Below are 70,690 nucleotides of genomic sequence, written 5' to 3'. Positions count from 1 at the left end.
GAAGATAAGAAGAGCAAGGAGGAGTAGAAAGTGTACTGTGAGAAGGCAAGGGGGAAGATGATGAAGACGATGAAGGCCCTCAGAAGAAAAAACTCCTAAGAAGAAGGAAAACGGAGATGAGTACCTGGAACAGGGGACTACGCGGGCAGAGTCTCGACGGTAAAATGGGGGGGGGGGTAGAAACCTGGATGCAGGCGACCATGTATATATAGTACCCCCCGACGGTCGAGATGGAGGCACAACCAACGAGGGATTCCCAGATCGCGCCGCGTGGCATCATCCGGGCCGTCTGTCGGCCCGACGGTTCGACGCACCCATCCTCAGATCGAGCCACGTCACCTTCATTCACCTGAATAGACCCGGCCCAATAGCCACCTGCCACGTGGCGAAGAGGCCGTGACGTTTCGTATCCCCGAAGGGGCGACGGGAACGACGGTTTCCATTCCCAAAGAGATGGGGCATCTGACACCGACAGGACATCTGACACCGACAGGACATCTGACATCGGCGAATCGCCTGGCATTCATGAGGCGCACGGCACCATATCAGCCCACTGTACGGTCGTCAGAACCAGAACTTAATACGGTGAGAATCCACTCCTTTCGCTCGACGCTGCCGCCCAAACAAAGACATTGGCCAGTGCACTATCCGACTCAGGAGTGGAGGGGGCAACTGTTGGGGAATGCCGACCGACCCCACTCACGCCGACTCATCGTCAGGCTTACATGACCGGTGCTCGACTCTGCCGACCGACCGACGGCTGCCGTTATCGACCGACCGAGGATACGTCGATCGGGCGGACCTTCTTCTCTCTCTTGATCGGTTGTACTATGGAGTCTGACACCCGACTCTGGCAACATGCCCGACTGACTGTCGGAGGGGCTCGAGTTGCCACCCGACGTCCCTCAACCAGTCGCCGACCTATAGTCGGTCGGCTCCCTCAGATGCCGTACGGCTGTCGGAAACTGTCAGTCCTGACAACGACATGCAGCATTGTCGCCTAGGGGCATTATCCCACCTATGGCATGGGTCAACCCTAGCGATTTGATAGCCCCACGGTGATTTGACACCCTCACGGCGACTCTGACAGTCCTCAGTGAGTTGACAATTCTTCAATTGTCTGCGCCATTAATGACGGCGCTATACCATGCTCTACTATATATATCGGGGAAGGCAACAGTGCTAGAGGTCCATTCGAAATCCCAGAACCCCTCCTCTCTAGCTCTCGCTCTCTCTCGTTGAGCTCCTTGTTTTTTTTCACTGTTGCTTAGTCTCCTCTCTGACTTGACCGTCGGAAGATCTCCGTCGGAGCCACCTCCGGTCAGTGCGGACTTTCTTTTACAGACGCTCGTTACCGGCGATCAGACGACGAGGGGATTGGCCGCAACAACAATAAATGAAATTATCTCTACTTCATGCACGGTAAAGCTCAACATGTGCATGATGCTGCTTGCATGGAACAGCTTGGTGCTTGTGTCCACCACATCAAAAATTGATGATGAAATGACACGCTAAGTTTACTATTAAGCCAAGTAATTTCCATGAAGAGCACTACAATTGATCCCCGGTTATATTGGCCAGCTAGTTACAATTTTTATGATGGGGCAACCGGGGATTGGTGTGGTACATGGATATTAGACGATATCAGTTAATTAGTCTAACATGCTCCTTAGTTAAGCATTTTCCATACAGAAATGATGAATTTTATTAATCTTACTCTATCAACACGATAAATATTGTTAGAACAAGCACACGAGATTTATGAATGGGGTATGCTGACGAAAGGCCCTCAAAATACATACCCATCCTGCGTGACGACAACATCTTTTGTCGGCTGCACTTCTATGGTCCCCTTGTCGATCGTGTCTTTGTTCACAATTATTGAAGCGTGAAAGTAGAGGCTATGTCCTGCAGCTTTGTCATTAACTCGAAGGAAGAGCGGCGGTTCCTTCTCTGGATTTAGAAGGCCTACTTTCGTAAATTATTCAAGACCAAGAACATGCTATTATGCCCCCGTCTGCTCCAGATTAATCGATGAGTCCATAATCAGATGTCGACTGCTAAACTGCTGAGAGATGCTATTTATCTTCCAACGATTTTTTCTTAAAAAGGAACGTCACAAGTCTTAAAAGTTATCCTCACAGCACACCCCAAGCTTGCAACGGTGGTGAACCTAAACCGCAACTCTTGATGATAGGCTACCACACTACAATAAAAATATATATATATATATATATATGAGCAGTTAAAATCATGATAAAAAATATTTAAAAATATCAATAAAATGTATAATAATGGTTGGTAAATCACAACAATAAATGGTATCGCTAAAAATTATTATCATGATTTTGATGACTATTGGTATAAACAATTCTGTGATAATGATCTTGAATTTTTCATCGATATAATTAAAATCAAATATTTTTTATAAATTAATATTATATTTATAATCAAATACTTTAAAAGATTTTTGCTAACACTGGGTCCAAAATTATCGAAATCACAATGATAACATGAGCTTTTAGTATGAAATTATAGTTTATTATATTTACTTAAAATATATTCATATTATAAAATATACTTATTCCAAATATATTATAATTTTTAAATTATAATAATTAATTATTTTTCAAAAAACTATATCTCTTCATAAAAGAAAATCAGAAAATGAATCATCTCATTTTATACTTTATAATATTTAAAGCCTTTTCGGTTAAAATATCTAGAAATATCAATAATATCAATTTATTTTTATAATTACATATTTTAAAAGTAGATAATTCATGATTTTTTTATTCTTGATTCATATGACTTATTCATTAAATATATCGGATAAAATCAAGTTGAAAATAACATGTTTAACAAAACAAAGACTTTTAGATAAAAATATAATATATAATCAATTTCATTAAATTTACTTCCCTTTGATAACTAATAAATAATAAAGATAATTTTAAGAAAATAGGTAAAAGATATTATAAACCTCTTTATATTAATATATTATTCATAATATATTTTTATTTAAATACTAATCAATAGCATATATAAAACTATCATGAAATAGATTAAAAATCCTAAGTTAAGTCCAACTTACATTTCTTTAACTATTTACCTAATTTGACCAATCATACGACCTATTTAATAAAAAAATCTGGCCAAATAAAATTAAAACTAGCCTAATAATTAGCTCATTAAAATCAATTAAGTAGAAATATAATATATAGCGATATATACATGTAGTTGAAACCTTATTACTTTTAAAATTTATTCAATATATGCAATATTTTTTCTAAAAATTCAAATGCATTTTTCAAAATATCCTAATTAGTTTGTAAGGATTAGGACTCATAAAATATGATCCAACCTGCCAATTCGATCAGTGTTTGACCTGCCATAAACAAGTTTAGATTTAAACTAAATGGATTTGGATCATAAATGTGTTGATCCGTTTAATCCGTTTAATAATTAGATCGGATTTAAATTTTAAATATCTAATCCGTTTAATCTATTTAAATCATTTAATATTCAGATCGAATTGAGTCAGATAATCCATTTAACCTGTTTAACATATTTAACCTATTTCTGACCCATTTAACCCGACCTGTTTAACTCATTTAAGATCCGTTTAACCTATTTAAAATATGTTTAATATATTTCTGACCTATTTATTCTGACCGTTTAATCTGTTTAACCTATTTAATACGTTTAACTTAATTTGATCTATTTAATAAATAGATTAAATGGATCGGATCGGATTACTTGTTTAATAAACAGGTCGGGTTTAGATTTGAATTTTTGATCCGTTTAATAAATAGATCAGATTTGGATTGACGATTTTCTGATCCGACCCACGTTGATCCGATCCATTTATGATCCGATCCGACCCGATTACCACCCCTAGTAAGGATACTAATTTATCATAAAAATATGCTAAAAATAAAAAAAAATTAGTTATATAATGATCTGTAGGTGATAGAACTATATATATTACTATTTAAGTTCTATTAACTAGAAAATATTATTATACCATCGTGACATAAAAGATTTTAGCAATTTCTATAAATAATCGTCACAATATTCTAGATATTTTTTGATAATTTTAAAAAATATTATTATATAATATAATTTATTATATCATAATTTTTATCAATACTCTTCGCTAATTGTTATACATTATATATTTTTATAATATGTTTAAAATTATTAGTAAAAAAATATTTATAATTTTTTTTTTTGAATGGTAGTAAAATTGTGTTGGTATAGGCTATTATTTTTGCTGTAGAGCAAAGCTAGTGGGTGGACGGTCTTAATCAGCTAAACAGTAAGCAAATGTAATGTTCGAGAGCACAATACGGAATCGTATTATTTTCTGTAGTCTTCTTTCGTCAACTAGCGGCGATCATTTCTTACCAAAAAAAAAAAAGGAAAAAATAGCGGTGACCGTTGGATTCCCGGACCAGGCACTTGCCCCATCAGGAGGACAGGAGAAGAATCGCATGACACGAGGTAGATGCTGCGGCTGCCACAACACCCGATCTCGAACGTGCCGGCCTCTTTAACGTGTCCGCATCTCCCACCGCTGGTGTGGGCTCCGCCGAGAGCGCCGGCTGCAAACCGAAAACGGTGGGCTAGCGCGCGCTCACGCTCTCTATCTAACGCTTTTATACCAAATCCACGGTGTGTGAGTTGCGGTGCCAAATTAAGTTTCTGGCTGTCCAAAACGCTCCCATCAAACGGTCATCCCTTGATGCAGGCTTCGTCCAATGACCGCTTATTAGCAGCAGCCTTGCCTCTTTATTTTTCTCTTTTGGCCACATTACGGGCAACTCTTTAGATTAAGGCGAGACGCTATTTCTACGGTGGTGGGGGCGTCGTTACCTCAGCTTCTCCTCCACTTCATGGTTCAGCGTCTCATTTCGATGCCTCCCTCCTATTTATATACTCCAGGAGGAGCCGAATCGAGGTCGCCACTTTAAGCCCAAAGAGGTCCACTCTTATTTTTTGACTCCGGACGTTCTGAAGAAAGTACAGGGATTCCGACGATGGCAGCAGCGGCCTCCGCTTCCACCGGCCTCATCCTGCCGTCCTTGCACGTGCTGCTGCTGCTGACAAGCGTGAGCCTCACGCGTGCACAGCTGCCCGGCACGTGGGAGGTGCTGGTCGAGGATGCGGGCATCGCCTCCATGCACACGGCTGTCACCCGGTTCGGCACGGTCGTCCTCCTGGACCGGACCGACATCGGGCCTTCCCGGCTCCCCCTCCCCAAGGGCCACTGCCGCCGCGACCCCACCGACCGCGCCCTCCCCGTCGGCGACTGCACCGCCCACTCCGCCCTCCTCGACCCCGCCACTCGCCGGCTCCGACCCCTCTCCATCCTCACCGACACCTGGTGTTCCTCCGGCCAGTTTCTCCCCGACGGCACCCTCCTCCAGAGTGGCGGCGACCTCGACGGCTTCCGCAAGCTCCGCACCATCTCTCCCTGCTCCCTCGACGACCGGAGCCCCTGCGACTGGCTCGAGCTCCCCTCCCCCCTCCTCGCCGCTGGCCGCTGGTACGCCACCAACCAGATCCTCCCCGATGGTTCCGTCGTCGTCGTCGGCGGCCGCGCCGCCCCCTCCGTCGAGTTTTATCCGCCGGATCGTCCCCTCCGCCCCTTCCCCTTCCTCGCCGCAGCCTCGGACCCCCAGATGGACAACCTTTACCCCTTCGTCCACCTCCTTCCCGATGGCCACCTCTTTGTCTTCGCGAACGCCCGCTCCGTCCTCTACGACCCGGACTCCGGCGACGTTCTCCTCGAGTACCCCGTCCTCGACGGTGGGCCCCGCAACTATCCCTCCGCCGGCTCCTCCGCCATGCTCCCCCTAGACCCAGCGGACGGCTACGCCAGGGCCGAGGTCGTGGTCTGCGGCGGAGCCCAGTACGGGGCCTTTCTCCACCGGGATGTCGACATGCCCGCCGGGGTTACGTGCGGCCGGCTCGTGGCAACCGACACGGACCCGGCATGGGCCATGGAGGAGATGCCGTTCCCGAGGATCATGGGCGATATGGTGATGCTGCCCACGGGGGAGGTCCTCATCATCAACGGCGCGCAAGCCGGCTCTCAGGGCTTCGAGTTGGCCTCCAGACCGTGCCTGAACCCGGTCCTTTATCGGCCCAACGAACCGGACGGCTTAAGGTTCATGACGCTGACCCCGACCGAGATCTCTCGGATGTACCACTCCACGGCCAACCTCCTGCCGGACGGGCGGGTCCTGGTGGCGGGAAGCAACCCCCACTACTTCTACCGCTTCGAAGGCGAATTCCCGACGGAGCTCCGGGTGGAGGCGTTCTCGCCGGAGTATCTGTCGCCGGATAAGGCCAGCCTCCGGCCGGGGATCGAGGCGGCGCCGGACAAGGTGGGTTACGGGGAGGGGTTCGAGTTGGAGATAGAGGTGGCGCTGCCGGTAGTGGGGGTGGTGGAGGCGAACCTCCTAAGCGCGCCCTTCGCAACCCACTCGTTCTCGCAGGGGCAGAGGATGGTGAGGCTGTCCGTTTCGCCGCCGGTGGACGTGGCAAGTGGTGGGGGAGATGGGGCACCGTATCGGTACCGCATTGTTTGCACGGCACCGCCGAACGGGAGGGTGGCGCCACCGGGGTATTACATGGCGTTCGCAGTTAACCAGGGCGTGCCGAGTGCGGCCCGGTGGGTCCAGCTGGCGCTCTAAATCAAGGAGCTCAAGCAGCAAGAAGCTGAAAAAGAAGACAAAGCAACCGCTCTCGTTTCATTATTGCGGATAATAATAAAATTTGATTATTTTTAAGCAAGTTTTCAAATCCCCGGGGCCCTGCAAAGCTTTCCAGAAGAAGTGTTGGAGTACCATAAAAGATTCCTGAGTCAAGTAACCAATTATTTTATTGAATTAACACTGTGTTCGGAGCATGTGATAGGATGGAGGGAATCGATTCATTCTGAAGCTGTGAGCTTAATAGAGCAGAGAAAAGGTTAAAGGAGGCATAGTGTCGTCTTTATAAAGGTGCAATATTTTCATCGGGGAATCAATGATGGAGGGTAATGCTGTCGATAGATGGTTGGTGACCAGTCAAGTGGAGAAAAGCAAGGGAGGTTTGGTCACCCTAAGAAGCGTTCGTTAATATAGTTATATATGATTTTCACATGCACTGCCTTCGCGTGCATTAGAATAATGGGGGGATGGATCAGCCCAGCCCTTTTCAGCTGGCTACCAATGCCATCAATTGTTGGCCTCTAAAGGTTCTCAATATCGGACTTTTCTTTATGGAATCACCTTTGTGGCTCAGCAATGATGGATTAGTGGAGGCAAAGACAGCAGGGGGCGTTCCCTGGCCCCCCCGACTCATAAAATGGAGGACCAACCTCGAATTAATTGTCCGCCAAGCAATGATCACATCAGCACTAGAGCTATAAATCTATATGTTATTTTGTGGCCCATTTCATTGCCGAATACAGTTCCTAAGTGGAGTTCTGTAAAAAGCACTTCTCAAGAGCAGCACAAGATGAGTGCTGCTTTTGGGCGGGCGCTACATTAATCTTGTTTTAGCATTTGTCGCATCATCCCCAACATTTACCGTATCAGAGTAAATATTTTTTTCATGTACCAAAAAAAAGAAGACCGAGATTAACTTCACTATGGATGAGGGTGCCAACGGAAAGACCCAGATACTGTGAGCACCAGTTAATTAAACCTTCTGGCTCAAAATTTATGTGATGCTGACACAAGCTGACTTCTTAGATTTGGCGATGATGCATTTTATTCTTCTTAATGATACAACAAAGCATAGCTAATGGCATTCTTCATATAGAAACATACTATTGCACAACCACGGGTATATATATCTATCCAACTAGCTAGCTGGATCATGGTGTTCTAACGTATATAGGCATATCAAGAGGTCCTAGCTAGATTCTATGTCTTGTTCAGTGAAATTGGCAATCCCCACCTTTCTCTGCACATTTTTGTACGAGTACCTGCTGGCTTGGTACACGTACCCACAGAGGTTTACTGCATTTATAGCAGCAAGCAACCAGTAGAAAAGGTCCAAGCGACTCTTGTTCAGGTCCTTGGAGAACCAGCCTGCCCTCCCTCCCTCCCCGGTCAAATGGTCGACAACAGTAATCAAGAGGCTGCTCAAAAAGTTGGCTGTCCCTAGCACACTCAAGTAGAAGGCCAGCCCCAGGCTCCTCATGCTATCAGGCACTTGACCGTAGAAATATTCTTGCAAGCCCACAACAGTGAACCCATCAGCAAAGCCCAAGATTATGAATTGAGGAGCCAGCCAAAATACGCTCATGGAGACCACACTTGTTTGCTCTGCCTCGGCCACCCTCAGCCTCTTCCTTTCCACAATGGCCGCGGCAGCCATGGCCACGATGGAGAACCCCATGCCGATTCCGATCCTTCTGAGTATGCTTATGCCCCTCTCATTCCCAGTGGCTCGTCTTAAGAAGGGTACCAGAATCTTGTCATAACAGCTTACAGTGATGATCATGCTGATGGCGGCAAGGGAGTAGACAGAGGCTGGAGGGATGTCGAAGCCACCGGCTAGTTTTCGGTCCATGATGCTAGCTTGTTTGATGAAGAAAGTAGAGGTTTGAGCGATGCTGATGCCAAATGGCAGGGAGGCTAACCATATGGGAACCATGGCCAGGATTAGTTTGGTCTCCTCCACTTGAGTCACTGTGGCTAGCCTCCATGTGTTTAGTTTCTCAGCTTCGAAGGCGGCCTCATCATCTCTGTGCTCGATAATGGCGGCTTTGTCAAGAAACCTGAGATTTTATTAATGTAATCAGGAGGAATTGATCCGAGAACGTGAAAAGCCAAGTGGATTAATGACTGATATTAGATTTTTTTCTACTTTTGTATAGATTACAAAGGAACACCAGGTCACCGGTCCAAAACCCATGTGTGTGAACTCTAGTCATGGTGAACATTGATGGACTATGTTGCAAAGGCACATCATCGGGTAAGTTAAAGAATTCACAACTTTGCAACTCTCCACGAGGTCTCCTTAGATATGTTTTTAAGTAACAACCTCATGGCGGCAAATTGGGCCTAGGGGACGTTATGATGGAAGTGTTACGAGGCCCACAAATGGGCCGCTCTTATCCCGGGTTTGCTTAGAACCAATCTAAATTGGTTCTAAGTACGGCAAATTGGTAGGGGGCATTTAGATGGAGGTGATGAGGTCATTGGATTTGATTACATTATGATAATCTTACGTAACAATGATCTCAAATCACCTCCATTTCTCAAGTCACTGTCCGATCTAGTGATGAGATTTCTATTCTTGAGGTTAGAAATTCAAGATCACCTTATAATAGTGATCTTGGACTAAAATTTGAAGACAATAATACATCCAATCAAATGAAAAAAGAACTAGCACATCAATATATTGTTAATATATTATATCAATACTATATGTAAAAAATTATAGTATATTGATATTATATATCATATTTATGATAGATATTATATTATAATATATTATTATCATGGTATTATTCATTGATGTTTTTTTTTTTGAATGACAGGGAGGCCGAATTAGCCGACCAGCTTTTATTGAAGATTAGAAAAAAAATACAAAAGAGAAGAAATGAGATTTGAAAAAGTTATAATACAATTAGTATATAGAACAACATAGATAAAAAGTGAAAATAAAAATATATTAGCCTTCATGAAGATCTCTAGGGATATTTTTAACCTTCTCCTAAATTCTTTCGAAATTTGAAAGAAGATCTTGGTCATATAACGTAGACCAGTCATTGAAAACGTAAAGTCTTTTTGATGCTACAGCTGTTACGGATAAATATTATTTCTATTTATTTTATTTTTCTAATCAAAATTAATATTAGTATTAAAAATAATGTCTCATGACTGTAAATAAAAATATTAATTTTATAATGATAATTAATATATCTGAATAGCATTAATAATTTATAGGACTTAAAATAATATTTTCATCGAATATATTAGTAATTAATATATCAATATTTTATTATAATATATTTATATGTTTAATAAATATATTTTTATAGAATATAAGAGGGGTAATTTTAATATTATATGGTCGGTGATTTTGGATTCTCATGGAATGCTACACAGATTACTCGTGAAAATCCGAGAATCTTTAGTCACTGGATGATCATAGCCCATCAAATGCAGTGAACTTAAATTAGTGAGGATTAGAACACCTCAGCTCAGTGATCTTAAATCATCATGATGATTCCATTTGGATCATCAAATACTACCGTAGGTGATATGTTTTGCTCGGCCCTCTTGTCAAGGCCGTCTTGGCGCTTTGGTCGTATGATTTGATGACCCCCTGGCTGATCACGTAAATTAGCACAAGATAAACCCCAGGGCCAGTGACAAAAGTTTTCGGGCCCAAACGCTTGACCCATTTATTGTACAGCCTTCCAAAAACATGTTCCCAACATGCGAGTCGCTTGAGCGAAAAGCCAGAGACAGCTAGGCAACAGTAATAAATCAACTAATTATCGAGAGGGCAAAGGTTGAAAGGAGTTGCATAGTTTAACCATACCTGATTTGATCGGTGTGGCAAAGCAGTCTCTTGTCACTCTTCTGCGACTTGGGAGCCTCGTACAATTGTGCAGCATCGGAAGGGTAAGGAAGGTGTCTTTTGGCCATGGCTGCCACGAGAACCTGTAGCATGGGCGTCAGGGGGCTACCTGTCGGCACCCGGTATCGATAGAATGGCTTCCCCAATAAGAATATCACCAGGCTGATTCCCATAATCGAGGTGAGCACGACGTCAGCCACACCCCAGCTTACCTTATCCTCGATGTATACGATCACGGTGACCCCTAGCAGTACCCCACAGCACAGCCCAAAGTTCCACCAGTTGAAGTACGACATCTTCTTCTTCCTCTCCTCCTCATGGTCATCCTCGAATTGGTCTGCCCCGAAGCTCTCAAGTGAGGGTTTGTGACCCCCTGTGCCAATAGAGATCAAATAAATGGCCACGGAGAAGATAATCTCGTGAACTCGTAATGATCTGTGGCAAGTGCCCGAATCGCAGGGCTTCAGGCTCGGCACCAGTTGACACATGCTCAAGAGGATGAGACCCTGCATGCGACAAGAAGTTCCAATGGATTATATAGACCACATGCTTATTTTATGCTGCGACTTAAAACAAGTCTGAAATATGACTTGTTTTAAGAAGTTCCTGATCAATGTCGTATGTAATATGACTTAAAACAAGTCTGAAATTCCAATTGGCTTTTGGACCTCGGTGGTAGATCGTGCCTAAGTTGAAGTGTTGCCTTTCTCTCTCTTTAAAAATTAGAAAATACGAGAGAGTTTGACTTTTTACCTGGAGGGCCAAAAGGGTCACAAAAAGTGGGTTTCTTTTTTTCTTAAAAAAAGTAAATGGAGACTGATGGGCCGGCGCAGCTGCCCGAATTAAACACCAAATTTTATTCGCATTCAGCAAAAACTCAGGAGGAAAGTAACATAGCAGCGGCACTAGAAACCCATCAGATGATAAGAAACCATCAGATAGTGCTTCAGCCGAACTGAAGAAATTCAGCTGCGTCAAGCGTGCTTCTTTGCTCCCGAGTGCAGTAACTCTGGAGAAGTGAACTTGATTTTTTTTTTAACAGTTAAACAGAGGACAAAACATCCAACAGAATATGGAACAACGTCGCGTTCACGAAGGCCGTGTGAAGAATTTTGGCAGCAGAGGAAAAGCCACAACCATCCTTTTGATGGTGCAATGTGTCATGTGACCGTGCGGTCGTAGGCTTTTCAAATTGGAATGCATGCAAGGCGATGCAAGTTGCCAGGACGGTCAGGCAAATGGGATGGGCGTAAAAGTGGGTGAGGTGCAGGATGCGATCGGCTCTGGCAGACGTGGTGCTGCCCATGTTGTTGTGTACCATCAAGTCAAACTTGTGCAGGCCTATCCTGGCTCGAGATTGGCCTTTGTCCACATCTTTGTTCGCTGACGTTGGACTTACTTTGGATAACATGTTTGGCTATTCACCACGACAGGAAAAGGAATGGTGCATCCTGCGGGGCGAGGTCGCCATTACAATTCTCTTTAATTTCTCGCCGTCTTTTTCACCCTTAACAGTTTTCTTCATGATTTTATCTTTTTGACGATTCTTTCCCTAGCTAGCCCTAAAATCTCAATAAGCGCATTCATCTTATAAACAAATTAATTAAGAAATCGAAGGATATATATATATATATATATATATATATATATATTAATCAAGGAACAAGAAAGAGAGAGCATCATATATGATGGTGTTATGCTAGCTAATTATGCTCACCCCGAGATAGATGAGGGTGGAGCAGAGGACGGTCGAGAACCTCCCCAGGTAGGCGTCGGCGACGAACCCTCCGACGAGCGGCATCATGGTGGTGACCCCCGACCAGTAGTTGACGTTCTTGGCCGCCGTCTTCACGTCCTGATGGAGCACCTTGGTCAGGTATATGATGAGGTTGGTGGCCAGTCCGAAATAGCTCAGCCTCTCGCTGAACTCTATCGCTGCACCATGCAAGGGAAATTAATTAGCATACATACGTGATCGACATATATATACACATATAATTAACAAATGAACTCTTTGACGAGAAACCAATACACAATTCGGCTTCCCAGGTGCTCATGGGCCATAAGTATATACATAATTATACGTACCTATGATGAAGAGGGCTGCTTTCCAAGCTCCAGTTGAGGCCCTGAGAGGAACCCTTCCCTTGTGATCAACGGATGAATCATAGACCCGTTTTTCCTCAACCTGTGCCTCCCCTCTCCCTTTCTTGTCAAACAACCCCGGTGCCATGGGTGAGGTGGGGGTTGCAGCTGCTTCTGCTCTCATAGAAGAGAAGAGGAGGATCGATGGGGAGTTGAAGATGCGAGGGAAGACTACTTCAAGAACTGCTGCACTGGATGAGAGCAAGGGGAGCTCTATGGCGCTCTTTATATAGCATACCATCGAAGTGGGACGCTTTAATTTTTTTTTTTTTTTTATTTTCCTTGTGCAATTATAGCCTTTGCCATCATTTGGGAAATTGGACGAAAACAAATTCTCTCCTATCACTTCAGCGGTCGCCGGCGAGCAAAGGAATCGAATCGAATGGAAAGAGGTCTCGTTGGACCACTTTCAAAAGGCATGCATATGGATTGCTAGCCATCTTCCGTAAAAGCTACCCCACATCCGCATAAAATATAAAGGTATTTCCTATGGGCTGTTAGGTGTGGATATGATTAGCCTTCCAAGATAAATGCACAGGCCTGGAGGCTAAATATTAAACGGTGATCAATAGTTAAATTAATTATAAAACGGCCATCAAATACAGGCCTACTGATTGTTAATATGACAATAATTTGTGCCAACGTATGAGCCAGACTTTTTGAAATTAAGATCTCGGACATTTTAATGGATACATAGTATGTAGACTGGGAGACGTTTCGAGATATTGATATACCTCAGACTAAATTAAAAAAAAACAAAAATAAAAATCCAGATATTTGAAGATCTTCAGGGGTAGATATCAAGATGATCCAAGATCTCGATGTACCTCAATTAAATGAAAATTCGGAGAAAAAAAGAAATCAGATCAAAATATTACAGGATCTTTGCTGGTACTATGGCACCAAGATATAAGATATATGGAAAAGATGAGCCAAGTTACCATTTTAAATATTATATAAATAAGTATCATAAATTGATTTAAATTCGTAAAAATATTAATTAGGAAACGATAAAGTAATATGCCCTATCATATTAGCCGGTATTCTCGCATTTATGTTGGTTTATATACTATATATTTTTCAAGAAAATATTGGCGGATCAGTAAAGGCTGAGATATTAATTATATTATGTTGGCGAATGTCAATTGACCGAGATGAAAATCTTGCGTTCATGGTTTCCATAAGGCCACTGCCCATTTTTCTCCGACAACCCACACCATTGTCATTAGTTGAAAACATGCTCCCTAGCGCTTATGAGGAAAGAATGATGGATAAAAGAAGCAGCGCAATTAATCTCTATCTTCTGGATGCCATTGTTGTGTGTGTAATAAATCAAACAAATTTATTATCAAAGAAAACAAAACCTAAACCTATAACTTCATAATTCATATAGGTAAAAGCCGCATGCCGAAACAATTAATACGAACTACCTCCTGCTCTCTTAAAACATGAGCACCGAATGTATCAGATGATCATAATGTTAAAAAGGTATTTTGTGGTTCAAGGCAGGAGCAATCAGCCGTCACCTGCACAACCTAGTATAATTTTCTTGTTATCCGAAATTCTACTTTGATCAAAAATAAAAATTCAGCATGCTTGAGCTGAGTACTCCATAAAACATCTCCATGGTTTGCCAGATCTGCACCATATTTCTGAATGCTTTGTGTCTTTTTCTCAACTTTTTCAGTTTATCTCTTTCGGGCCATTTTATTAAACATACTGAAATTAATTATTTGGTGCATACAAATGGATGATTAATATCTAAAACCAAGTTCACATATAGTATTTGTTAACAATTTCAGCTATATATGGAAATGGAAGTGATTAGGCCAGCTTCTTTGCCTAGTCATTTCATCAGAAAAACAGAGAGACCATTTCATTTTGAGAGTCAAATAAATAAAAAACAGTTGCGTCTAGAGGTTCTCGGCCATTTGGATTGAAGAGCAATTGCTGCATGAGATGGCTCTCGCAATATTTGATATATTTCAATCGGCGTGGCACGACAAGCACCGATTAATGCCGACATTTCTGGTGGGAAACATAAGTTGGATGTCAGTGGAGTTGGTTGCCCGACTTTAATTACTTGATATCATTAGCTGGTGTTTGGTATTACTTCTCATGCATGTGGATAATATGCCCAAATACACAACACAAATCAGATATTCATGTAACCACTTGTCGGTAAGCGTAAGCACTCCACCAACAATTGATCCGAGTGGTGTGATGACGATCGATTAGTGCGCTTCTTTGTTGACAAAGTGACTCTGAAGCACTTGCTTAAAGTTAATCACTTGGTTTTATACTGGAAGAGAGGAAAAGGCTTCCGCTTGCTAATCCTTCATCAGAGTTCTCGATAAACCTTTCTCCAATATATATCCGATATCCCCTGCTAGGTCCCAGGCACTAGCGGTTCTGAACCCCGCCCAGGCCAGTTCTCTACATCCTTGTTCACGACTCTTCATGGTTCTGTGGCTGGAGGAGTGACAGCATGCCCTAGTTCTCGCTCCAATTCATTCGGTCGGTGAGAATGAGAGAATCGTGTTCCTGTCTCTGGAAAAGTTGGTTCACTGTTGATGACGTTGGTATCTGGCTGGTGGCCAGGTATCGCTTAAAGTGATTAATTTGCTCGCAGTCACAGCATTGCTTTTCTATGCAATGGAAATTAAAGAGCTCCGGATTAGTGCCAACGCAGTTCACGTGCATTTTGAGCTCGGAAATAGAAGCTTTCATCCACAATGGACATATTCTTATATTCTTAGATTTTCTAGGAATCGGTTTTGAGTGACACGAACAGATTCAGCTTTATCATAAATGAGATGGGTGAAGTACATATACAAGCAATATTCTCAGCTCTTGTAGTCGGTACCGGGTCTGGGTAGCCAAAATAAATTACTTCCAGGTCACCTGAAACAAGCTTGAATTTGAAATCAACCTTGCTGTCATTGAATTTTTTTTCAGACTCTGCTGGTTGAACTTGAGTAAATATTCATTGCAACGGTAATACCACCACGTCAAATTTGTAATAAATCAATCAAAAATTAGAAATTGATAGGACAGATTTGTCGGATATCATCATGAAAATCGATGAAATATTTGATAATCGATGAAATACAAATATTTTCATTGATTTGTTATAAATTTGGCTTGATATTACTGTTGCAATAAATATTTAATCGCTGAACTCGATTTCCATCGCTTCAATTCTAGATCATGCGGCTCTCGAGAGGTGGTATTGTTATAATAATGGTCCCACTCTATTATTAACCATTTGACTGATCTGAGGTCAGGATGACAATCATGTGCAATCATGATATGCGACATGACCGTATATATCATGCTTTCCCTCGTTGAATGCTAGCAAACTGGTCGAAGGGCTCATGAAAGCAATGAGTTTTTCGTGCATTTAGAAGCTGAAGTGGACTCAAATCATACTCATGAATTACCACAAGAGGATAGGCATGGATGGAACATCATAGACTTCAACCAAATCAGACCACTAGCACTCTTGCATCTGAGTTCCATGTGAGTGTATAGGGAACGAATGCTTATCTCGTTATAGTGGGCAAACCAAATTACCAAACTCATCCATTTGACTTGGAATAAACAATTCCCACAAGGTGCCATTATGAGAAAGCCGTTGTCTTCCACACAAACATAAACATAAATATACAAATCCAGAGGATCATTCTTCAACTTCTGACCAGAGAGTGCCACACATAAAATACACACACATATATATATTAGACTAGCAACAAAGTGAAAGACACACACACATATATGTACATGTATAAGACTAGCAACAAAGTGAAAGTGGGGAATCCACCGGTGAGGGTCAGTTTATCAGTCCAGATTTCAAAAAGCGAGGCTACTGCTCTGCTACTCTACTAGAAAGCGATACAGCTGTCGCTTAATCCTCCCCACCTTTAGCTAGTCTACTTTTGTTAGATTAATATGAGCCACATAAACGCCACTAAATAGAAGCATTCAAAAGAAGCAATGTCATCCATCGTGGACGCTTTCCGAAGGTCCCGTCTTTACCCGAGAAGTCATTCAAGCAGAGAACCTGGATTAAATAGCAGCATTGGGGTGCACTAGAATAAATAATTAATTGATGTTAATTCATGGCTAGGGGGTACAAGTTTCGGCAACATCATTAAACCTAGGCCAATTTTGCGATTTCATGTTAGTCAAGGTCGATTTCTCATACTCTACAAGCCACACGGCGTGTCAAGTGACGTAATAGAGAATGTGAAAAATAGGCCGATTCAACCCAGTCAAAATGGGAATGAGAACCAAAGCTAGCAAGATGGAAACGCAGCGACAACTTAATTTGACCTCGCCTAGTGGCAGTGGCTACGATCACCTACGACCATGAAGCACGTCCGCTCCACTTGCCTGCTGCCCACTGGCCACGGCAATGTATCCAGTCCAACCACTATATCTGGAGATGTGCGCGGTACACAGAAATGCCGCCAAACCCATCAACGTACGACAACGAGGGAGGAAGAAAGTACCACAACTGGAGAAGGAGAAAGAAGACAGAGACCCTATCATCTCGTCGATTTAACTTAGACCAAGAGCTCCCCCCCCCCCCCCCTTTCTTTTTTTTTTTTTGGGGTGAAGAGACCGAGAGCTTTCTTCGAGAGAAAGTGATGAGATCGAGTTCATCAGCACATGGTAGGACCATCTTGACGTACATCAAAATTCTGTACCCATGTGATCCCCCACAACTCTTCCAACCGAAAGTGAGTCTTCTAAATATCATACAGGTTCGGACTAAAATTATATAGAATCCATGAATTGGATCGTCCATTTAAGCTTAAATATTCTATATCAACTAAATACCACTAAAACCCAAATTTAAAAAAAAAAATCTATGAAAATTTTTTCTTTTTGCAACCCAAAAGCTATAATTCGGATTGGATTTAGACATTTTCTTAAAAAATACAAGATGGATGAATCAAAGATCTGATTCCTATAAAATTTTTCATTCAATCCTATGGGGATATTTGATATGGCATGATCATCTCAAGTTCAAGAATAATGTGGATGGAGGTGATGAGATCATAGGATTTTGTTGCATCATGATGATCCTATCTGATAGTGATTTTAAATTATCTCCTCCTCAAATTACTATCTAGCTGATAAATATCAATCTTTGAGGTTGAAAATTTAAGATCATCCCAGAATAGTGATCGTAAGCTAAAATTTGAGGATAAAAATGTCCCTTAGTCCAGTAAAAAAATTGATATATCAATATATCATTAATATATTATATCAATATTATATATTAAATTGATGTTATATATCATATTTATGATATATAATTAATCATATTATTATTATATTACTATTCAAATATTATTTTAAATTAAGGTAGAAACATATTATTTTATTTTATATTTTTATATAATGAAATTATTTAATATATTATTTCTGTTGGTGCAAAAATTCGCTTGCGCCGGAGAAGCTGGAGTCGAGGGAGTCGCGGTCGACGCTGGGACCTACAAAAGAAGTCTAAACCGGAGGTGGGGTTGCTCCGGCAAGATCCTCCGACGCTCAAGTCAGTTCTCTGCCTCAACAAGAATGGAGTGCTCGAACGAAAATTTTAGCAGAGTTTCTAGGTAGAAAATGAGAGCTTAGAGAATAACGTATATGGGGTCCCCTTTTTACAGGCGGAGGGAGCAACAGACTGATGGTGATATCTGTAACCGTCTGGCAATGGGCTGCCTAGGGTCAGGCGGAGTTTGTTGCGAAGAGTAGTGGAGTGGATCCGTGGCTATCACCGGGGCGTGCCACGTGGAGTCTGCCGCGGGGAGTGGAGCGGCGTCCGTTGTCGCGACTTGCCAGAGGATAGAAGAATCGCGCGGTATCCGTCGCAGGAAGTGGAGCAGGATCGTGGCCGTTATTGTGGCCTGCTAGGGAGTGATGGAGCCGTGTGGAATCCGTCGCAGGAAGTGGAGCAGTGCTGTGGCCGTTACTGCGGCCTGCCAGGGGGTCTAGGCCTGTCGGTCGGAGTTCGGCTGGAGTATCTGGCGGAGAGAGGTGGCTAGCCACCCGTCTGAGAGGAGTTCGAAGTCCGGCTCTCGTAGGAGTCCGGATGGAGTCTTCTTTCAGTCAAAGTCGGGGGCGAGGTCCGGCTCCCGTGGGAGTCCGGACGGAGTCTTCCCGCAGGTGGAGTCGGAGACGAGGTCCGGCTCCCTTAGGAGTCCGGGCGGAGTCTGCCTGCAATTGGAGTTGTGGGCGGAGTCTGGCTCCCGTAGGAGTCCGAACAAAGCCTTCTTGCGGTTGAAGCCGGGGGCGAAGTTCGGCTCCCGTAGGAGTCCGGATGAAGTCCACCTGCAATGAAAGTCAGGGGCGAAGTCCGACTCCCGTAGGAGTCCGGATGAAGTTTACCATCAGTCGAGATCGGGGATGAAGCCCAGCTCCTGTAGGAGCCCGGGCGGAGCCTTCTTGCGGTTGAAGTCGGGGGTGAAGTCCGGCTCCCGTAGGAGTCCGGATGAAGTCCGCCTGCAATGAAAGTCAAGGGCGAAGTCTGGCTCCCGTAGGAGTCCGGATGAAGTCCACCTGCAATGAAAGTCAGGGGCGAAATTCGGCTCCCGTAGGAGTCCGGGCGGAGCCTTCTTGCGGTTGAAGTCGGGGGATGAAGTCCGGCTCCCGTAGGAGTCCGGATGAAGCCCGCCTGCAATGAAATTCAGGGGCGAAGTCCGGCTCCCGTAGGAGTCCGGATGAAGTTTACCATCAGTGGAGGTCGGGGATGAAGCCCAGCTCCCGTAGGAGTCCAGGCGGAGCCTTCTTGCGGTTGAAGTCGGGGGCGAAGTTCGGCTCCCGTAGGAGTCCGGATGAAGTCCGCCTGCAATGAAAGTCAGGGGCGAAGTCCGGCTCCCGTAGGAGTCTGGATGAAGTCCACCTGCAATGAAAGTCAGGGGCGAAGTCCGACTCCCGTAGGAGTCCAGATGAAGTTTACCATCAGTCGAGGTCGGGGATGAAGCCCAGCTCCCGTAGGAGTCCGGGCGGAGCCTTCTTGCGGTTGAAGTCAGGGGCGAAGTCCGGCTCCCGTAGGAGTCCGAATGAAGTCCGCCTGCAATGAAATTCAGGGGCGAAGTCCGGCTCCCGTAGGAGTCCGGATGAAGTTTACCATCAGTTGAGGTCGGGGATGAAGCCCAGCTCCCGTAGGAGTCCGGGCGGGGCCTTCTTGCAGTTGAAGTCGGGGGCGAAGTCCGGCTCCCGTAGGAGTCCGGATGAAGTCCGCCTGCAATGAAATTCAGGGGCGAAGTTCGGCTCCCATAGGAGCCCGGGCGGAGCCTGCAGGTGAAGTCGTGGGCGAGGTCCGACTCCCGTAGGAGTCCGGACGTCGCGAAGAATTCGGTCGACGCTGGCGGGGTCCTGCCCGTCGGCAAAACTTGGGAGTGTGGCGGAGGCTCGGCCGCCCGGGAGATTTGAAGAGATGTTGCCGGAGGTCAAAAGTCAGCTGGATCCCCGGAGGGTCACTCCCATCACAAACTTCGGCTGGGGGGTATTTTATACCCAACACCAGTCCCCCTACTTCCGAGTTCGAATTTCGAATGAAGGAAGTACAGAAAAATTTTCGCAGCTGAAGTTCTCCCCTTGAGTCCTGTGTACGATCGCCCTCAGATATTTTATCATTAAATGCACGCGTGCTGGAGCCTTTTCGAATCGGGGCGATTCGAAGGGACCCTTCGAAATTCTCGATGGTACGCTGGCCCAAGTACGGTGCAGTAATGGCTCCGTCAGCTGTCAGCAGCTTTTAGCCGCCCGTCGTGGCGAGTGGGACATGTGTCGAGCGCGGGTCGGCTTGGGGGATTCGCGATCATTATGGCGCCGGATCCCAGGGTCTATTTAAACCCATCTTTCCGTCTGAAAGTTCTATCGGCATCCGCCTTTTCTCCGAGAGTCCTGACCCTCCTTGGCATCTTCTTTGGCCCTAGGCATCTTTTGAGTCATCCCTGTCCTCGCCCCTCTGCATCCTTCAGAGCGGTCTAGGTTAGTCCCAGAACCTTCGTTTTTCTTCTTGCCATTTAAGGGTCTTTTCTCCTCCATTTTCTTCTGTTGCATTCCTCTAATTTGGTCTCCCGCGACCTCTCGTCCTTTGTCCCGCATGATTTCTCCGGGATCTTTAGGGTCTTCATTTGAAGTCATTCGAAATATCTTCCGGCATCTCTGCCTCTAGCGGTTCTGGGAGTTCTTCTGCCTCAGCCCCCCAGGAGCCCCATCCTGTAGACGAACCCACTCTAGGGACCGGGCTTCACCCGATTTTTGCGCCGGATGCTATTCCCTGTTCCCTGACTCCGGATGAACTCCTACTGATAAGGGTTCAGTATGGAGTTCCTCCGGAGTACGACCTGGAGCTTCCTGGCCCTTTCGACCGGGCTAGCACTCCCCCACCCGATCGTTTTTGCCTGTATCAGAAGGCGTTCCGTGCCGGACTTCGGCTTCCGCTTCCGCCCTTTGTTGTCGCCCTCTTCCGCTTCTTAGATATCTCCTTGGCTTCAGTTGCTCTGAATTTCTTTAGATTTATGATAAGGTTTCTTTCCCTTTGTCACGTAGTCGAGGTCCAGCCGTCCCTCTCTCTGTTTAGGCATTTCTATACCTTCAAGCGTCACCCTTCGGTGAAGGACTGATGGTATTTCTCCCCTCAGTTTGGCAAGAAGGGGTTGCTGAAAGGTGCCCCATCTTCAATCCACAACTGGAAGGAGAAATATCTCTTTGTCCACTGCTCGACCTTGAGGCTGGGCCTGCCCCCTTGGGGCTCTCTGAGGGACTCTGTCCGTCGGACTCCCAGCCTGGGGGAGGACGACCTCCAGGTCGTCCGGAAGCTTCTTGACTATTCCGCTCCTTTCCTTCCCAACCTTCTGAGGGAGCAATTTTTGTTCAACATCGGCTTGAGCCCCCAGGATCCTGCGAGTACTCCATCTTTTCTTTTCTCTTCTTTTCTTCCGTCCTTCTTCTTTTTCTTTCTTTCTCTTCTCTCTTCTTTTCTTCTCTCTCTCTCTTTTTTTTTTTTGCGTATCACTTCTTCCTTTTTCACCCTATTATTGATTTTTGATTTTTTTTTTTTTTAAGAATGGACGCCGAAGCAGCACGGATGCTCGCCAGGGGCCTCAAGGCCCACAAAAGAAAGGGTGCCGCGGCCTCTGGATCAACAAAGAAGGTCAGGGTGGAGGAGACGAGCTCGGCCGCGCCTGTCCAGGCGGCTCTCGCGATCGACGTTCCTTCGGACGCCGAACCAACTGCCCCCCGGGCCTCTTCAAGGAGTCCGCCGACTGGGGCTCCCGTTGTGGGGGTCCGTTCCACGGAGGCGCCTGGAATCGAGAGAGGGATGAGGAGGAAGTCGGTGGCCCGCAGGGGGAGTAGCCGTCGAGCCGCCGTTGAAGAGTCCCTTGGTTCCGAAGAAGAGCCGGAGAATCCCTTTAATAACAGGGACTTGATCAAGCGGCTGATCGACGGCTGCATTCTGCCCGAAGTCGTCGAGAGGATCGATCGCGTCGATCCTGAGCAGCGGGTTTGGGACTCCTTGGGGTCTTTTCTCAAGGTAAGCAAATCTTCATTTAATTGGCTTCTCGACCCTTATTCTGACCCCCTAGCCGCCCTTGTAGATTGGGCACCAGCTCCTCGCCAACATCGAGGCGACGAACCGGGTGTGGAGGGATGTCATCCAGGCGGAGGAGCATCGCCGGGCCGAAGTCGCTCATCTCAAAGAAAAGGCCGCCGAAGTAGTTACCCTCCAAGAGGCCCTGGAGAAAGAAAAACAAGCCCTGGAGGAAGAGAAGCAGTCCACAGAGGAGGTGGTGAGAAAGGCGGAGGCCGAGGTCGCCAATTTGGCGGTGCAGATTCCAGTCCTGATTTCGGAGGCCAGGGTTCTTGCGGTAGAGGAGTTCAAGGCCTCCACGGAGATGAGAGACCTGAACGTCCGATTCGGCTAGGAAGCATTCATCAAGGGGTTCGAGCTCTGCCAGGAGAAGGTGGTCAGAAAATTTTTCGAGCTCGACCTCAGCTTCTTGGGCGAGGAGTCTGAAGATGAGGCCGGTCCCTCTCCTGCCGCTACTGCTGCCGCAGCCCCCCTTCCAGGGACACCGAGCTCCCCAACTCCTACCGTAGAGGTCTGAGACCTCCGACCTTGTATATATTTTTTTTGTCTTTAAGAAACATTCACTCAATAAAGTCGAATTTCTCGTCGTGGATGGCTTCTCCTTTCTTCCTTCCCCCTTTTTTATTTTTCTTTCTGCAATGAGACGCGCCTTAACGCTTTTGTCTCTCGATGGCAGTGTCCTGCCGAAGCACTTCCCCTGCCCCTGGGGATTCCGCTGAAGTCCACGATCCAGCGGCTGAAGAAGGAAGTTCTTCATTTGACAAAAGGGTCGAAGAAGATGGAAGGCGAGCTTCGCAGGTTAAGGGAGGGTTACTCTGAAGCCACCTCGGAGGCCATCCACTTTCGGAATCTCCACGTGAAGGAGATCATGGAGTACAGCTGGAGGAAGGCGGAATTCGTGAAGGAGCTTGAGGAACACAAGAAGAGCGCCAGCGATCGAATTTGGGCTCAAGCTGCCAAGATCAGTTCTCTAAGGGTGGACTGTCAGCTGTGCAGGAGAGGATTGGCCAGCTGGAGGAAAGTTCGTCCCGGCTCTTGGCTCGGGTCGACGGCGATCGGGAGTGGTCGAAGAGGTCTCCGACCTTCAGCAGCAGCTTCAGGATGCCGAGATGAGCTATGACGTGCATCGGGCCGGCTGGCGCAGGCAAGTGGATGAATATAAAGGGAGACTCAAGGTGGCGACCGACGAAGTTGCCCGTCTTCAAGGGCAGCTGGCTGACAGGGCTCAGCTCGCTTCTTCTCGGGATTCCAATGAACTCCAGTCCCTAAGAAGAACTGTCGAAGGGCTTTCTGTCGCCCTTGGGGAGAGGACGGCTGAGCTGTAGCAATTGAAGATCCAGCTGGCATGCGAGCAGCAGGCCGTCAAGGATGCGGAGGCGGAATCCGAGATCCTGAGAAAGAAACGTCGAGAGGCGGAGAACGAAAGCCAGCGACTCCGTCGGGCGCTCCAGGATGCGCTGCTGAAAAAGAGAGAGCTAGAAGAAGAAGTTGAAAATCTGAGACAGTCCTGAATAAGGGGTGAAGCAAATAATTCGAGGTCGGAAGGAGCAGAGCTTCCCTAGGGCTCTTTTTGGCCTCCCGTCTTTCCATGCATACATTTCCTCTTTTGTTGTTTTATCTTGCTTTTGTTGTTTTGCTTTTCCTCCTTTGGCCTTCTGGGCTTCGTGGTGTATATTTCGCAAATGGAATGAAAAGGAGATTTTGTGTTACCTCGTCCACGTATTGTATTAAATTATCGCCCGTCGAACTTCTTTTGTCTTTTGACTTGTCCGACGTTGACATCGTTTGGAGGTGCCCAATCGTCGCCACGCTGATTTGCTTTTCTCGTCGTTCATGGCCGTAGGCTCGAGCTTGGTGGCTCGAACTCCGCATTACCTCGAAGATGTCGCTGTTTTCTTGACCTGTGTCGAGAGCCTTCTTAGAGGTCGGGGATGTTTGGTAGGAACTTCCCGTCTTTGTTGAGACGAGGTTCCCTAGGTCTTTGGTGTGGTTTGCTTTTCATCTGTTGCCGATGTAATTCATCGCTTTTCTTTTTAATTTTTCTCATCTTTTCGAGTGAGGGTCCTCCCCTTGCTTTTTGAGGGGTCGCATAGAAATGTAGAGGTGCCATTGAGGGGACTTTTCTCCTTATCCAATTTTGTTGGGCAGTCGGATTTCTGTCATCGTCAGGACGAGGTTCTCCTTCTGTTCTTGACGTAGTCGATCTCAGCTCGGGTTAGGACGAGGATCTTCTCCTGTTCCCAACGGGGCTGTGGGGGCACATAAGGGTCATTGCAAGGAACCCTCCCCCCATCCGGTCTAAAAGAATCAGACCTTTGACTTTGCTCATGTTAGGGCGAGGTTCTCCTCCTGTCCCTAACATGGCTGTGGGGGCACATGTGGGCGCTGTTTGGCCTCTCCCCCCATCCGGTCTAGAAGGAACTGGGCCTTCGACTTTGCTCATGTTAGGGGGAGGTTCTCCTCCTGTCCCTAACATGGCTGTGGGGGTGCATAAGGGCGTTGTAGGGCCTCTCCCCCCATCCGGTCTAAAAGAATCGGGCCTTTGACTTTGCTCATGTCAGAACGAGGTTCTCCTCCTATTCCTAACATGGCTGTGGGGGCGCATAAGGGCGTTGCAAGGCCTCTCCCCCCATCCGGTCTAAAAGAATCGGGCCTTTGACTTTGCTCATGTCAGGACGAGGTTCTCCTCCTGTTCCTAACATGGCCATGGGGGCACCTGAGGGCCGTTACATGGGCCTCTCCCCCGATCCGATCTTAAAATCATCGGACTTCTATTTTGCTCATGTTAGGATGAGGTTCTCCTCCTGTTCCTAACATGGCCATGGGGGCACCTAAGGGCCGTTATATGGGCCTCTCCCCCGATCCGATCTTAAAACAATCGGACTTCCATTTTGCTCATGTTAGGACGAGGTTCTCCTCCTGTTCCTAACATGGCCATGGGGGCACCTAAGGACCGTTATATGGGCCTCTCCCCCGATCCGATCTTAAAACAATCAGACTTCCATTTTGCTCATGTTAGGATGAGGCTCTCCTCCTATTCCTAACATGGCCATGGGGGCACCTAAGGGCCGTTATATGGACCTCTCCCCCGATCCGATCTTAAAACAATTAGACTTCCATTTTGCTCATATTAGGACGAGGTTCTCCTCCTATTCCTAACATGACCTTGTTTCGATTGTTTGAAGGGATTATCCCCAATCATAACAAGTCCATGCCAAAAGAAAAAGACATACAAAGTCGAAAGAAATTTTGATTCAAAGCAAAGTCGTGAGTAGTACATTTACAGATTTTTCGAGTTCCATGGTCGTAGAAGGTCTGCTCCTCCTTGAGGTCCTCCGGTGATGGAGTCGATAGTCCCGATTGGAGGCCGATCTTTGGGCTGCTCCTCCCTCCTTGGCGGTTCAAGTTGCGGCAGGGCCCTTGGCAGATCTTCTCTACCCTCACGTCGGTGTCGAATGAACCTGTCGAGTCGACCTCGCCGGATGAGCTCCTCGATCTCGTCTCGGAGCTGGATGCATTCCTTCGTGTCGTGGCCGTGGTCGCGGTGGTAGAGACAAAACTTGTTGGGGTTGCGCTTCCCGGGATGTGTGCGCATCCTCTCTGGCCTAGGGAGTTGCTCCCTGACCTCCATCAGCACCTGGGTCTTCGAGGCATTGAGGGGGGTGTAGTTGCGGAATCTTCCCGGTGGAGAACCCCACCGAACCCCGTGATCCAGGCTTCTCTGCCTACGTACCCGGGGAGGAGTGTGGACACGCTTGTGCCCAGGAGGGGAGTCGAGGGAGTCGCGGTCGCCGCTGGGACCTGCAAAAAAAGTCTAAACCGGAGGTGGGGTTGCTCCGGCAAGATCCTCCGACGCTCAAGTCAGTTCTCTGCCTCAACAAGAATGGAGTGCTCGAACAAAAATTTTAGCAGAGTTTCTAGGTAGAAAATGAGAGCTTAGAAAATAACGTATCTGGGGTCCCCTTTTTACAGGCGGAGGGAGCAATAGACTGATGGTGATATCTGTAACCGTCTGGTAGTGGGCTGCCTAGGGTCAGACGGAGTTTGTTGCGAAGAGTAGTGGAGTGGATCCATTGCTATCACCGGAGCATGCCACGTGGAGTCTACCGCGGGGAGTGGAGCGGCGTCCATTATCGCGACTTGCCAGAGGATGGAAGAATCGTACGGTATCCGTTGCAGGAAGTGGAGTAGGATCGTGGCCATTATTGTGGCCTGCCAGGGAGTGATGGAGCCGCGTGGAATCCGTCGCAGGAAGTGGAGCAGTGCTGTGGCCGTTACTGCGGCCTGCCAGGGGGTCCAGGCCTGTCGGTCGGAGTTCGGCTGGAGTGTCTGGCGGAGAGAGGTGGCTAGCCACCCGTCTGAGAGGAGCTCGGAGTCCGGCTCTCGTAGGAGTCCGGATGGAGTCTTCCTTCAGTCAAAGTCGGGGCGAGGTCCGGCTCCCGTGGGAGTCCGGATGGAGTCTTCCCACAGCTGGAGTCGGAGACAAGGTCCGGCTCCCTTAGGAGTCCGGGCGGAGTCTGCCTGCAATTGGAGTTGTGGGCGGAGTCTGGCTCCCGTAGGAGTCCGGACGAAGCCTTCTTGCGGTTGAAGCCGAGGGCGAAGTCCGGCTCCCGTAGGAGTCCGGATGAAGTCCACCTGCAATGAAAGTCAGGGGCGAAGTCTGGCTCCCGTAGGAGTCCGGATGAAATTTACCATCAGTCGAGGTCGGGGATGAAGCCCAGCTCCCGTAGGAGTCCGGACGAAGCCTTCTTGCGGTTGAAGTCGGGGGCGAAGTCCGGCTCCCGTAGGAGTCCGGATGAAGTCCGCCTGCAATGAAAGTCAGGGGCGAAGTCCGGCTCCTGTAGGAGTCCGGATGAAGTCCACCTGCAATGAAAGTCAGGGGCGAAGTCCGGCTCCTGTAGGAGTCCGGATGAAGTTTACCATCAGTCGAGGTCGGGGATGAAGCCCAGCTCCCGTAGGAGTCCGGGCGGAGCCTTCTTGCGGTTGAAGTCGGGGGCGAAGTCCGGCTCCTGTAGGAGTCCGGATGAAGTCCGCCTGCAATGAAATTCAGAGGCGAAGTCCGGCTCCCGTAGGAGTCCGGATGAAGTTTACCATCAGTCGAGGTCGGGGATGAAGTCCAGCTCCCGTAGGAGTCCGGGCGGAGCCTTCTTGCGGTTGAAGTCGGGGGCGAAGTCCGGCTCCCGTAGGAGTCCGGATGAAGTCCGCCTGTAATGAAAGTCAGGGGCGAAGTCCGGCTCCCGTAGGAGTCCGGATGAAGTCCGCCTGCAATGAAAGTCAGGGGCGAAGTCCGACTCCCGTAGGAGTCCGGATGAAGTTTACCATCAGTCGAGATCGGGGATGAAGCCCAGCTCCCGTAGGAGTCCGGGCGGAGTCTTCTTGCGGTTGAAGTCGAGGGCGAAGTCCGGCTCCCGTAGGAGTCCGGATGAAGTCCGCCTGCAATGAAATTCAGGGGCGAAGTCCGGCTCCCGTAGGAATCCGGATGAAGTTTACCATCAGTCGAGGTCGGGGATGAAGCCCAACTCCCGTAGGAGTCCGGGCGGGGCTTTCTTGCGGTTGAAGTCGGGGGCGAAGTCCGGCTCCCGTAGGTGTCCGGATGAAGTTCGCCTGCAATGAAATTCAGGGACGAATTCCGACTCCCGTAGGAGCCCGGGCGGAGCCTGCAGGTGAAGTCGTGGGCGAGGTCCGGCTCCCATGGGAGTCCGGACGTCGCGAAGAATCCGATCGACGCTGGCGGGGTCCTGCCCGTCGGCAAAACTTGGGAGTGTGGCGGAGGCTCGGCCGCCCGGGAGGTTTGAAGAGATGTTACCGGAGGTCGAAAGTCAGCTGGATCCCCGGAGGGTCACTCCCATCACGAACTTCGGCTGGGGGGTATTTTATACCCAATAATTTTTATTTTCTTTATTTTTTTAATCAAAGAAAATATTAGTATTAAAAATAATATATCATAAGTGTAAATAAAAATATTAATCCTATCATAATAATTAATACATCTTTATAGGATTAATAATTTATAGGACCACTAAATATGTTTTATAGAATATACTAATAAATGTGTTAACATTTCATGTGATTAATAAATATATTTTTATAGAATATGTTGGGGATAATTTTAATATTGTATGGTCGGTGATCTTGAAATTACGTAGAATACTAAACGTGCCGCTCATGGATATCTAGGGATCTTAAATCATTAGATTATGGCCTACCAATTGTAGTGATCTTAGATCATTAAGGATAAGATCACTTCTGGATTCGAATAATCAGTGACCAGTGATCTTAGGTTACTGTGGTGAGAATCACCAAATATTATCTATGGGAGTATCTAAACAAGCTCGAGGGTTTGTTTGGATGATTAAGCAGAAAGTCCCATTGAATTTGTGGATTAGGCCGGTCCAACCAACTAGATAACACGAGAAAAGTTGGATTAGGTCTATATTCATGAGTACCAAGGTGTGATTTGGGAGTAGACCAGCCCGAATCTCGTAGAAAAAAAAAAAAACATGCCCAAACTGCTCTCATGTATGAGCCTGTTTTCCTATTATCTAGTTGGTTATACTTGCCCAATCCATAAATCAAACGAAAATTTTAATCCAATCATCTAAACAAACCCTCAAGAGTCCTGTAATTTGGAGAGAGGCCAGGTCAAAAGCCATAAAATTTATATTGGAAAATAGTAACATCATATTCCCTACAAACATAAGCATCCAAGGAGAATATTTCTCTATGATCATCAGTAGACCAGTCACATCAAATTACTTGAATGGTCGATCTGCTCCATATTCTAATCATCTTGTTCTATTTTCAACTACCACACGCAAACCTTTTGTTTTGAAATCAAATAAGCAGCATGTCAGGCGTGCATTTTGACTTTTTAGTATATCAAAGAAAACTTGATGATGATTGTGAAAGAAAGGATTTATCATACCCCTCCATAAACACCTTCGGTAAAATTCCAGAAGGTTCATGCAAAGTAATTGCTATGGTAAATGACGAACCAAAGGAAAAGAGCTTAATCAGCAACAAATTCACGCCTGAAGATGCAAAAAGGGGCTTCATTTAAGTTAGAATCAAATCAAAAGTACAAAGTGGGACTGAATTCTTCAAGTGCATTGTCTACCCTACCATGCTTCAGTGCCATGAAAAGCAAAGTACAAAAGGACTCATTCTATACCAAACATATCCATCTTTTAATTGGAAGTTTTCATCTGAAAAAGGAAATCTACCTTCAGAGTCTCCCAGAACCACGCACAAAAAATCGAAGTAATCTACAAACAGTTTGAGTTCTCTGTAAGCTGCCTGGGGCTAGTCCACTTTGCTTTAGTGCTCCTTTTTCACATGTAATCATCTAAGTGGAACAGCAAGATCTCTTTGCATTTCCAGAGGAATCAGCAACATTGATGGTCGTTCCTTGAGTGGGTGGTCCAGCTGTGCTTGCTGCCTCTTGAGCAGCAAGTGCCTTCTTGCTTATTATTTGGTAAATCTCTGTCAAAATAGTCTGGAATGCCTTCTCGATGTTGAATGCTTCCAATGCTGAGGTCTCAAGAAAGGAGAGCCCCTCCTTCTCAGCCAATACTTGGCCATCATCCTCTGAAACTGCTCTTAGATGCTTCAGGTCAGACTTGTTACCAGCCATCATAATGACAATGTTGGAGTCTGCATGGTCTCTGAGTTCACGAAGCCACCTCTGGACATTGTCAAAAGTCTGCCTCTTTGTTATGTCATAGACTAGAAGTGCTCCCACTGCACCTCTGTAATATGCACTGGTGATGGCACGGTACCTCTCCTGACCAGCAGTGTCCCATATCTGGGCTTTGACCGTCTTACCCTCTATCTGATTAAAAAATAAAATAAAATTTTACAGCATTAACAACAGAATCAATATAGCAAAACAACAGATGCAATACAAGTGTTGGTCAACCACTACGGCAGATATGTGAAGACAATTTAGCATTTAGATTGCCAATCCCCAATATCATCCATCCATAGTGCAAAAGCAGCAAAACACAATGACACAAGACAATATTCATTCTATATAAAGAGGTGTGCATGATGGCATTCCTCAAATGGAAACAAATGGAGGAAAAAACCATCGATAAGCCTCAAATGGAGCCTAGATGCAAAAGAGACAATTAAAACAATGTTTATACATCAACAAAATAAAAGGGTTTATTGAATGATGGTTAGCACTGAACTGATGCATCAATATATAAGGAGAATATGCCATACAATGAGCAAAGGCCAACATAGAGCAAATAATTACTATTCAATGTTTCACTGATCTAAAATGCATTTCTTTCTCCACATGGTTGTATTTAGTGCTATCTCCGTCCATGAGAATAGTAGCTTCTTGGATGGAGCAACTTGCATTCGCAAACTTAACAAACGAACGGCTCCGCTGTGAACTTTAGCAATACAGAATGTCACGAATGTCACTGCAAATGTCATTCTACTAAGTAAATACATGATACTAACAATCACAGGGTTGGGTTTTTCACCTTGATGCCATGCAACAATAGGTAAATGACCCAACAGACACCAACTTAAGCTCACTCAAAACAGAAACCCAAGAAGTTCATGAGACAAATTTAAAACAAAATCAAGCAGCAGAAGAGCAATCGATAAAAATCTGTCCCTTCCTCACCCTATAGATTCAGCACACATCCACTTCATTATTCTCATCTCTGCACACTTACTTTGTATGCCTGGATTCACTTCATTGAGCAATATTCCTCTTCTTAACATTAGTCTTAAATTAAACTAACTATAAAGCAATCAACTTCCATGAAAGAATTAATATCATTGTTATGACATCAGCAATTTTTTATTAACGGAAACAAGTTTTGCATTGTATAGAATGTCAGAAACAATTTATATTAGTAAATTCTTTGGACCTATTGCAATTAGAATGCAAGATCTTGCCTTAAAAAAAAAAGAAGAAATGATAAAAGAAAAAAATAAAAGGCAGAGAAAAGTGAGGGAAAGAATATGAATACAAATGGAAAATAATAAAAGAAGCTACCTAAGCTAAACTACTACTACAATCTTTAAGAAATTTAATTCAAATTTGCAACCATGAATGAAAATTTCATAGTTATATCTTCAATTTGGGCACATAAGTTGGTCACCTATTTAGCTTGGTATATGACCACCACATCATCAGTAAGTGAATTTTAGCTAACAGCATCTTACCACCCCCTGGCAAGGATTTTTCAGTCATGCAAGCAATCAATCACCAATACATGTCAAAAAGAAAGAAAAAATGTCCCTACACTTTGCATGTTGTTCATAAGCATTCACAAGCTTTTTCCCCTTTTCTAAGGCATCATTTAAAGGACAAATATGTACATGGAAATGTTTGATTGCAAAGTACTGATGGGTTGAAACAGATGCTAGCATTTAGTCTGGAATAATAAGGTAGCATTTGATCTCTAATTTTCCAAGAACATTTAAGCTTGATGTATCTTAAGCTCAACGGTTAAGCATGCTAGCATAAAAGTAGTGCTAGGATGGGAGATGTACCTTAACCTCCTATTCTTGTCAAATAATCATAAATCTGCGTCAATCCATCCAAAATGGCATCGACAAAGAGGTAGATGAAATCCATTCCAGTTTCTCCTTGAACTTAATCCCAATGGGTGAGTTTCCCTTATGAAAAGTTTAATAGCACTCTATGTTTCTTCAAAAAATGGTGGGAGGGGTATTGGTTGGGACTTGGAAGTGGGTAACTTAAGCCCATTTGCAATTGCTTTAGGTAGTAGAGCTTTTGTTCATATAGCTTTAGACAATAGAACCTCCGCTAGCAAAGCTTTTAATAAAACGCTACTAATTCTTTAGTAACTATATTTGAGGTAGATGAAATCCATTCCAGTTTCTCATTGAACTTAATCCCAATGGGTGAGTTTCCCTTATGAAAAGTTTAATATCACTCTATGTTTCTTCGAAAAATGGTGGGAGGGGTATTGGTTGGGACTTGGAAGTGGGTAACTTAAGCCCCATTTGCAATTGCTTTAGGTAGTAGAGCTTTTGTTCATATAGCTTTAGACAGTAGAACTTTCGCTAGCAAAGCTTTTAATAAAAAGCTACTAATTCTTTAGTAACTATATTTCTGAAGTGCTATAGTGCGGTAACTAAATTGAAAAAATACTTTTAGTATCAATAAATGATAATAAAGGATATTAAATAGTGATTTCAATAATCAAATTGTTTGTATTATCAAAGGTTACAATAAGATTATTCTTATCTGTAATTATTATTTTAATATTTAACCTAAATAATATAATAAATAATAAATTTTTATACTTATTATAAAAATATAATAATATTTGATGATATTATTATATGATTGTTATAATACAAAAACAATGATGATAATAATATAATATTATTATAATATTATAAATATAATGTAATTTTATAATATTTCTGTATTATACTATTAAAAATTATTATTATAAAGTATTGTGAAATTTATAGGTTATTTTGAATTAATTTATTAAAAATCTGTTTATCGGGACTCAAACCCGGCTTTTTCGTCTAAAGGAAAACAAGTTCCCTATACATATCATTTAGAGCTTTTGCTCAAAGGCTCTAAATTAGAGCTTTTCCCTGGTAAAGCTTTTTAGCTTTTAAAAGAGCCAGAAAGTTGTTCAAAATTTTTACCTCAAAATTACCAAACAGATTCTGGCCCTCCAGGAAGAAGTGCTTTTTGACTCTCGACAAACAATGCTAACTGAGGTTCTAGTGTGGTGGGATTGCTGGGTTAAGGTAGATCGCAATGTTTAATGTTTTTCAGCCACTTCCTTACGTGGATTTATTCTCTTTACATTCTTGAAATTGTAACGGACCATGACTAAGAGTAAAATATAATGTTAGGTTCGGAAAGCAGATTACAAGGTCTATTGACGACAATTTAAAGGCTTAAATTCGTTTTCCCTTTAATTGTATACAGCGTATTACAAATATGATATCATAGCAGCAACATACTAATCCACTATTCAAAAATTATATGCCGTGGGAAAAGCTATTTCGAAATCAAATTCGTGGTAACGCTTGTTCCCACGATTAAGACGGAGCAGAGCAGATGAAAACGGAAGCATTGAGACAACGAACGAAGGCACAGGTCAGAGAAGGCGAGAACGGAAACAGCTGACCTGAAGAGTCCTGGTAGCGAATTCGACGCCGATGGTGGATTTGGATTCCAAGCAAAACTCGTTTCTGGTAAATCTCGAGAGAATGTTCGATTTGCCGACGCCGGAATCACCGATCAGGACGATCTTGAAGAGGTAATCGTACTCGTGATCTACTCTGTGCGCCATCTCTGCTGCTCCTTCTCCCTCTACCCTCCAATCTTTAAATAAAAATAAAAAAAAAAAATCGAGATCTGAAATCGAAGTTGATAGAGAAGACTGGGCCGAATAGGATCAGGATCGGCTTGGAGAAAACCTTACCCGCAGTGAGATCCGATCGAAGGAACGCCGAGAAAGGCCAAAATTCGATGGGTTTCTAGGGCGAGGAGAGAGAGAGGACCGAGGAGCAAAGTTCCAGAGGTCAATGGCAAGAAATAGAAGCCCATCAACGTTTTATGCGCCCCTAATAACCCCCATTATTATTTTCATTCTTATAAAAAAGAATTTGCTTCCACTTAAAAGAAAAATAAAAAATAGTGAAAATTTGAATATTTTTCGCCGGCCGCTTGGGGGGTGTCGGGGCGCGCCCACGTTTATTTCTCATATAGAGGAGGAAGAGCTCCGGGCGAAAAAAGAGCCCGCATACAATTCGTAATGCGAGCACCAGGATCTGCCGCCCACGTCGCAAGAGTGCCCTTGCTCGCGTGAGGTGTCCATTGGGATGTTAGCGAGACTTGATGCCGTTTGGTGGATCTGGCCCTACACCTACAGTTGTTTAGATTCTCCTCCTCTCGGCAGGAGGTAGTGCCAGGATATCCTCGATAGCAATTTGCCAACCACCAGATATATATGTATATATATAGACACACGTTTAGATTGGATTTGTTGGCATAGCTAACCAATTGTTAGGATTTGACGCCTCTAGATTCAGTCCACACTGAGCCCACAGCGAGATTCGCGGCGAAAAATGGAGTCCAACGAGATCAAGATCACCTGAAACGGAGCTCAGATGGAAGAGATACGAGCTTTTGAAGTCGGCACGAGAATCGAGGCGGCGGAGGACCGCCGGCGACCCGCGGCGGGCGGCAGCGGCGCGGCCGCAGGCGGCGGCACGCGGGACGCATGACCCAGGCCTGCTGGCCCCTTAGCCCCGGTCCACCGTGGACCGAGCGGTCCACGGCGGGGCCTGTGGACCGCGTGGGCGTTTCCCACGCGTTTCTCGCGGTCCACGGTACTATTCCGTGGACCGGAGCACGATCTAAGGGCCCAGAGGGCTCCCGATCTTGATCCGATGGTCTGGGACGTTGATTTGGCTTGTTTAGGACTCTTAAACCTAATCTAATTAGGTTTTAAACCCTGTTTAACCCTTTAAAAGGGTACCGTGACGACAGAAAAAGAAAGGGGTTCGGGTTTCTCGCCGTACAGAGCCATACGAACTCGAGAAGAGAGAGAGAGGCGGAAGCATTGCTGTGAGAGAAGGAGCAGGAGGCTCTTGGACAGCGGTCGCCAGGCTCTTCAGGGGTTCAGGGGGGTCTCCAAGAAAGAGAGAGCTTTTGTGAGGAGAACTTCAGGTGAGAGAGAATTGAGTGTATAAGGGTTGAGGGTGAGGTCTCCTCTTGTAAAATTTTCTTTTCATAGTGAAGTTTGCATGCCCCGTGGAGGCGAGCCCTTTTGTGGCTGATCCACGTATTTTGATTGTTTTTTCTTTTATTTTGTTTCTTCTTTCTTCCTGCTGCATCGCGTGGTACTGAAAGGATCTTGGGAGGTGGTGTCCTGGCCAGACATCCACCCAACAAGTGGTATCAGAGCAAGGCGGTACAAGGACGCAGATTGCAGTGGTGGTGAGCAAGACTAAAGATGGAGAAAACAGGAATAATCAAGATGGAGATCAACAAGTTCGATGGTAAGAGCAATTTCTCCTTGTGGCAGGCAAGGGTGAAGGACGTGCTCATCCAACAGGGGTTGATCGATGCTCTCTTGTGCGATGAGAAGCCGACCACCATGGAGGTGTGAGATTGGAAATGGCTACAGATGCAGGCGGTGAGTACCATCCGCATGTACCTGGCGGATGAGGTAGTGATCCATGTGCTGAGCGAGACTTCCCCGACGGTGCTGTGGTCGAAGCTCGAGGAGTTGTACATGGTGAAGTCTCTCACCAACACTCTTTTCTTCTGGAGGCAGTTTTACCAACTGCGGATGACTGAGGGACAGAGCGTGCAAGAGCATTTGAGCCACTTCCAGAAGATCCTCACCGACCTCCTCAGCGTTGGTGAGAATGTTGAGGAGAAGACCAGGGTGCTGGTTTTGCTGGCGTCACTTCCCCCTTCGTATGAGTCCTTGGTGACTGCTCTTCTAGTGGGGAAGAGCACTATCAAGATGGACGAGGTCACCGCGGCGATACTCCAGAACGAGGTTCTCAGGAGGGAGAACCCAGCTTCGAGCTCAGGTGGCGGTAGCTCAGCTTTGGTGGCTTCTGGAGGAGCAGGAGGTGGTAGACGGAGCGACAGGAGATCGCAACGAGGGCGATCCAAGTCCAGGAGGGACTTGAGCAAAACCAGGTGTTACCGGTGTGAGGAGTTGGGGCATCTAGCCAGAGATTGCCCTCAACTGAAAAATCGGACGGTGGCTGCTGTAGCGACGGCCGACAGCGATTCAGATGGAGATGTCCTAGAGATATCTGACGAGGTATCTACTTCTTCCCAACAGTGGATATTAGATTCTGCATGCCCCTATCATGTGTGTTGCAGAGAGGAGCAGTTTGACTCCCTGGAGAACAGTGAGGGCACTGTATATCTGTCGGATGGATCGAGCTGTGTGATCAGAGGCATTGGGATGGTCAGCTGGAGGACACATGACAGTGCAACGAGAAGATTGGGGGAGGTCCGATACATACCCAATTTCAGACGGAATCTTATCTCACTTAGCAGACTGGATTCGAGAGGCTACAGGACGGTAGCTGGTGGAGGAATCCTGAGGGTACTACGCGGTGATAGGATTGTGCTGGAGGGGAAGAAGGGGAGCAGAGGACATTATTACCTGGCAGGGAGTCCAATGCGAGGTGGAGCTTCGGGAGCCATGTGGAGCCCAGAGTGAGGTGGAGCTCCAGGAGGTGGATCGGGCACGAGACAGGAGACTCGGGAGGACGAGAGACGACGTCGCAAGGTGAGATTCCTATTGTCGCAGGACGATGCCCCGAGCAGGTCTCAGGTCAGGAGGAGCACAGCATATGACGGAGATGGGATCGAGCAGCCTAGCTCGACTCCCATGTTTGCCCATCCATGATCAGCAGGCGATTACCCCAAGGCATGGGGGCGAGGAGATCTAGAAGCTCTCGAAGTTTGGAGGAGGCCGAATATCGAGTCGAGGTAGAGATTGTTAGGATTTGATGCCTCGAGATTCAGCCCACATTGAGCCCACAGCAAGGTTTACGGTGAAAAATGAAGTCCAACGAGATCAAGATCACCTGAAACGAAGCTCGGATGGAGGAGATACGAGCTTTTGAAGTTGGCACGAGAATCGAAGCGACGGAGGACCGGCGGCGGGCGGCAGCGGCGCGGCCGTAGGCGGCGGGACGCGCGACGCGCGACCTAGGCCCGCGCGGGATGCGCGACCCAGGCCTGCTGGCCCCTTAGCCCCGGTCCACCATGGACCGAGCGGTCCACGGCGGGGCCTGTGGACCGCGTGGGCGTTCCCACGCGTTTCTCGCGGTCCACGGTACTATTCCGTGGATCGAAGCGCGATCTAAGGGCCCAGGGGGCTCCCGATCTTGATCCGACAGTCTGGGACGTTGATTTGGCTTGTTTAAGACTCTTAAACCTAATCTAATTAGGTTTTAAACCTTGTTTAACCCTTTAAAAGGGTACTGTGATGACAGAAAAAAGAAGGGGTTCGGGTTTCTCGCCGTATAGAGCCGTACGAACCCGAGAAGAGAGAGAGAGGCAGAAGCGTTGTTGTGAGAGAAGGAGCAGGAGGCTCCTGGACAGCGGTCGCTAGGCTCTTCAAGGGTTCAGGGGGGTCTCCAAGAAAGAGAGAGCTTTTGTGAGGGAAACTTCAGGTGAGAGAGAATTGGGTGTTCAAGGGTTGAGGGTGAGGTCTCCTCTTGTAAAATTTTTTTTTCATAGTGAAGTTTGTATGCCCCGTGGAGGCGAGCCCTTTTGTGGCTGATCCACGTATTTTGATTGTTTTTTCTTTTGTTTTATTTCTTCTTTCTTCTTGCTGCATCGCGTGGTACTAAAAGGATCTTGAGAGGTGGTGTCCTGACCAGACATCCACCCAACACCAATCTCTAGCCACATCGGACAGAAAGACTAGTATATCTTAGATCTGAAAATTATATTGATCCAATTTATTTCAGACTCAGGTCAGTGAAATGCCGACCTGATTTCATCTTTAATTTGACTATATACTAATCTAAGTTAATCTAAGTTAGCTTTCGATTGAACATTATGTTCAACTCAGCTTTATACCGATCTACAGGCAAGAATATCGATCTTGAACCAATGTAACTCAGAATCAGATACACTGAATCAATTATTACAACTACTCTTTGCTACAGCTATTTTCCAGCTCTGTTACAACTACTCTTCATGGGATAAATAACCTACAATCTCCAACAACTGATCATTCTGTTATAACAACCTAACGGCTAAACAAATCCTTCTAATAAGTTAATGGCCTAAGCAAAGTCTCCTTTATATAAAGAGGGATAAAGCACTCACCGAAAGATAAGTTGTAACTCACAGAGCCCGGACTGTACTGAAATCTTTTCTCCCCCACAGAAAGAAACTTTGAATCCTCTCTTTCTATTCAAAATTATTATTTTTGCCTTTTATTTCTCTATTTTCTACTATTTATTCTTAAGGCTCCAATTGATTTAAGCATCGGAGAGTCTTAAACTAAAGGGTACTCCATTGATTTTAGAATTTTTTTTATAGAATTTTTCGTGGTCTTCATCAACTCAACTCTTGGCGTCTCTTAAGATCGATTTCTTTTGGAGCCTTACAGCAATGAAATTATAATTTTATTATTTTATAATAATATATTAATATATCTATATAGATAGATATATTATTAAAATTTATATAATAAAAATATATTATAAAATTAATATAAAAATTTATTATTTTTATATTTATTATATTATATTTTATTTTTGTTATTTATTTTATATCATATTTCAAGTATAGCTTAAAAAAATCAGACAAAAAACATATCTCATGCATTTGCTAATTTGATTAATTATTCAAAATTGATGAGTATGTTGCTGCACAAAGGTCGGCTTGGGATATGTACTTTTATTGTCGGTTGATGATTTATGAATGATGTTGGATGAGAGGTTTTATTTTTTGCCCTTTTTCTTTTAGGAGTGTTGACAAATGTCACCATTTGCTTTGAAAAGAAACGTAATTGGCATAATATATGTGCTACTTTGGAATTTGTGCATGTAATTCTTAAATGCATGTGCGTAATCACATGTAAGGCAGTAAAAGCAGCACCGTTGGGCACATGATTTTGTGCAACATCAGCCATCATGGTACTAAATTTGGGATATCGAAATGAGTTCTCATGGGAGATAAAAAACAACAGAGGAGACTAGCAAAAGTAACTCAAAAAAAAAAAAAAAAATATATATATATATATATATATATATAAATTAATAATAATATAAAATATTCATGATATTTTCAGACCTTATATTAGCAATCATTGGATTAAATATTTTTTAATTTTAAATTTATATAATACATAAAAAGAGAGTTTAGAATTTTTTCTGAGCGACATGTGTTGCGCTCAAGGACAAACTCTGAACTCCTCTTTAGAGCCGGGTTGAAAAAGTAGGAAGAAAAAAAAAAGAGTCAAAAAAGAAGCTTATAAACAGAGCATTCTGTATGTAACCATCGATGCCGTAAGAAAGAAGGGAAGCAAAATTAAGCACGTGTTTCTTGCCATCCGGGCATGCGACAGTCGTTAGAGAATGTTATATTCTCATTTCCGTGAGGCCACATTAGCATCCACGAGACCACATAGGCTATATCTCAGCTGCGAGGAAAAAGAAATGAAGAAAAAAAGAGAGGGCATGTAGATTTGGAAGGGACGTAACACATCCGTGTCTTAGCTCCTGATTAGACAATAGAGGGTTAAAGAAAAGAAGTTGCATGCGCTTTGAATGGAGGGAGAAATTTTCTACGAATAGAAAATAAAGGGAAGGCAGATGGCATAGATGGATTGTCTCATCACATGATTTTGGTCAACCATGCTATATATGTTGGAACATTTAAATTTTGATTCAGAGATGAAAAACATCAGTCTGGATAGAGAAAGGTCAAGTTGATATTATTGTTGCTTAGTTTTTTTTGGCTTTCATTCTAATTGTTGTTCTCTGGGTGTTGTATTAGTTTTTTGCAGGGATAAGGGATTGAAAAGAGTAGTTTGCTAGGTATTCGACAGAAAAATAACAGAAAAAAATTGGTTGGGAGAGATGAGTCCTAAGCATTTTGCTAAATTCTTTTCAGATTTCTTTATTGACTTTTTGAGTTTCTTTTATTCCCTCATCAGTTTGTATGAAGCTATTAGTTTATCATATTTTGTTTCTCATCAGAAATAGAAGAGGGTTGCTATGTGGGTTTAGGCAGCCTTTCGCTCCTTTTAGCAACATCATATGAGGGAACGGAAGGACAGAGGGCTGCTACCTAGGTTTGGTAAAGAAAAAGAGGGTTGCTGCCATGCCATGGCAGCCTTCCTCAATGTTTCCCTAAGGTAGAAAAAAAGTCACGATTGCTGCTAAGTAGCAGCCTTCCAATGAAGAGAAAAAAAAAGAGTCCTGGTTGCTGCTGGATAGCAGCATTGCAGGGACAGAAAAAAAAAATACAGGTTCGATGAATAGGAAGAGATGGATGGGTTGGGTGGAGAAAAACAGCATGCGGGTTAACGGGTTTAGAATGGACCAGATCCACAATCACGAGCTAACAGGTTGGTGGATCCAAAATGTCTGGATTCGAATTATCGGGTTAGTGGATGCAAGAACTGGATTCTGGATATTTGGGTTAGTGGGTTGTTGAAGTCCGTTTGCTATTAGGGTTCGGGTCAGAGGTCTGACTAGGGTTTGGGTTAGGGCTAGAGGTCTAGCTAGGTTTGGTTGTCCAGGTAGGTTTTGGGTTAGGATCAGGGGGCTGGAAATATTTTGGGTTAGGGTCAAAAGGCTAGGATTAGTTACTGTTGTGGGTTAGGGTTAGGATCAGATGTCTGGTTAGGGTTAGGGGGTCTACGATTCAGGTTAGGGTTCGGGTGGGCTTGCAGATAGGGTTGGATCGGAGAAGGAAACATAAAAAAAAAGGTTGAGAAGGAAAAAAGGAGAATAGTGTTTGGATTGAAATGAAGAGGAAGAAAAAAATACAAGAGGAGTTGGATTGGACAAGGCAACAGAAAAAAGAAAAAAAAAAGGACAGTCAAGAAGAGGAAGAAAGCAATATGTTAGGATCAGCATGAAGAACAAAAAAATGAGGAAAGAAAAAATAACTTTGAATCGATTCACCTGAAGATCAGAATGCCTCCATGGGTCAGAACATGGTGCACAGCGCATTTACCACTTGGCATAGGGTCGACTTTGGGGCCTATATCACCATGCCGATATCAATGGGGAGGAAGGAAAGGGTGGAGATGTGGAGGGGGATAGCCATATGATAAAGGATGTCGATAGCACGGAAGGTGTCGGAGACAGCCATGGGGTAGATACTGATGGAGAAGAGGGAGGACGAGTGACGAAGGAGGTGCCGAGGGCTAGAAAAAGAAGCGGGGGGTGGTGCGGAGACAGAGATAGCAAGGGACGGGGAAAGGAAGGGGGGAGGGGTCGGGCAAGAGGCAAGGGGGACAAAGGAAGAGCAGTGCAGGGGGCGGCGATGGAGGAGAAAGGAGGAGCGACGGTGGGGGGCAAGGGGTGGCCGATTTGTAGGTTGGGGCGGCGGAAAGGGGTCGGGCGGGAGGCGAAGGTGGAGAAAAGAGTAGCAGCGATGGGGGATGAGGGGTGGCGGATCTGTGGGTTGGGATGGCGGGAAGAGGTCAGGTGGGAGGTGATGGGGGAGAAAGGAGGGGGGCGAGGGGCAGGGTTGGGTTCGGATTATGGTTGAAGCGGAGGGGAGGCCACTGGGCATTGGAGCGGAGGGGCTGGGAGGATTTGATGGCCGGCATCGGGTTTAGAGAGAGGTGAGGTGCGATGAGAGAAGCAGAGCGCTGGCGAGGGGATCGGAGGGAGAGGGAAAGATGTTGGGAGCAGCAACGGCGGTGGATAGCTGAGATAGATTAGGATTTTAAGAGAAAAAAATGAGCCCATAGGATTTCTATGAGTTCCTGGCACATTTTAAAAAAAAGATTAATGTATGAGAAAAATATTTTTAAATTAATAAGGGGTGCATAGAAATTTATATACACATTGGTACAAAAAACTGTTTGAAATGATTCTGTGCAAAGGGTCCTATATTTTTTGTATGAGTCGACTGATCTCTTTCACCTCAAATATATTTTTTTAATTATTCAAATTTAAAGAAAAAAATCTATATAGTTTGATTCCTTGCATTTTTAGGACAGAGATGTCATTGTTTCCACCTATGGTTTAAAGAATTTTTTCTCCACTTTTTAAAATTTTTTAATTCAATGTTGTTAACAACAATAAGGATAAAAATATATATCGGCAAAGATGTATCATATTCTCAATTAGTAGTAACAGGAATCATGGCTTAATGCAGTCCTCATAGAAAGAATTTTGATTCCTTGCACACATTCAAATCTTTAATCGATAACAAATAATGTTCATTGATTCAAATCACTGTACTATTTGGTTCATCCTATTGTTTCTTTCTTATATTTGCTGCTTTTTTTGGGTGGAATATAGTAGTCCTGCTACATTTATCATAATAAAAAAATAGCAAAGGTTCGATGCTTTATAGCTTTATATCCATTTAATTTGTGCTAATATTAAAGATCTATCGGTTGCTGACGTCCTGGTGGATATTTACTGGTCTCACCTATATTATTCTTGAGGATATTTTATTTTTTCCTGGAGTTTTCTAGGGAGAAAACTCAATGCTTCCTGGATGGAGCCTATAAGTTCTTACAGTAATACATCCCAGGTGTTCTGTTGGATGTTGAAATGAAATTTTTGAGAACTTTAAGTTGTTAATTTTGTGTTTGATATCATAATCTAATAATGCAGGGAAAGAATATGACAAAAGTGACTCCAGATATGTAGCAAGATATGCTGGAGTTGTTATTATTGGAGGAATCACCTATCATAGGGGGTTCAACTAGCCTTCTTGCTATGTAAAACTTTGGATCACTTTCATTGCAGTTGCACTCTTTCTTGATTGCTGAGTTTGCTATCTTTTTTATACAAGAAAGCAGAGTAGCTTCACGTGTTATTTAGTCTGAAGTATTTGTGTGAATGAGTAACAGATTAAATATTTTATAGCTTTATATGTATTTAATTTATGCTAATATCCAAGATTGATAGGTTGCTTAGGGTAGCCATCATAATAAACAACATCCATTTAAATTTAAAGTTTTGTCATTTAAATTAGGTTTAATTTGAAAGAATAGTTAAATTTTGAGTCTAGAAAGCTATAGAGTTGTATGAATCTAAATATTGGCATTCAGAGGAACAACTATGCAAAACTATATTTATTTAAATTTCAAGTTTTGCCATTCAGATTATATTTACTATTGACTATTTTAGATATTTTCTCATAATCATAATGCATGTTACTAATTCAAATTTATAGAGGATTTTAGAGAGTGAAAATACTAAAAAGAGAAAGATAAGCTTTGAAAAAATTAGATATACCCAGGATACTTTATTTGATCATATTTCACAAGGAGTAACTAGAATAACTTTTAGTTTTGCTTTAGATATTTTATAGTATATCTTCTTTAAGTTGACTATTAGAATTATTATAGACTAAGAAATTCATGCATGACTAAGTACTTTGTTATCAATTAATGATATGAATAGCAATCATGATCCAAAGTCCTCTTCAAGGATTTTGCACGTTTTACAGCAAAGAAGCCATATACACTTTTTTATTTTTTCCTATTTTAAGGATAAGCTATCTCGATATATGATTGTTCATTTTATTTTTTTAAATATTATTAAATCCTGATTGAGTGTTTTATTGTGAGGTTATTTCAAAATAATATGGTAAAAAGGTGGCCTCCAAATTAATTTATCTTTATTTTTTTACTTATAGTTTTTGGAAGAAGATTTTGGTGGTGTCAACTATCCATTTGCACATGTTTTTTCTATAAGAGAAATCTCAAGAAATGATGAGTCTTCTTTCATCTTTTAATATCACTAGGTATGTTTTCTTGATGTTGGTTTATCTATTATTTCTATTGAGAGAGTTTTGTTCATATTTCTTTCTTTCTTTTTTTGATGGTAAATATTTTTGATTAACTTATAAAAAATATTTTTGGTTGAGCAGGTATAGTTATTGTTTGTATGTTAAGTATGTTCTTTGATCAGGCTGTCACAAATGACTGATATGTTTTGTTTGCTTTATTTTGGATGATTGTTTGGCATTAGTGATGGTGAGATTTTGTGATCTATGTTATATCAAAATTATGAAAAAAAGAGAAATTGAATTCTCTGTACATGGTTTACATCGTATAAATAGATTAGAGGAAGAAACAAAAAAAGAATATGCAACGAACCAATTTAGGAAGGTTTAAATTATGATTTGATTTTTATCAAATCAGAAATTACTATATCTGACAATCAATTCAGGAAGGTTTGAATTGTGATTTGATTTTTACCAAATCAGAGATTACTATATCTGACACCCTCCCTACAAACTCAAGATGGATTTTGGTAGGAAACCATATTGAGTTTAAAACAGAAGGTAGAAAGTTGAGAGCCAGGATGTTGCTTCGTGAATAGATCAACAAGTTGATCTGAGAAAAGATATGGCGGAGTGTGACAGTTCTTTGACGAACATGCTGACGAGTAAAGTGGCAATCAATATCAATGTACTTTGTGTGTTCATAAAAAATTTCATTATGTGCAATTTGAATAGCATTCTTGTTATCATAAAATAATGGAGTTGAGCTATCTTGAGGAACCCTAATTTCGGAGACCAGCCAATGAAGCCAGATGAGTTCAAAGACAGTATCAGCAAGAGCTCGATATTCTACTTTGGTGCTTGAGTGAGAGACGATTGCTTGCTTTTTTACTTCTCCATGAGATTAAGGAATCACCAAGAAGGATGCAAAAGTCAGTTGTAGATCATTGATCATTAATGTCGCTGGCCTAGTCTGCATCATTATAAGCACGCAATTGAAAATCAGAGGTGTGTGGTAAAAGAATATCCTGAAAAAGATGATCTTTTAAGTAATGAATGATACAAAGAACTGCTACATAGTGACTAGTGTGAGGTTTGGCCATGAATTGGCTAATAGTATAAACTGCATGAGCTATAACAGGTCGAGTTATGGTTAGATATACTAACCCACCAACAAGTTCTCTATAGAGTGTGGAATTGTTAAGAGGTTTTCCATCATTTGTACCAAGTTTGATATTGACCTCTAAGGGTGTTGCAGCAGTTTTATCATCAGTTAACCCTGCATGAGTTATGAGATCAGAAGCATATTTAATTTGAGAAAGAATTAGGTCAGAGGATTGAGTAGTGACTTCAAGGCCTAAAAAATAGCCAAGAGAGCTCAGATCTTTTATCTGAAATTTGCTATGCAGTGAACCTTTAGTTTCAAGATACCCTCAGAGTCATCTCCTATTATGATCATGTCATCAACATAAAGAAGTAATAAGATGATGCTTTTAGTTTTTCGAATAAACAATACAGGATCATATGAGCTTTGAACAAAGCCAAAAGATGAAATGGTAGAGTTGAACTTAGAGAACCATGCTCTTGGTGCCTGTTTAAGCCCATATAGTGCTCGATGAAGATGACATACTTCATTAGGTTGGTGAGATACTCCAGATGATGGGGTCATATATACCTCTTCCTCAAGATGGCCATAAAGAAATATATTTTTAATATCCATTTGATGAAGCTTCCATTGTCGTATAGAAGCTATTGTAAGGAGGGCTCGAACAGAAGTCAGCCGAGCAACTAGAGCAAAAATTTCTTCATAGTCAATGTCATGTTCCTGATTGTAGCCTTTCACTACTAGACAAGCTTTGTAGCGCTCTATAGATCTATTTGAACGAGTTTTGATCTTAAAGATCCACTTTCATCCAATAGCTGTCTTATATGGAGGTAATTTTGTAAAATCTCATGTATGATTTTGAGCAAGGGCATTCAACTCTTCCTTAATTGCTTTCTGCCAAAAAGGATTAGTGGATGCTTTTAGGTAGGATTTAGGCTCATGATAAGAAAGTAAAGTGGAAATAAAAGAGGTTTCATACCCAGTGAAATGTACATTAGATGTACGTTGTTGTTGAGGATATCGTTGTTCAATTGTTGAAGCTGGAGGTACTAATGCAACAGTCGTGAGGGGCTCAGTAGGATTAGCCTGTAGTGGATCATCATCTACAAAGATACTGTTATCTACTTTAAGTATTGTATGCTGAGATGGTTGTTGAGAGTTGAAATCAAAGAGTTTTGTGAAAGAAATGTGTTCCCAAAATATTACATTTCATGAGATGAGCAAGCGATTGGCTTTGGGATTGAAACATCGATAACCTTTTTGTTCTATTCCATAACCTAAGAAGACACATAAGTTGGAGCGAACAGAAAGTTTGTCTTTTTTATTTGGAGAAAGTAGAACAAAACAAGCGCACCCAAAGGATTTAAGATGATTGTATATTGGATGTTTGCTAAATAACTTAAAGAAAGGAGAGATCATTCCTATGCTAGTACTAGGGAGTTGATTGATAAGATAAATAGTGGTTAGAATAGCTTCTCCCCAAATGCATTTAAGAAGTCCAGAGGATAAAAGAAGGGTGCGAGTGATTTCAAGAATGTGTCTATGTTTTTTTTCTGCTAGACCATTCTGTTGGAGAGTGCGAGGGTAAGACAATTGAGAGATTGTCCCCTTCGAAGATAGAAAGTTATAAAACTCATTTGACATGTATTCTTCCCCAGAATCTAAGTGAAAGACTTTGATCTTTTTTGAAAATTGGGTATAGACTATCTTTGCAAAATATTTATATTTGAGAATTACTTCTGAACGAGATTTAAGCAAGTAGATCTATATATAGCGAGCAAAATCATCAATGAAAACAACATAATATCTAGATTCTTCCATAGTGGAATCACGAGATGGTCCCCAAATATTTGAGTGTATGAGATCAAAAAGAGCAGAAGAACTATGAATACTATTATTAAAAGGTAATGCAGATAATTTTTCAAGTTTGCAATGGATAAAATCAATATTTTTGTTGCAACATGGGCTAACAATCTATTTGAAATGAGTTTATTCAAATAAGAAACTGAGACATTACCAAATCTAAGATGCCAAAGATGAGAAGTTGTTACTGATGAAGTGATCATTGAAAATTGAGGAGTATATAGCCAAATAATCTCAAAGAGGCGATTCACTTTACGGACAATCCCCATGACCTTCTTCAACTGTTGCTCCCATACTTGACAACCATAGTTAGAGAAAATGCATTCAAGACTATTTTCAACAAGTTGACCGACAGATAATAAGTTCACAGATAGGTTAGGAACATAGGAAACATTGGGTATAGATAAGCGTGAAGGTATGTTGGCATGTCCTATATGACTAGGAGTAAGAGTATTTCCACAAGCAGTAAGTATTTTGGTTAAATGAGAAATGGGTGTTTTAGTGAAAAGACAAGAGGCATCAAAGGTCATGTGATTAGAAGCACCACTATCAAGACTCCAAGTAGAAGAGTTATCTGAGGTGGTGGATAAGGCAGAAGCAGAGGAAGAGGTAATATTACCCTGACGAGCAAGGGCTTTAATAAGAATGTCCTCCACTTTGACAGCTGTGAATGTAGGAGTAGATCCCTTATGATCGGACTCGTTGTTCACCAAGTCAGTTGTAGTAGTTACAGCAGTAGTTGACTGTGATGGTGCAAGTCCTCTATTTTTCTTGGGACATTTGGTTACAGTATGTCCAAACTCATGGTAAAAGTGGCATTAAACTTTGCTCCAGTCTATTTTGCCATTTGATTGATGAGGAAAGGAGCTAGTGCCTTTTGATGAAGGGGTAATGCCTTTATTCTTAGCAAACGATGCCGTTTCTTGATGATGTTGATTTATTGTCAGGAAATCCTTGCGTGTTTCTTCAAAAAAAAGTTTATTCAATGCACTAGAGAGATATGGCAGAGAATCTTTGTGAAGAATTGAGGCACAGATAGACTCAAATTCAGGAGAAAGCACCATCAAGAGTTTGAGAAGTCTATCAGTGTCTCGATGTTTTTTATACTACAACATATCTTCCTTGTTTTTGAGTTTTGAACTCATCTGATCCAATTGTTGCCATAGCACGAACATACGAAAGTAAAAATCTGCTACCGATTGATCTGTAGTTTGTCGAATGGAAAGTAACTCTTGTTTTAACTTATATTTATGAGTTGGGTCTGGAGCAATATACCTTTTATGAAGATGATCCCAAACTTCTTTTGTTGTTTCATATTTGCCAAATTTCATGGCAATATTGATACTCGATGTATTTGAGATCCATGTGATAATTTTGTGATTGTTACTATCTTAGTCATCAAGTCGAGCAGCAAAGGCTTCATCAATTTTATTGTCCTTCTTTGTTGGGAGAGATATGTCATTTGTCACATATCTCCACAGTTTCTTTCTTTTTAAAAAACTAATCATTTGTTGAGACCAAAAGAAATAATTGGTCCCATCAAGAATGACTTTCATAGGTTGAGAGGATTCTCTCAAATCTTCACTAGCCATGGAGAAGCAGTCAAGGCTAACAGCAAAGGGAAGCAGTGGTACTCGATGGCTATGGGGAGGGCGATCCGATACCTGATGTTGGTGCAAGGGGCAGTGATCTCCCAAGGTGCCTTGAAGAACCTCTTAAGGGATAGGAAGAGGGATTTAGCAGCAGAGGACAAGGAGAAGAAGATGCTCCAGAGCCTATCACCACTAGCAGCGTCATCTGCAATCTATATCTGTGATCCCAGAATTGACGCTGGATATCTTCAAGATCCGGATGGCACAAGAAGATGGCATAAGATGGCAAAACGACGGTGATGGTGCAAGATCGAAGCTGGGGCAATGAGAGAATGCGGTCGAGTTGCTTCAGGGCCACCCTCGGAGAGAGTCGACTCCAACGAGGTGGGAAACTACTGCGACAGGGGATCGAAGACTTCGGATCGAAGCAAGGGTAATGTGAAACAGAGGGAGAAGCACCGAATAGGAGCAGTGGTGTGCTGGAAAGGTCGCGTAGATGAGGATCACGTGATGAGTATCGCAATCAAGAAGAAGAATAATCCCATGGCTGGGAAAAAAAGAGAAGAGGAGGGATGAATCTCACGACTGGGATTAGATGGAATATGGAATGAATGACTCTAATACCATATCAAAATTATGAGAAAAATGGAATTCAATATATTGATTTGAATTGAATTTTCTGTATATGGTTTACATCGTATAAATAAAGTACAGAAAGAAACAAAAAAAGAATATACAATGAATCAATTTAGGAAGGTTTGAATTATGATTTGATTTTCACGGAATTAAGGATTATTATATCTGACAATCAATTTAGGAAGGTTTGAATTATGATTTGGTTTTCACCAAATCAGGGATTACTATATGACACGTTATATGTTTAGGTTGTAAAGATTAAATTTTGTTTATTTTGGGTGCTTTAGCTTGGATTTCTTCTATATGCAATAATTTATTTTTGAGGGAGAAAAATGGAGGGATCACTTGCTGAAATTTATTTTTGAGAAGAAATCTCACCCCTAGGATTTGGTTGTTTGGATTAGAAGTTTTAGGTGGAACCTGTTTCTTCTAATACAAATTTACTTTAGTCCCTAATTCTTCTACTGCTAATGGCAAAAAAAAATCCTACTTCATCTAAAATCTTTTTATTTTATAAAAATTTTATACCTTTTAATTCCTTTATATTTGATGATTGCTATGATCCAAATTGGCATACTGCCGGTGCTCCTTGAAACAGAGAGAGTGATGTAATTTTTTAATTATTTTTTGATTATATAAATCAAGTATTCAATAAATAGAGAATAAATATAGTAGTAATTTTTATTTAAATACTATGTAGGTCTTAATATAGCATCTAATGTTCAATACAACTCTAGCTTTTGCTTATTACTATATTCTTCCTATTTTTTTTTATGAATTAATTGAATTCTGTTGCATAGCACGGGTTATTTGTTAGTAAATATTTAAAAAAAAATGAATAGCTGTAATATTTCATCTCAATGAATACTTAAGGTCTCGTTTGGTACTTAGATTTCAAAACAAGGAAGTAAAATTAGCAAAATTAAGTAAAATAAGTTGGAGAAATAAATGGAGGGTAAAACTATTCCATCTTTTGAAACTTTGAAGGAGGATTAGATTTTTAGAAAACTTATTAATTTTGAGAAGAAAAGGTCTAATTTAGCTTCATAAATGATTGTTTGGTTAAAAAAATAGAATAGATAGGCTAAAAAAAATTTATTACAATCTAAACCCGGAATGCAATCTACAAGTATCTGTCAGCTATATTCTGTCTCTTAAGTCATTTTTTTTCTATTTGAGTATTGCTAAATGAGTTCTATTAGAGTTCGAGATGGATTGAATATTCGAAAAAATCTAACTACCATTCTTAAACTCATTATAATATGAGATGCGAAATTGGCTTATTATATTTTCAGATCGATTTGTTATATTTTAACATGATTCTTTAATATATAGGATGATTCTAATAAATTTTTTTGATATTTATATTTTCAATTTAAATGAAGAGGTTATTGTAGCTAAAAATTAACATGAACATTGGTTTATCAATTAATGAAAATACTATATATTATATTATATAAAAAATTATAAAATAATAAAATATTTTAAATTTTTATTTTACTTAAAATTAAATTTTGTGGTAAAGTGTGGGTTACGTGCTAGTTATAATTTAGGATGCATTTGGTTAGCTATTAAAAAAATATTTTTTATTTTTTAATTTTTAAAAAATAAAATCAAAAAGCAAGGTTTGATAACATCTTAAAAAGTAAAAAATAAAAATAAAAAAAAATTAAAATAATTACTTTATATGCAAAGTAAAAATTTTTTACTTTCTAAAATTTATTTTTCTACTTTTTTTGCTTCCATATATCTAAAACGCTAAACCAAAAAATAAAGAGCCCAAATCCTTCTTTCTCATCGAGCTCGTCACCTCTCCATCCCCTTCTCCTTTTTTTTTTGAATCTTTCTTCCTCATCGAGCTGTTCACCTGCCGTCTCTAAATATTGCTTTTTACTTTATAGCAATATAGTTACCAAACATATTTTTTATTTTTTATTTTTAATTAATAATAAAAAAATAAAAAAAATATTTTTTAAAAATTAAAAATTAAAAATCAAAAAGTGTAACCAAATGTAACCTTAAAGTTTACGTCACTTTTCTCATAAACTTGATAGATCTAAGAGTTTTTTAATGATGTGAAATGGGCATGCACATGACACAGAGAGAGACTTAAATCTCTGATAGTCAGATCGACGCCCCCTCTGCTTGGCAACTTGAGAGGTGTTTTATATCCAAATTCTTGGATTAAAAATAGAGTCCAATGATTGGCTTGCCCAAGTTCAGGCTATGATTTCAGACAAAAGTTTTTATGCACCGTGGACGGTATAAAAAATTTGACGTAAAATAGATCATCTTACCGGATTGATTTACGTAATTACTATTTTTTAATTTATATTTAATATATATAGACCAATTTTTTTCATTTAAAAATTTATACGATAAAAATATTATTATTTTTTAAAAAAATTATGATATTTTAATTCATATTATAACATCCTGTGCCCATAATATACATAGAATATTATAAATTTTTTAAAGAATAAAAATATTTTCATCATTCAAAATTTTTAAACAAAAAAATTAATTTATATATATTAAATACGTATTGAAAAATAATTGAATAAAATTTTTTTAATGATACCTGAGATCATATTTTGGCACTCTGGAATATATTACATTACAGGTTATTATAATTTTTTTTAAAATAAAAATATTTTTTTATAAAATATTTTTAAATAAAAAATTAATTTATAAATATTAAATATATATTAAAAAATAATGATTATAATCAATCGGATGAGACGATGCGTCGGATTTTCTACATCGCGATCCAACAAATTTGCCCGACCCGATCAACGGCCCAACTTTTTCTTTTTTTGTAAAAAAAAATCGTTTTCACTCACAGACACAACTGGTGGATCCAGCAATGGTGTAATCGCTAGGTCCTTGTGCGACCGGAAGTTACCAACCCATGAGACGTTGCCGGTATTTTGTAGCGGTCCGAAACAAAATTTTCGGTGGTGATCGAGGGAGAGGGGGAGGAAGGGGAAAGGATGAAGAAGGAGGAGACGGTGAAGCTGATAAGCGCGGAGGGGTTCGAGTTCGTGATCGACAAGAAGGCGGCCATGGTCTCCCACACCATCCGCAACATGCTTACCTCCCCCGGTCCATTTTCTCCCTTTCATCTCTTCCCCTTGTTATTTTGTTCTCGTACGATAGGGTTTTCTTACCAAGACTTGCAACTCTAGTAGGGTTTTCTTACCAAGACTTGCAATTCTAATGTGGCAGGTGGCTTCGCGGAGACGCAGCTTGGGGAGGTGACGTTTCCGGAGATTAGCACCCCCATCCTCGAGAAAATCTGCCAATATTTCTACTGGTCCCTTCAATACACCAGGTTCCCATCCCCAATCCCTATCATTCCTTATTAGCTGTCTGCTTATTTCTCTCGCTAGGGTAAAATTTGCGGCGGAGAAACGCCAATCCTCCATGAACAGAAATATATGTTTATGCATTCGTCGGTCCTTTGTGATTTCAATTTGTCTAATCAGGGGACGAAGCGGTTTTGAATTCCTGGGGGATAGTTTGTCCGGACGGTTGAAATTTTATTGTCACAAAAAACTGCTTGAGAACTTTAAAGATTAATGTTCTTGCATGTTTGAGTCTCTTAGACGATTAGCCAGCCATCTTTCGAGGATAAGCGCACAATTACCTGCGTCGGATGTGGGCAGTACGAACAGAAAAAATACTGAATTGATAGCTTTCTTCGAGCTTTTCTCCACGTAGAATAAAGCTGGTAAGAAGGTTCCGACAAAGCAAAAGTCTTCCTACAAATTGAGCATTCTAGGGTTTTCGAGTCAATGATCTGTATGTTATCTAATCGTTGGAATCATCTCATTGTTGTCAGATGGGAAAAATAATTAATGTTTCGCACTTTGTTAAAATAATATGTACTAGCTATATAATACGTAGTCTCCTGCAGCATTAACTTTTCTCCTGTCCGTTGGATAGCATCAGGAATGCTTTGTGATGGCCCTTGTATTCTGTCACAACATATATGAATGACCTTGTTGGAATTTCTATATATTCAACTTGATATTGGACTAGCCTTCTTTTTCTATCCACCTCCAAATGGAAAAGAGTGACAGACACAAGCATATACACACATGTCCAAAAACTAGTAATTGAATACCCATGATAAGACATGCTTTGGAGGATATGTTGCATCTTCATGCTATGCTAGAGAATCACTTTTCCGGTAAAAACCTAAAAGCTTTGTATGTAAATCAGTTCCAATAGATTGCTTATGTTCTGTCATTTGAAGTTCAGCAGTCCATCCAACTAAGAACTTGTGTGGAAAATACACTAAGCTGTCCAAGTTTTATGAACTATATCCATGAAAATTGCAAATCAAAGTGGGACAATTCTATTGAGTTTAAAATTGTCCTGATTAATGAACATTTGTTTGTGAATAAGCATGTGAATTCATTTAACAAGGTTTAGGATAGATGCTTCCCAATTGCCCTTTAATTTTGTTGGCGCAGAGCTAGTAAAGAAATTCTCATGCTTGACAGCATGAAGAACAGGCTTATTCAGTTTGTAAAGTCATTGAACTCTAAGAAGGACAAGGAAACAACTTCTTGGTTATTACATCCTTGACCTGGGGTGCGGGTGATTTGGATGATATCCTGATGTATCCAAATACTATTTGGAATTGGTTGGTGACAGTCTGACAGAATCTTGGCCAGCTGCCTTGTTGTGGTTGGTCAGTCTAGGATGGCATTCTGTCCTGAAACATTGGCTCATTTGTATTGCATGAAAAATGAGAGAATATTTGAACATTGGGTTGTCATGTATCTAATATGCTGGGCTATGTATTTGTGTTCAAGTGCTACATATTTTATGTCTCAAAAGCCTACTAGCATCTCTTTAGTTTCTTCTTGACTTTAGGCGTAATGGATTACCTTGATACAGTTCATTGAGGGGTAAATGTCAAAATTATGCACCCTATTTTTTTCGTTTTACTGTTTTTCTGATGACTACATCTTAATTTAATCTTATCGATTCATAAATATACAGTAGTGGATACAATCCAATATTGTAATGCTAGTATTAACAGGCCCTGAATATGCAGAAGTTAAATGTGAATTGGTGATATTTAATGAGAGAAGCTATCTATAACTTTTAAAAGTATAAAAAATTCCATTAAATTTTTAATGAAGATAAGGTGTATTGAGAAAAGTTGTAAAACTGTCAAATAATTGGTATGTGAGTGCATGAGTGTTTTCCACATCAAGGAGCAACTAATTCATGGTGTATGTTTTCACCTAACAAGATAATTACGAAATGTTGCTAGATGAATTAATGTTACTTTTGTATTCAGCAATTAGGTGGCCTTTCATTCATGCATGTTCTTATTTGTGCATACCATGTGCATAAATAGGAGTTTATTTTTCCGTAGCAAGATAATTTTATCTCCTATTATGTTGTTATGATATGTCTTTCTACATGCTAAAACTTGGAGGCATGGAAAGACTGGTGAGGTTCATTATTTTTGCAATCCAAATGGAAAATTTTCGCTTCTTGAGAAAGTGTCTGGACTGGTGCACTTTATTTTAGTAGATTTAAATGTGTAGTAGGATATGTTTATTGTATTTGTGTGGCTAGCAACTCTCCCAAGCAAGATTTCCTCATGTTTTTGTTTTAATATTCTACCTTAACCCTACCTTCTTTTGTAAGGACTGCTTTACATGGTTGTCAACCACCTATATTCCTATTGCCCACAGCACATGGCTGCATCTATGCTGTGGATCCCATAGAAGATTCATGTGGACCAAAGAACCGAGCATGTCTTTGAGCCAATGGAGGCACATTCACCTACGTGTGCAATTATATTGATCACTGCTCTTAAAGTTGACCACTTTTAATTTTTCATCTGCTTGCTGTAGTATTTGTACTTCTAACTGCTTGAAGGAATAACAAGTCATCTTATGTAATATTTGGCCTTGAAAGGGCTTTACAAGAAGAAAAATAAAAAAAATTTAAGTTCATTGTTATTGCAATAAAGCATGAAATTATAGCTGGCACTATGGTCACAGGAAGTTTATGTATAGGGTGCATATAACCTTTCTGTAGTTTGCATTTTCAGGCTTTCAACAAACTACTTATACAGCTTTTTTCCATGGTTTTTTTCTTTAAAAAAATCTCCCTGGGAAATTTAATTGAAATTGGCTTGTGCACCTGTTTTATTATCTCTTGAATTTGCTGTTATATGGATGAAGATCTGGTAAAAGATAGGAAATATCGAACGGATTTAGAAGAGAAAAGGTCAAAGAGAACTATAGCAAGGGATTTTGGACCTCATGTTCTGACTAAGTTGGATTTATCGGCTAGATCTATGTGCTTATCCCAGATATCATCTTCTACGTTAGCAGTGGATATGTTGGTTTTCGAGAATAGCTTTTAAATGGTAGCTTGTGAATTTAGAAATGCAATACCAGTATCGTTGGCTATCATTGATGTTTTTGTTGAGGGTTGAGTTGAACCCAGGTCTAATAATGTATGCATTTTAAACGATAGTGGTTACCATAAACTAGTGAAATATACTTCATCTTTATTCTTACAATGCATTACTCTTAAGTCTTAAATTGAGCTCTAGAGTCGACCTGTAATGTGATTGTATAATTTGTAGAATGATTTGAAAGCCTTCTCTGCTTTTCTCTTTCTTTTCTTGAGCTAATTTGTATGCTGACTCATTCATGGCAGTGGAAAGGAGACAGAGTTTCATATTGAACCTGAAATTACTTTGGAGTTGATGATGGCGGCTAATTATCTCCACACTTGAGGGTTCCTTGTCCCTGTGACTGTGGGACGTCTTCTTTGTCGTTTGACACTGTTTACATGTGTAGGATTCTGGAGTGGATTGTTTTGGTGGTCTTCTGGCAAGAAAGTTACAGATTCTTGTGATTCGACATTGTTGGATTTTCAATTGTGTTAAAATTGGCAAAAAGAAAACATTTATATAAGCTACTGCTGCTGCTTTTCCTTGGTTCTTCTTTTCGTTGTTGTTTGATGATGACATGGATGATATTATAATTCTGTGACATTGCAAGAGGGTGCATGGTCTTTCAGATAATGTTACTTTGGAACAAGCTACATCTACTCTTGAGATCAAATTAGACTTTGTTTTGAGGCTGTAGGATAACAATTTCTTCATGCCACAAAGAATGCATCTCATTTCTTTGTTCCATGCTGCAAGGATGTGTCACAAGTAATTTAGTTTACCAATTTAAGGAAAAGATCTCAAATGTGAGCCTTTTTTGATTTTGGATGTGCACCATGTATGTCCAGCATGGACAAATTAAACAAGCAAGATTCCTGTAAAAATAGACAGAGCTTCCCAGTTTGATAAATTTTTCACTGTTTGTACCAAAGACTTGGTTTTTTTTTTTCTTGGTCACGTCTTAATAGCATTTAGGAGGTTAGAGGTGTTGGTTTCTTCCCCCCTCTTCTTCTTCCCAGTGGGGTGGGGTGGGCGGTTGAAGGGAGATGCGGTATATATAGTCTAGAAGACACACAACACCTCAAAAGAGAGAAATTAGATAGCTTTCATGTGCTTTTGGATAAGCAAGTAGGTTTCACACTTGTGGGTTGGACATTACTTTAACAAAACAGGATTATTTTTGATAAGTTTGTAGGTGCCACTTGCTTTGAGTATGATTTTTGTTCATGTGCCACACCATATTGGACTAGTGGAACAACCTCTTTCTAGCACATATATCAAAGGATACGGTGTTAATTATTTTAGTGCTTAGGGTAGATGGTCTCTGATGTGCAAGGGAGCTCACCGTGGTGCTGAACTCGCCCAATAATGTTCACCCTGGTAATGGGCTAATAGGATTGGGGAGGGCGGCGGCCCACTTTCCAGGGTGCGATTACCGGGCTGGAGTTGGCCCAGACGCCTGGCCCGCTAACTCTTCCCCGGTAACTCTTATAAATGATCTTTCGGAACGGGGTTGGGTCTCCAATCTCCATTCCAGCGAAGCAGCATAGAACGCCCGAGGTTGAGATGGAGCGGCTGCATCGCATCTTCTCGGGGGCGGGAGCGATGGGGCACCCGCCCACTGACTCCCCGCTGCTCGACTCGTCGGAGCAGGTCTACATCTCCTCCCTCGCCCTCCTCAAAATGCTGAAGCACGGTAAATTACCAACCCTGATTCGGTTTCCCGTCCATCCGATCTACGATTTCCTCCTCGCATTATGCTCTCTTTTTCTCTTTCTTCTTTTCTTTAAATAAAATTTGGGTTTCTTCTTATATATATATATATATATATATATATATCTTCATCTTGGAATTATTGATTGAAACAACAAAAAATAGGGAGGGCTGGGGTTCCGATGGAGGTGATGGGGTTGATGCTGGGGGAGTTCGTGGACGAGTACACGGTGCGGGTGGTGGACGTGTTCGCCATGCCGCAGAGCGGGACCGGCGTCAGCGTCGAGGCTGTCGATCATGTCTTTCAGACCAATATGCTCGATATGCTCAAGCAGACCGGAAGGTCCTCATCTCTCTTGCACCTTTCCCAATTTCTTCCTGTATTTATTTCTTTATATAAACTTATTCTTTTTTTTTGATAAATGCTGGAATCCCACCATTTTTTCCCTTGCTATCAGCATAAGAGGCATTAATCTTCTTTATCTGGGCTCAATTCTTTTTTCCTGAAGAACTCTGATTGTCTGAATGACTTGTAGCAAATTCCGGCACTTATGTATGGTAATAAATGCACCTGTACAGAAGGGGTTGAAGTTAGTGGAGCAGCAGCAGTTTATCTTTTTATTGTATAGGAACTAACAATGACTGCTAAATAATTATACTCAGTTTTCTATATCGTAAAAACGATTTGGTGTAAGCGAGGTGGTTGATTTGGCAATCCTATGGATTATGAAAACTTTTGTTTGGTGAAGGGATCTTTTTTAAGCATTTGATATTAGTATTTAGTGGAAAAGATAAAATGATCCAGTTTCTAATGGCCTCTTTAGTTTAATTAGCAGATATAAGCTACAATGCTTAGCAAACGTTTCTTATATTTTAGAGGTTTGATCTGGATTTCAATATGTGGACGACGTTGATGTTATATGAGAATAAGTTGCAAATATTGACCTGTTTTTAATTTTTTTTCTTTTCATCTTGGGGTCGAGATGGGTTATCGTGCAGAACATTGTTATGATTAATGTTTTATAGTGGGATATAGGGGTGGGGAGAACAGACCTTTGGAGAGGTTGCCTCTATAACATGTAAGGTCGAAAGGCTTTCCGCTTGGTTAGCTCGTGGAAGAAAGAAGAAGTATGATTGGACTGTTACTGTGAAAAGGTGTTTGCAAACATGGTTCCATTTTCTTCTGTTATATACTGTTCTATATGTTCCTTGTTTATAAAACTTGCAAGAGAATGTATATGATTTCTTTATGGCACTTAGAGGGACAAGGATGTCAATTACTTTGTTAGTTGGAGTGTGTCCCTTGTATTTAGGATATAGAATAACTTGAGTATTAGATGTTGAAAAGAGGTAGACCTGATGCCTTTGGGGTTAGGGATGTAGAATTAGGTGATCAGAAGTTTCTGTTATTTCAAGGGGATGTGACAGTATAGCACTTCTAATTCTAACAGTCTTTTATGGATCATAAGATTAACATGGATACTTAGGAGGGGATGTGATAGTCCTAACTCTGTAGTAGGAATATGTATGAGAGTTTCAGTTAATTTCCTTGTTATTCCAAGAGGTAAAATGTTCTGGAAACCTAATGCTTGCAAGGTCCTCATCTGATAACTGCATACACAAAGGAGAATTATAGGCAAATTTACAGATTTACCACACTGGTAACTGCACCATAAGGCAGGCACTGTTCCCCCCCTTGTTGTGAATCCTTATTTCTGCTACCATCGCCAGTTGTTTGCTTCTGTACAGTAAAAATTATCTTGGATTTGCCTATTTCAGATAGTTTGTCTGCTTTTCATGCTACAGTGCATTTGCTGGGTATGATAAGTTCTTTCACCTTCATCTCTTGAATCTGAGCACTCTTCTGTTCATTTGGTCTTGCCATGATCTAGAGGTTGTACCTTTAGTGAACAAAGTATTGTTGAGATGAGATTGTATCTATATGCAGTCTTATCAGTAGATTGCAGGAAAAGGTGTTCTCTCAAACATAGCCCTGAATGAAGGCATTTTTTGCTATTTTGCCTGATTTTTAAGCTGCTAGCAGGTTGTAGAGGTTATTTGGCTAGGAAAAATTCAATGTATGACTGCTTATTGTCAGCTAGAGTTCTCTGTTATTGTTCATCGACCATTTTAAAGGGTTCCTGCAAGCTATTAAACTAGGTAATATGGATTTATTTTGGAAGGAATATTTGTGTTAGTATGAAAGTTGCAAATATACTATTTACTAATTTAATTGCTTTGTGCAAGGGTCAGTTCTAAGAAGGTGGTACCCTCTGCTGAGGATTTTGGGGTAGCATCAATGATGGTCAAATGTGTATTTCGTTTGATTGACCACCATAGATTATTCTATGGAGCTACTTCCTCTCTCTCTCTCTCACACACCTAAGTACAGATGCGCACACATAACTGTTGTTATTTATATATTTTTATCTTATTTATGCTTTTGTTTTTTGACAACCTCGCTGGTAGCTTTTCTACTTGATGAATCTGTATGATTGATAAGATATAATGGTTGTTTGCAAGGCCTGCAGAGGTGATGCTCAGTAACTTTGGTTCTAATTTCAGGCCTGAAATGGTGGTAGGCTGGTACCACTCTCATCCAGGCTTTGGTTGTTGGCTTTCTGGGGTCGATATAAATACACAGCAGGTAAGTAACTTAATAAATGATTTTTTTTTAAAAAAAGAAAAAAGTTTAGAGAAGTGTGGAGCTGACTGTTCCTTTTCTAGTTTATAAAAATGGTATCCAATGGCAATGGTTTCACATTCTTGGCTACGGGTACCAAATGTTTAGTTGTCTTTTGCACAAATTTTGTAAGAAGAGCGATTCTCTTTTGTTGTTCCACAAGGGCTTGTAACGCTTATGCCTCCTTTCCTATCACTCCAGACCCTTCTAGTCTTTATGAAATTTACTGGAAATTCATGTGCTTGTGGTCAGTTCTATCATTATTACTGAGTTTGCTTATATGCATTGGTCATTAAACTTCTTTATTGCTTTATGACATGGTTGTTCAATTGCATTGCCTAGAACAGAGTTTTGAAGCCCTGAATCCAAGGGCAGTAGCAGTTGTCATAGATCCAATCCAGAGCGTTAAAGGGAAAGTTGTCATTGATGCGTTCCGCTTGATCAATCCTCAGACCATGATGCTAGGCCAAGAACCTCGCCAGACTACTTCCAATGTTGGGCATCTGAACAAACCATCCATTCAGGTAACTTGCTTGCTGAATATGGATCACCATAAAGTGAGGGACATCAATTGTAGATCTGATTTTGTTTGGGAGAAACAGGAGATCAAGTAACAAAGGAATCAGGTAAATATGGGAACTATGTTTCTCAAGATCCGCACTTGAATCTTGATTAATTATGCTTTTAAATGAACTAGCAACCTTCAGTTATGCTGGCTGAGAAACAAAGACCCTTATACAAAAGGTTTTTATTAATAAAAATAATGAGATAATATATGTGTGTTACATAGACAAAAGAAATTTACATAATAGAAGGAATTTTGATCTAGGGTTTGGCATAACCTGTGCATTGGATTCAGAGTTCTGCACTTACCCTTTCATGAGATTCAGAATTGAACCTATCAATGATTTGGTTCTCATTTCAGAACCTTATTAACTTATAGGTTAGCCTTTGATTAAACCTAAATAAGGTTCAAAGAAAAAGAGCCGTTGCTGCTAGAATGCATCTTCAACTTCAATAAGGTGACTTACAGTAGTTTCTGATGAGCCATTGGCTTGCTAATTCTGACCAGCTGTTGGATTACCATGAGATTTGGATCCAAGTAAGGTACTCAACTCAACTAAGCCTTAATCCCTTACTAGCTGAGACCGGTCACATAAATCCTTCTTTCTCCATTCTGCTCTGTTTGAGGCCACAATTTTTAGAAGATGTGGCCATATCAAATCCTTCGTTAGTACTTCATCCTATGTGATTTTCGATCTATTTCTACCCCTTCTTTCCTTCTACATGTACCAATTCACTCCATCTAATGTGTTTCCCAGCCATCGTTGTATATGTCCAAACTATTTAAGACATCCTTCTTTCAATTTATGCTCAGTTGATGGTCTCTACCTTTTTACAAATGACTTCATTTCACATTCTATCTTTTCTTGTATTATCATCCATTCATCTCAACATTCTTATTTTGGTCATATTTGTCTTGTGCATATGATGTTTCCTAACTTTCCAACATTCTGTATCATAAAGCATATCTGGTTGTATGATTGTGTTATAAAGGTTTTCTTTCAACTTGGTAGGTATTCTACCATCATGTGATATTCCACATGCGATTCTTTATGTTATCTAACTTACTTTAATCTTATGGATAATATCTTCTTTATCCTCCCCTTTCATATGAATAATTGATCTTAAATACTGAAAATGGTCAGTCTTAGAAACTTCATGATCCAAAATTTCACTTTACTTTCCTCTGTATTTTTAAATTTACCAAATTATATTTGGACCAAAGAAGCATATTACTTGTAATTTAATGTTTGTGATATAATCACTAAGATCATGCATGATATGAGAAGACTTGTTTCAATAGATATTGGTAAATTCTAAAAAGAGCCCATTCATTAGTGGGTTCAACTTTGAACCTTGTCAAGAGGTGTTTTGAGTTTGAGACCCTAATGAATGGAGAGTTTTTTTAATTTACTTTATTATTTGTACTGATCATGTTGTACTCCTTTTATATTAATAAATCTCTTTATCGAAGGATTAATGTTTTCCTCAGCCAGCTTAATCAGAGGTTGCTGATTAATTTGAGAGCATAATTAACTAGGATCCAAAGGTGAATCTTGAGATACATGGTTCTCGTGCTTACGTGATATCTTGTTAACTTCTACTTTTTTGTCAGAGACAGTCCAATTGATTATTGATGTCTCTCATTTTGTGGTGCTGCACATTGAAGAGTTAACTAGGTAACATTTGTTCGATTATCTTCTTTCTAATTAATCTGTTTTAATGGTTTTCATTTGCTAGGCACTTATCCATGGTTTGAATCGGCATTACTACTCAATAGCTATAAATTATCGAAAAAATGAGCTTGAAGAAAAGATGTTACTAAACCTGCACAAAAAGAAGTGGACTGATGGATTGACTTTGCGGAAGTTCGATACCCATTCCAAAACTAACGAGCAGACTGTGCAGGTATGCTTACCTAGATATTCAGCTCGTTGTTGTTCTCCATTTTTTTATCTGATGTCATACAATGATAGAGAATTACCTAATGTTGCTGCAAAATCCTTCAGTTCTGGCTTGCTAATTGAGAATATGTGATTCAAACTGCAGCATCGTCTAATGACCTGTCGTGATGTTGGGTGTATGAGCAGGAAATGCTGAATTTAGCCATCAAGTATAACAAAGCAGTTCAGGAGGAAGATGAGCTGCCACCAGAGAAGCTGGCGATTGCAAATGTTGGAAGGCAAGATGCAAAGAAGCATTTGGAAGAGCATGTCTCGAACTTGATGTCATCAAACATAGTTCAGACTCTGGGGACCATGCTAGACACAGTTGTGTTCTAACAGGTCTACATTGCAGAAGACATGCTTGCTTAACTTTCTTAGTTGAACCGAGTTAGATCGTCTTTTTCTTTTTTCCAAAATGAATCTCATGCGGACTGGCTTTGAGTGACGATGATATTGTTGTTAACGGGATAGCTTTCAGGAGCATGAGGGACCATATTTGCGAGTAAGCCCTTATATTGAAGTTCTCCATTCAAATTTCATCCTTGTGTTCTGATTGCCATCATCGTATCAAATTTAAGAAGAGTTTCCGAGAATTGAGTTGCCTTGATATGGGGTCCAGTGTAATTTAACTTGCCATGATTTTTCTCAAACATAAAAATATAAAAGTTGACCATGGCAATGATAAAGAATCAAATTCGTGCTGCGAGTCTTGCCGCTGGGGTTGTGGTTCGTCTAATGCCTCTCGCCTTTTTGTTACTGTCGTGATCTAGATGTCAAAATTTTATCGTACAATCTTAACATGTAATAGTGGTTTATGCAGTGGAGCTCACTATTTAATGAATAGTTATAATCTGTATATGAATATATTAAAATAGTGGAGTATCTACTAATATCTCCCACCAATGTTGGTGTATTATTTTTATTTCTTATTTTTATTTGTAAAATAATATTAAAGAAATTGAAAAAAAAATCATTGTACTATTAATTTTATTTTTATTTATAAAATTAAAAATAAAATATTTTTATTTTTATTATTTTTTAAAAAAATATATTTTTTAAAATCATAATTGATGCTATCTTCATTGTAGCCATCATTATCTTTATTGTTATCATTATTATAATATTTATCAATTATTATCTCTACCACTGCTTATATTATCATGATTATTATTATTTTTATAACTAATACATGCCATCTATACCAAAGTCTTCATTATCTATGTCATCATTATTATCATTTTGGCAATCATCATTATATTTATATTTTTAAAATAATTAATTATATAAAATATATTTATATTTTAAAAATTAGGAAATAAGACAACTTTTTTTATTTATAAAGATAAAAAATGACAGTGATGTTAAATGTTTTTATTTTTCTTTTTAAAGATAAGGAGGCTAGGAGGCAAGCGCTCGGTGGTCTATTTCAGTAATTTTCTCTGCAACAGAGTGCGACCTCGGCTTCCTTTGACGTGGTGCCGGTGTCCTGTAGCCGACCATTGAGGGACCGCCGGGGACATGAAAGACCCGAGAATGAAAAAGAATACAAAAGAATGATCATATGCAGAAATTCGCCATTCTCGTCTCCTGCTTGACGACATCATCATTAGATGAGTCGTGTTAATTTGGTTCCGTTCAATTTGCCCCGAAGGTGTTCGGTGAAATATATCAGTCAACTGTGGCGTGTCATGGCTTGTCACCTCGACTTCACGGGATCAAAAAGAATGTCGTATGTGAGTTGGGAAGGAGAAACCATGCATGTCCAACTCCCAATCCCTCTAAATCCTCTTTTTCCCTCCCTCTTTTACGTTACTGGGTTTTCGGATTGCCTTATTCGCATGGTAGGAGAGAGAAAGAGTCACGGCCTCTGCGTCCATGCTATAAGACCCCTTCTCAACATAAACTATGCGTAGTTCTATTGCATTTTCTTGACCTGTCTATTGATTGAGCATATCCTCCAAACCCCCGCTCCCCCACCCCGCCCCTCAACAAAAAAAAAGAAAAGAAAAAGAAAAAGAAAAGAAAAAAGAAGCATTTCCTTGAACTTTTCCTCCTGGGACTGTATTGTTGGTTGACCATGCAGAGATCCAATTCACCTGGATCATAAAAGTTGCACTTTGGCATACTTTCAGGGGGAGAAAAGGGAAAGAAAAATCCGCTGGTCACATATTTATTAGTCATATATTCTTGAACTCTTGCTGCTGGCCGAGTTGCTCCTCTTAGCTGTATTTGATGAAGCCAATGCAAATCTCCACCACAAAAAAAAAAAAAAAAAAAAAAAAAAGGAGAAAAAGAAAAAAATGATGCCATTGCAAATGGGTTTGGCATAGTATCAGCTTCCTTCGTAGAATCCTGTACTAGGCATCATTTCTCTGGTTTGACAGCCACTGAATCATCTCATGCCATGGAAAAAAGAAAAGGATCCGTAGATTTATGTCAGCCGGAAAACAGGTACCTTCCCTCGGCCGGGGTCGTGCCTAATGTTGCTCGTTGGATGTGGAGCGATATGGCTAGCAAAATGAACCAGCAAATCATAAATGAGTTGGTGCTAGGCAATGAGACAACAAATTTTTTGAGTTATAAAAGGCTCATAGACCGTTTTCTAATCATTAAAAAATTGTAATCTGCTAAATTTTAACTATAACTCAAACACCATGTAGGACTACTGGGTTTTCTTCAATCATAGCCTTAAGTCTATAGTTTTCATGATTTGCATAATGATAAATGAGTAGTCGTGATACAGATCGATTCCACAAACCTGTGTGCGCATTTATAAAGTTTTCTTCAAGTTCTACATGCTATTCAATGCTTATTTATTTTACTTTTTTCACTACAAGTATGTTTCGCAGTATTATTTGGTGCTTCTAATTACAGTCTCTTCAAAAGTCATGCCATGATCACAAGAATTTCCAGGGAAGGCAATCCAGTTTAGCACAAGTGGAATCCCAGGTGGTCCTGCACTCGCCTCCTGCTCCGTCGCAGCACCTGCAGTTCAGACCCAGTGACTCCAATACTTCGACATATCCTGATCCATCCCATAGTTAATTCAAAAACCAATCAGATAATCAGATCAAAATAGCATACAACCACACATGCATTCGATCTTATAATTCCCTAAGAACCGCTTACTTTCTTGTTTGATAGAGGGAAGTGGCCTGGCTTCTGCACCCCTAGAGATGTGAACCTGGACGCAAACCAAGAGCAGCAGGAAGAAGAGGGAAGCTCTTCGCGACTCCATGCCTCCGTTGTAGCCTGGGAGCTTGCAACTGCAACGGCTTCTTATATTATTTTACGGACGCAGACGCTCGAAGTCCAGGTCTTCATAGACGCGTTCTTTCTTCTCGAAGATGGTAGATTCGATATCTCTCATATTCTTATAGAATTTTCACGTACCCCTTTTCTTTTCTTTGTTTTTGTCCCCACAAGCTATTCGATCCGTTTCTAGAACTACGAGAGAGAATGACGCAGGGTAAGGGCTCATCGGAAGATGGTGCGTCTATCTAATTTTCTGTCATCGATAGCTTGAATGATGGGGATGTGCGCCTCTCGTTGCCATCTTTTGAATGCTGGCTTCTAGATTAGGTGCACCCAGCCGCGCTACGCGTTCCCACTTGGTTCGCGTCCCCCATGGACTAGCCGAAGCTTCTTTCGGTGATGGGACCACCTTGCGAAGCCGGCAGTTGCGGGGAAATTTCGTCCCTCCAACCTCGCCGCTTTCTGGTCCCTTTTTTCTTTTTTTTCTTTTTTTCCTGGTTGCAATTTCTGGTCCATTTCATCGAGCGCGACGGAAGCTTCTTTTGGAATTTTGAATGGTGCCGGTTCCCGTACAGCAAACAGCCTCTATGCTGATTTCACGTGCTCACGAAGAAGTGGGCCCGATGCCAATATGGTGCGCCTCGACCTCCTCAATATAGACGCAGGTTTCTGGGTGGGATATGGATTGCACCACAGTGTGCCGTATGGCCACCATCAGAAGGATGCGGTGCAGCATTGCATCGCAAAGGATTCATTCTCTCCGGTGTATCGGACTCATCTGGTTTGAGTCTCTAACGTGACGCGTCAGCATGGACGATAGCTTGCTGCTCCTTGTCATGGGCAGCTACTTTTCTTTTAGCTTCGGTGAGTTGATAATAGAAATTGGATTTATTTACTCTTTTGAATTCTAATCGTTTATAATCTGAATGGTCGACATGACCATGAGAACGAGACTGCTATAACGAATGAATACTTTACCCCGTGGAGTTGGATGGTCGACTATCATTTCGTTCAACGACAAATGTTCGAGATGTATCGGTAATATGCTCATCAAACTTATATTAGATGACCAAACCTGATCGTGATCGCATCACATAATGGTCTTTGTGTTTTTTATGCAAGCGTTCCCGAGCAACTATGAATTGCATAATGTATACCTTTCTTAATCAGAACCTGAAGTCCTGATTGTTTGAGTTGTTAGGGATATTTAAAAAGAGTTATGCATAGTAATTCGCTTGATGGAATCATGCAAAAATTCTACTGAAGCTTTACCCAAAAAATTATAAAAAAGAGGGGGAAAAACAACTGGAGTTGCAGTGTTTGCCTATGAAATTGATTATGGGCTGGTTGCTAAAGATAATTCATGGGTTGATGTATCTAACGATATATATACTTGAAAGCTTTTTAAAGAGATGAAAATAACAATAATTGATGCTATGTCGAAGGAAAAAAAAAACAAAAAACATAATAATTGATGCTCATCACCTGATAACCAAAACTACTGAGTTCGGGATTTTTGAGTCTGAATAATCCAAGAGAATGGAAATAAAACATATTTGATGTGTTCTAGAACCCAAAAGGATGCATAAGCTACCAACAAATTAACTTTACCATTTGATTCCTTGCTTGGTCAAAATTATCCCTGTTGGAATATATCTTATCTCAATTTTGTATTGAACATCTCCAAATCTCTGATGTCACGTGACAGATGTTTTAAAGATACTTAAAAAAGATTGGATTTAACCAGAATCTCTAGTAATATGGTTGATTTGTTCAACTATCATATGGACACTGTTGATTGATTAATTTTCATGTCCTCACTCGTAGAGCAGAAAATCTTTGGTGCAATCTGTCCTTTGTTCTATTGGTTTTCACATTTTCATATTGGATCAAATTAGCTTGATGATATTAGACTAGATCTGTCAAAATAATTATTTATTTTGTTATTTGAAAATATATAAACTATAAAGAGATGCTGGACAGTGGCGATCAACTAAGTAGATAAAGTTTCTACCAAAAAAAAAAAAAAAAAAACCAAGTAGATAAAGAGCCGGGCTTTAATCCATCAAACGCTAGCCTACCCTACCCATCTAAGCTGTCAATGGATCTACATTCTAAGTTATAGAAAGAAACTTTTCTTGGGTTGAAAGCCCTGTGGTTTCAGCAAATGCAGTTCAGCACACGTTCCCGTATATGGTACGCGATTTAAATATGATTGGGCTTGGCCCACTAGACAGCTCACGTATATTCCAAGGGGAAGTTCTTTATGCACTGCTGGTGGTGTAGAAAATACAACGTAGAGCACACCATCTTATCTAATTGGCATACGTAGCCATCGCCTTGTAATACGTATTTAATATCTATAGTTTTACTTCTTCGTTTGAAATTTTGAATGATAAAAATATCCTTACTCTTTGAAAAAAATTATGACATCTTATGTCTATATTATGTCATCTTGTATGCAGAAAGTCATAATTTGAAGCATGATGTCATGATATACTATAAGATGTTATAATTTTATCAAAAAAGCAGGGGTATTTTTATCATTCAAAATTTTCAAATAAAAAAATAGAACTGCAGGCATTAAATGCGTGTTGGAAAGTGGTTGGACAAAAATACCTTTCCCACATTATGATATTCTGGGCTATATACTGACATTCTACGTATAGAAAGTCATAATTTGATACTGGATATCATAATATGCTATAGGATGTCATAATTTTTTGGACCATATTATGACATTCTGCATGCAGGAAGTCATAATTTGACGCAGGATGTCATATCATGCCATAGGATGTCATAATTTTTTTAAAAGAGAATGGGTATTTTTGTCATTCAAAATTTCAAATGAAAAAAATAAAACTATAGGTATTAAATACATATTAGAAAGCGGTAGCTACGTAGACCAATCGAATAAGGCAGTGCACTCCACGTCGAATTTTTTACACTGCCTACGGTGCACAAATAATTTCTCATATTCAAAATTCAATACTAGGCTTTGTGGCCACACAAGCCTGGGCTGGGCTAGGGTTGAGATTAGTGGGCTAAACATAGCCTGACGAAATGTATGGGGATATCATATACGAATAAAAATAACAAAAATAATTTTTAGCGATGCCATCTGTTGTTGTATTTTATCAACTGTTGATATAGATTTTATCAATAATTTTTTATATCTTTTATCATGATTTTGATTGCTACTATAAATCTTTTTTGTTGTAATGTTATAGATATATATAGAATTTACAATGGTGCTACAGATGGAGTGTTTAAGAAGGAAACATTAAATAAAGTTTGACCATTAGAGAATTGTAAAACGGAGGATGAAAGAAGGGTCCACGTCTGGATATATAGTACTCAATGTTAAACAACACTCTCACTCATTTTCCTTTAGTGAACTTGTTGCAGGGTTGAACCATCTCGAGCATTGTCTTCGGATATCATCTTTAGGCACATTCTTTAAATCGGCTATGGTGTCAAGGAAGACTTTAAACAGCAAAAATCATCAAGACGACCAAGTAGTGGAGCAGACAATATCATCGAACGTCATCCTCTGACATCATCTTCGACTACCTGCCGAGGACAATAACACACCACCGATGGCTACAGCCAACGACTTGTCATGATTGCCATAGAAAGCCAGAGAGAGATAATCCCATCGACTCCCTTCCGACCCCTTGGCTTAAGCATCGGCCAACCTCGAAGTCATAAACCATTGACCACATAGGATGATTTCTCGTAATCAACATCGATGACGACACATCCAAATTGAGGCCTCAGTCGTGTGTAGACCACATGTCACCATCTTATTCAGCTATATGGGCTACCATTTGGAATTTTTATTAGTACATGGCCACTACCCATGACTAACAATCTCCGATTCTCTACCCTAACAGCCTAACAGATAAAGATCCGGTCTATCAACCTACTGTCGGCCTACATCTCCACCTCTATATAAGGAAGTAATGAGGGGACCCTCAAGGTATACAATGCTAAACCTATTCTCTCCTTCTATTACTGTGCTCAAGCTCCAGCGGACTTAAACATCAAAAGGTTTCCTTTCGAAGAACCCTAAGTGAGTGTGGACTTCTATTATAGGTTTGTCTCGGCACCCCAACATCCAAATTTTTTTCCATCCTCGGCCACATCAGCACCTTCCAAAGCCTTGACGTAATAGAACTAACAGCATAGGACATGCTTTTCAAATCAAGAGCGGAGGGGAAGCCATAAAATGATGAAGTTGAAGCCTAAAAAATTGAAGGTTAATGTGAAGCTTCTCAAGAGCCTCTGTTGCTACCGGCTCAGATAAGTGTTTGAAGTTCGTCCCTCTATTAAGAAGGTAACCAGTTGAAGAGTAGGTTAAAATCTCATAGAGTAGGATCCTCATAATCTTTGAAGTGAGGAATACGAGGGTAAAGTTTAATCTTATTGCAACTAAAGAATTAACCTACGTTTGTTGAATGACCTTAATGATGTTCGATTTAATAATGTCCTAGAATCTTTGATAAAATGAGGTGAACAATCCATTCCGGCCTACAACTTTATTCTGGTCCAAGCTAAATAGCGCTTATATGATCTCTTCTTCAGTCTCTAGATATAGACGAGCCCAATTAGTAGTTGTTGGGGAGAATTTTGCCTGAGCCGAAGATAAGAAGAGATTGGAGGCCCAATTCATTGTCAATTTGACTAGCTCATTGTCGACGCCAAAAGGTCTTCATCGGTCAGGCTGCTCTCAAAGTCTAACTACTATAAGATGACACCACTCACCAACCTAGAACACCAAAAGGCTAATATGTTGAGGGTGGTACTTCAGCCATACCGAAGACACATACCAGAAGAGTTCCTAAGGCTACAATACCGATCCTCACCTTGGCCGTCGACCCTAGATTTCTGTCATCAATCTGGACTTCGACAGGCGACCTCAGTTCAGACGACTGATGCTCACCTCAGTCGAGTTTCTAACCGCGAGCTCGAAAGTGACACCCGAACCTCGAGCATTGAGTCGAGGGAAGTCTCAACTCTGGTGTCTTTCCGAAAGATCTTTGGCCGATGCTTACGCCTAATTGGCCACAGAGTCATCCACTATTAAAAT

The 70,690-nt window shown here is 41.4% G+C and overlaps 5 protein-coding genes across 8 annotated transcripts; 3 read left to right on the top strand and 2 right to left on the bottom strand.

Annotated features, from left to right (window-relative positions):
• Nucleotides 1–4,777: 4,777 nt before the first annotated feature.
• LOC105032612 (aldehyde oxidase GLOX) lies at nt 4,778–7,612 on the top strand. The gene has a single exon (XM_010907097.4). The coding sequence runs from the start codon at nt 5,043–5,045 to the stop codon at nt 6,702–6,704; it is 1,662 nt and encodes a 553-aa protein (XP_010905399.3). The 5' UTR covers nt 4,778–5,042; the 3' UTR covers nt 6,705–7,612.
• Nucleotides 7,613–7,737: 125 nt separating this feature from the next.
• LOC105032611 (protein NRT1/ PTR FAMILY 5.6) lies at nt 7,738–12,997 on the bottom strand. 2 transcript variants are annotated; one of them, XM_073257082.1, is made up of 5 exons: nt 12,685–12,997; nt 12,314–12,531; nt 10,809–11,102; nt 10,558–10,679; nt 7,738–8,782 (listed from the first exon to the last, which is right to left on the bottom strand). In XM_073257082.1, the coding sequence occupies exons 1-5, from the start codon at nt 12,980–12,982 to the stop codon at nt 7,912–7,914; spliced, it is 1,803 nt and encodes a 600-aa protein (XP_073113183.1). In that variant the 5' UTR covers nt 12,983–12,997; the 3' UTR covers nt 7,738–7,911. The 2 variants fall into 2 exon arrangements, with proteins under 2 accessions (XP_073113183.1, XP_010905398.2); XM_010907096.4 differs by having other exon boundaries at nt 10,558–11,102.
• A 16,392-nt stretch (nt 12,998–29,389) lies between these two features.
• On the bottom strand, nt 29,390–33,938 carry LOC105032610 (ras-related protein Rab2BV). Its single transcript, XM_010907094.4, has 3 exons — nt 33,799–33,938; nt 33,502–33,698; nt 29,390–30,182 (listed from the first exon to the last, which is right to left on the bottom strand). The coding sequence occupies exons 2-3, from the start codon at nt 33,664–33,666 to the stop codon at nt 29,697–29,699; spliced, it is 651 nt and encodes a 216-aa protein (XP_010905396.1). The 5' UTR covers nt 33,667–33,698; nt 33,799–33,938; the 3' UTR covers nt 29,390–29,696.
• A 17,903-nt stretch (nt 33,939–51,841) lies between these two features.
• Nucleotides 51,842–55,960, top strand: LOC105032609 (uncharacterized). Of its 2 annotated transcripts, none has more exons than XM_010907093.3 (3): nt 51,842–52,103; nt 52,227–52,332; nt 55,701–55,960. In XM_010907093.3, the coding sequence occupies exons 1-3, from the start codon at nt 51,992–51,994 to the stop codon at nt 55,777–55,779; spliced, it is 297 nt and encodes a 98-aa protein (XP_010905395.1). In that variant the 5' UTR covers nt 51,842–51,991; the 3' UTR covers nt 55,780–55,960. The 2 variants fall into 2 exon arrangements, with proteins under 2 accessions (XP_010905395.1, XP_073113182.1); XM_073257081.1 differs by lacking the exon at nt 55,701–55,960 and adding an exon at nt 54,675–54,893.
• A 923-nt stretch (nt 55,961–56,883) lies between these two features.
• On the top strand, nt 56,884–62,882 carry LOC105032608 (26S proteasome non-ATPase regulatory subunit 14 homolog). Of its 2 annotated transcripts, none has more exons than XM_010907092.4 (6): nt 56,884–57,133; nt 57,316–57,493; nt 59,716–59,797; nt 60,181–60,357; nt 62,138–62,305; nt 62,447–62,759. In XM_010907092.4, exons 1-6 carry the CDS (start codon nt 56,932–56,934, stop codon nt 62,495–62,497), a joined length of 858 nt encoding a protein of 285 aa, XP_010905394.3. In that variant the 5' UTR covers nt 56,884–56,931; the 3' UTR covers nt 62,498–62,759. The 2 variants fall into 2 exon arrangements, with proteins under 2 accessions (XP_010905394.3, XP_010905393.2); XM_010907091.3 differs by having other exon boundaries at nt 56,903–57,133; nt 62,488–62,882.
• Nucleotides 62,883–70,690: the final 7,808 nt, after the last annotated feature.

Source organism: Elaeis guineensis, chromosome 5 (genome assembly GCF_000442705.2).
Source record: "Elaeis guineensis isolate ETL-2024a chromosome 5, EG11, whole genome shotgun sequence".
NCBI classification, from domain to species: domain Eukaryota; kingdom Viridiplantae; phylum Streptophyta; class Magnoliopsida; order Arecales; family Arecaceae; genus Elaeis; species Elaeis guineensis.
Note: the sequence above shows the minus strand (reverse complement) of the source record. Positions and strands in the feature narration are given on the sequence as shown.

Coding starts and splice junctions, on each gene's coding strand:
- LOC105032611 (XM_010907096.4), bottom strand. CDS start 12,982: ATGGTATGCTATATAAAGAGCGCCATAGAGCTCCCCTTGCTCTCATCC. Junction 11,103..12,313: donor CCACCCTCATCTATCTCGGG/GTGAGCATAATT, acceptor TGTCGCATGCAG/GGTCTCATCCTCTTGAGCAT. Junction 8,783..10,557: donor TGCCACACCGATCAAATCAG/GTATGGTTAAAC, acceptor ATAAAATCTCAG/GTTTCTTGACAAAGCCGCCA.
- LOC105032610 (XM_010907094.4), bottom strand. CDS start 33,666: ATGGCGCACAGAGTAGATCACGAGTACGATTACCTCTTCAAGATCGTC. Junction 30,183..33,501: donor TCGCTACCAGGACTCTTCAG/GTCAGCTGTTTC, acceptor TTTTTTAATCAG/ATAGAGGGTAAGACGGTCAA.
- LOC105032608 (XM_010907091.3), top strand. CDS start 56,932: ATGATCTTTCGGAACGGGGTTGGGTCTCCAATCTCCATTCCAGCGAAG. Junction 60,358..62,137: donor TGAACAAACCATCCATTCAG/GTAACTTGCTTG, acceptor TTCATTTGCTAG/GCACTTATCCATGGTTTGAA. Junction 62,306..62,487: donor CTAACGAGCAGACTGTGCAG/GTATGCTTACCT, acceptor GTGTATGAGCAG/GAAATGCTGAATTTAGCCAT.
- LOC105032612 (XM_010907097.4), top strand. CDS start 5,043: ATGGCAGCAGCGGCCTCCGCTTCCACCGGCCTCATCCTGCCGTCCTTG.
- LOC105032609 (XM_073257081.1), top strand. CDS start 51,992: ATGAAGAAGGAGGAGACGGTGAAGCTGATAAGCGCGGAGGGGTTCGAG. Junction 52,104..52,226: donor CAACATGCTTACCTCCCCCG/GTCCATTTTCTC, acceptor CTAATGTGGCAG/GTGGCTTCGCGGAGACGCAG. Junction 52,333..54,674: donor TGGTCCCTTCAATACACCAG/GTTCCCATCCCC, acceptor TTCTTTTGTAAG/GACTGCTTTACATGGTTGTC.